Source organism: Apodemus sylvaticus, chromosome 5 (genome assembly GCF_947179515.1).
Source record: "Apodemus sylvaticus chromosome 5, mApoSyl1.1, whole genome shotgun sequence".
Taxonomy (NCBI): domain Eukaryota; kingdom Metazoa; phylum Chordata; class Mammalia; order Rodentia; family Muridae; genus Apodemus; species Apodemus sylvaticus.
The window spans coordinates 157,975,626-158,039,684 of record NC_067476.1 but is presented as its reverse complement, the minus strand read 5'-3'; the positions used below and the strand labels follow the sequence as shown (position 1 = coordinate 158,039,684).

Genomic DNA, 64,059 nt, shown 5'->3' with positions numbered 1-64,059 from the left:
GCTAAATATCTGTCAGACTGGTATCTAATTGGTACATAGAACTCAACGACAAAACTAATCACCCAAATCAAAGAACTGGACAGACTGTGACCCGTGCCCCAAACAACATTCTTATTGATTCTCTGGGAATTTCACACCACACACCCCAATCACACTCACTTCCCAGTCCTTCCACTCTGTCCCTCCACCCTTGTGACCACTAGCCCCCTAAAAAAGTAAAAATAAACATAAGGAATAAAAGGAAAATGTCCAATTGCGTTCTCTATTTGTGGGCTGACCAGGGCCCGCGCAGCCGCGGAGGCTTGCTCCTCTCCTACTGCAGCCTGCTGGAAGCCGGCAGCTGTGGAAGAGCCCACAGGAGTTCCCTCTCGTGTGGATTCCTGGACAGACAGTTCTTAGAGGACGAAACACAAGTGACCAATAAACATGGAAATGCCCAGTTCCACCAGCCAGCCGTCAGAGAAAAGTGAATCACAAGTATCCGATCTCGGCCAGTCAAGACGGCAGTCATCAAGGCAAAGAACCACGACAAAGGTTAATGCGCATGTGGACAGAGGGAACCCTTCCGTGCCGCTGAGAGAAGGCCAACTAGGCCAGTCACTGAGGAGACAGCATGGAGGCTTCTCAAACAACTAAAGCTGGATCTTCCACATGACCCAGCTAACACTCCTGGGTATTCGGGCAAAGTTTCTCTAAGTCAACAGGTCACAGAGGCACTTGCGTGCCACTGTCCACGATAACTCCTTCCTAGAACCCATCTACTCATCCAACAACAGAGGACGAAAGGAATGTGGGGTGCGCACAGGGGATTTTTCCCCAGTCATCATGAGGAAGGAGGTTATACCATTGGCAGGAAAATGGATTCCTAGATAATCACATTGTAAATGAAGACGGCCTCAGAAAGTGGACCATTTTCTTTCATTTGTGGCTCCTAGACTACACACACACACACACACACACACACACACACACACACACACACACAGAGAGAGAGAGAGAGAGAGAGAGAGAGAGAGAGAGAGAGAGAGAGAGGAGAGAGAGGAGAGAGAGAGAGAGAGAGAGAGAGAGAGAGAGAGAGAGAGAATGGGAACTACCTAAGTGGTGGACAGAGGGGAGAAAAGGAGGGGGGAGGGGAGGAAAGGAAGGATCAGAAGGGAAAGGTGGACTATGATCTGATGCACACTTGTGTAAAAACTTTGACGGAGGATTAAAAAACCCTGTCCCTCCCCGCCCCAAAAAGAACCAAAGCAACAAACTTGAAGGTCACAGTCAACTAACTATGTAGGATTTGATGTAGCAGAAGACGTTACAACTCAGGTTGACAGCTTTTCTTCCCCACACTGAAAGGCACCACAAGTTTTTGGAACAACTGAACTCATGTGGACACTGAACGAATGGGATCTGGCCGGGAAATGGCGTGGGCCACCCCTACCAGGCTAAGCTGTAATTTGCAAACACGTGTGGCCGCTCAGTGTGGGTTTGACCCAGTCCAACTTTATGAATGAAGGTCTGAGAAGGCCACACCCTGCCTGCACCTTAAGGCAAACCAGAAGCCTCTGTATTGTAACAACAGGCTATTCTGGGGAACTAGGTACTTTCAAAATATCTTCCTGCCTGAAGCTGACTCACTGAGTCAGGGAGAGCCACGCAGGGGAGACTTTGGAGTTTGCTTGTATTGAATTTTGCCTAGGCTGGCCAATGGAGGATGACCTTCCTTTAGATTGTCCTGCCTCTGCTTCCCAAGTGCTGGGACTAAAGGCGTGCGCCACCACTGCCCGGCTTGCCACACCTATCTTGTAGTGGAGTCCTTACTGCTGCTCGGACTAACCTGGTACTCAGTCCAGGGTGGTCTTGGAATCGCTGCACATGCCCATAATCACAAGGACAACAGCACTTTGGACTCAGTCTCCTCTCCTGGCCTTAGTGCGTTCGCTCGCTTAACTTGTACTGTGTCTAACATGTCTATGCCGGCCAGCTCCTCTGTCCACTGCTTGCTTCAACAGTGAAGGACTGTCCACAGTCCTTTGGCTGTGAAGCTTGTTGGGCTTGGCAGTATTTCAACACTGGGCACTCAGTACCACGACTATAAAGACGGCTGACCACAGAGCGTATACAGAAGATTAAGACCTTGATGTTTTGAAACCATATTGCTTCAAGGCTGAGACTGGGAGGGACAAATGGCTTGGCAGGGAAGGTCATTTGTGGCACAAGCCTGATAGCCTAAATCTAATCCTCAAACCCACAGTGGAAGAACACGAAAACACACACACACACACACACACACACACACACACACACGAGATGGCTCAGTTGTTAAGAACAGTGATGCAGTTTGGCTCCCAGCACAGTGGCTGGTGGCTCATAAATGCCTACATATACCCACTCCAGGAGAAGCAATGCCTTCTGACCTCCACTGGTAAATACATATTCTATGTATGTATACAGTCTACATGGGTAGTTCTGGCCTGGCCTTAGTGCGTTTGCTCGCTTAACTTGTACTGTGTCTAACATGTCTATGCCGGCCAGCTCCTCCGTCCACTGCTTGCTTCAACAGTGAAGGACTGTCCACAGTCCTTCGGCTGTGAAGCTTGCTGGGCTTGGCAGTATTTCAACACTGTATTTCAACAGGTCTGTTTTCACCGTGGTGGCCTCTATCCCCATGTGTCCTGTTACCTGGGAGATCCCAGGACTGGGCTCAGATATGCTGTCGAAGGGATCTGAGAGGCTGGTTTCTGCAAGGCATGTGGCTGCTTCTCCATTGGAGGTGGCTTTGGTTCTCTCCCAGCGTCCTGGGTAGTGTTAACGTTCTGGGTAGTGTTAACGTTCTGGGCAGTGTTAACCCGATGTGTTTAAGGCACAGATTGTACAGGCTGGCTCTCACACACCTTCCCCACGACACCATCCTGCTCTTCCTGTAAAGTCCCAAGCCAGTGCGAGCGAGCGAGAGCACAGATTTCTCTACACTCCTTTTGATGGAGTTAGAGGGGCATCTTGAAGCTCAAGCTTACTTTCTGGGACTCAAAACCAAAATACCGTAACCTTACTCTTTCCTCTATTTTCTCTTTCAGAACCTGAATCAAAGTTTCTACTTTACAGGGCAGTGTTAGCTCTGCTCAGAAACTGTCACCTGACACCAAATGACAGGCCTGCTGGTTCTGACATTCTGCTAATCCTGTTTGTTTCTCTCTGGAATTCTCTTACTTTTTGGCTAGCTCTACCATTTAGAGCTTAAAAACAAATTCTGCTCACATATGAACTGCAGGGGCCTCAGGAAGGCTTCCTTGGCCTGCGTTCACAGGTCTCCCCGAGAGCAAATGCCTCCTCTCAGCCCTGAACTGTTCCTGCCATAGTGCCTGGAAAGCAACTCTACTCAAGTGCCGGCCGGAGACTGGAGCTGCAGCCCTCTGAGCACCCAAGGGATGTCCAGCCCACGCACACGAACAGCGAGTGTCACATCTATCACGTCAGGGCTAGAGCTGAGACCAGACTTCCCCACACCGCTTTTCTAAAGAAAACCAAGAGGCAAAGCAAAAAAAAATTTCTTGAATTGATCCCAAGGGATCCATACTAAGTCCCTTCTGTTCAGAGTAGAGGATCGGAACACACCTACGATTTCGAGACAACGTGCCACGCTGTGGACTGCACCATCCGCAGCATCGGCTTAAGAACCGCCGTTCAAGAACAGGTGGGCTCAGGGCAACCTCCAAAGACACAAACTACCTTTACATCACTGTTATATACAAAAATTTATTTTAGAAATCACATCTTTAAAAACAACATAGAAGGAGTAAGTTATCCTGACCAGGTATAAAATTCTTCATTCAAATGCCAGGTGTTATGTGGTACATAGCGAGATGGTCTGTGAAGAGAAGTCCGTGTGATGTTCTTGACAGGAACAGCAGCTCAAACATTGATGTGGATTTTAAAAGGAAGGAGAGGAAGGTATGGGGGAGGAGGAAACTGTTTTGGAAATAGAAGAGAGCATCTCCACCCTGCACCTGTTAGCCCTGAGACTACCGGCACCGAGCCAGCCCCAAGACCGCACAAAGCCTCTGGCGTTAATTCCCGAGTGGCTGCCGCACCATGGCACCTTGTGCAGGGCGTGCAGGTGGGGAAAATGGTGGCAAGTCTGCTGTCATGTCACTGCCAGAAAGCACCGGAGATGTCAGAGGAACAAGTGCAAGGCTTGCCTAGACAGAACGGTGGTCCTCGCCCCTGCCCACTGGGCTGCTTCTAACCTCTGGGCAGCACCCCCAGGTGGCCAGGGTCAAATACCAGAAAGTCAGAATGCAAAATAAGAGTGCCAGTTAGCACTTCCTGTGGACAGAAACACAGCTCTTTAGGACAACAACCAGAAACCCAGTGGTCCCCAGTGGTGAGGCTGGAACAGACCTTTTATGCCAAAGTTCTCACAACTCAGGAATGAGTCACTGGGGCCTGGTCACTGCTTAATTGGTGACCTCACACCGTTTCCAGGTACTGCTGCTCAGGTCCTGAGGGATTCTTCTTCAGGAGAAACAAAAAGCAGATTTTGTTAGTTAAGAGGGTCATGCAGGGCTGGGTCGCCTACATGTGACGTAACGCAGACAGTACACTGCCAGCTTCCCAAACACTTCGAGAGAGAAAACCTATCAGATGGAGTGCGCAGCACCCTTCTGGGAGATTGAGGTGAGGCCCCTGCTATCCCTGGCTGGGGACACGCCGGGCTGGGGATAGCAGGTTCTTGGTGCTTGGACTGAATATATCACATCATTACCTCCTTTTTTTGAGACAAGGTTTCACTGTATAGCTCTGGCCACTCTGGAACTCACTATTTAGACCAGGCTAGGATCTCACAGAGATCTACCCGCCTCAGGCGCCCAGGAGCTGGGATTAAGGTATGGGCTATGGCACCTATTGGGTTGTTTTTTTCTGAGAAAGGGGCTCATGTAGCCTAGGCTGGCCTCAAACTTGCTATTTAGCTGCGGTCTTACGCTCCTGATCCTGCTCTCCTGGGTTTGCAGGCTCATCACCAACCCTAACAGCGAGAGCTGTCGGTATCCAGGGCGCAGCAGGGATGGAAGACAGGAGGCCAGAAACCCTTCGTTTGATTGACGTGAAGAAGGAGGAACAGTGAGGTTGTAGATCTGAGCTTTATTACCAGGACGATGTCACCTCAGGATGGGGCTGGGATCCCTGCAAGGTGGATCCACACGGAGCCCAGGTCCTCAGACACGCAGCCCTCCTCATATGCCAAAATGCATCTGGAAAGAAAATACAGAGGGGGCGGGACAGCGCAGGAGGTGACAAGTGTGACCCTGAGGCCCAGGAAGTACTTCCACACTCTGTCCTTCTCCCAGAGCGAGAGTTGAAGGCCGCGCCAAGTCCTGCACTCACTGAGCTGGTGGAGAGCACATCGAAATCACTGTACCAGGACAACTGCACAGCTGTTCCCAACTTTCCCCACTACGATTCTACAGCAAGGTAAAGAAAGAGCTTCCACACACAAATCCAAGGCAGGGCCAGGCGGCCACACACCCGCCACAGATGGTGCAAGTTGCTCACTTCCGCAGTCGGTGGCAGGATACAGGGAGGAGGGCAGAGTCCTGAGACAAGAACCCTAGGAGCGGGGCCAGCTCAGTCAGTAGTGGACCTCCGGTACCAGAAGCGAGCTCGGAAATCATCGCTGCACGTCATGAAGCCAGGGTTGGTGGGAGAGTGCACTATGCAGCGCACGATGTTGTTGTGGCCCAGGGACAGCAGGTTCCTGCGCTCAGCTGTCCTAGAGTCCCAGCAGCACAGGCTGATGGTCCTTTCGTCCGGCAGCAAAATATAGTCCTCGGTGTGGTTGAACACAGCCTGTGTGCGGTGCACTTGTCGTCCGCTCAGACCCGCGCCTGCCGTACAAACCAACATGTTAGCCTGTGGAGAGGCAGCCGCAGACCCACAGCGCTCTAGCGCTGTGCCCACAGCCCAAGGCCTGCTTGCTCATTCTGGTGCACTTGCAGACAACCAGCAGTTGCAGCACACCGCCTCTCTCCAGCTGTGGTCACACCCACAGTGCAGTGCGGCTCTGTCTGCCTTCACTTCATGATTCTCTTGCTGCTGAGCATACAGCTTGTAGCCACTGAGCGATGCTGTGTAAAACCTTTTGTTCACACCTGTACCTCCTCAGAATAAACTCCTAACATGCAGACCTACTGGGACAAACCATATGAAAACCAACCTTTCGAAAGGAAGCTTTGTCATTTCCTGACTATGAGTAGATGTTTCATGTTTAAAGCAATGCATAGTTACACCAGCCAGGCACTGCACCACTCATGGGGCTGTATTCTGGCGGACAGCCTCCCAAACACCCATGCAGTGCACACGTGCTTCCAACCGCAGAAACCAGAAGCACGCTACTCTCACTGCAGCATGCGTGCAGTATAGACCTGCAAGAGGAACGCGGCTGCCGAGGAAAGACACAGCCTTCATAGTTAGCAGGGTGTGCTCTCCTGAGGAGCTATGACCTCGGGCAGATGGCCTCCTAACACAAGCCTGCCCTTTCTCACCTCTCTAGGGTGCTGAGGATTAAAAGAAGTGACAAAAGTGCCCAGGAGATGCTACCAGGAGAGGTTATCTAGAAGTCTGAGTGTAGTGATGGGTGCAGGGCAGAGCTACTCAATGCTCTACAGTAGCCTCTGGCTTCTGCAGCGAATTGTGAGTATATTCCTAAGTTCCAGTGACTTTCAGTGATGTTGACAGACACCTTTTTGTGTGCATGTACAGGTACTTACCAACTACATATTTAAATGTTTGACATGACAATTGCCTTTCTGAAACATTTACCAAATAACGCATCAGTAAAACAAGCTGACTTTTTCAAATTTTCACCAATAAAACAACACAGTTCTTGCGTCGCAGACAGCTTGATGAGCCAAGAAAGACGCCACCGATTCTATTCCAGAGTTCTAGAGTTTAAGGCTGCTCAGTTTATAACGAACTGTCCTCTTTAATTTCTCTTGCAAAATACTGTAAATTTTGACTTTTTACCCTTGTAAATTTGGGCTCATCTTTTTTTTACCCACAGCCCATTTACAGACTAAGACCTTTGACCTGTGTACCGTGACCTCAGCATCTACACACCAAGACCACTGACCTGGGTACCGTGACCTCAGCATCTACACACCAAGACCACTGACCTGGGTACCGTGACCTCAGCACATCTAACACCCTCAGTTTCCCCTTCTATTGCCATTCCAAGAACACTCTGCTTTCTAAGTATATCTTAAAACCAGAAGGGAAACCTCACTTATTGACTGTCAGGGAGCTGACTTAGGAAATAAGGAATGTGTCTATACATTCCTTTGAAAAAAAATTCCCCAAACCAAAATGACAATGCCTTACTAAAGTAAGCACCCAAGCTCCTGGTAGCACTCTGGAACATGTCTGTCTGGTGCACTGTCCCCTGGGAAGCAAGGGCTGTCACTTGTAAACTGAAAGTGTTCACACTGACACTGACTGCTTCTTCATGCAAGGAGCATCTATCTGGGTCTAAGAGGTGGTTTCCAAAATGACATTATATAAAGTAACAGAAGTTACTTTGGCAGCTAGCTTGTGCCACAGAGAGGAACTGTGCTGCACCCTAGTGGCCTGGATGTCACCAGCTCTTCCATGTCCCTCTCCAAGGGACTAACTCAGCTCCTTACAATACTGGTCTCTCTGAATCCTGTGTTTAATGTGAGTGGCTAACATCTCACAGGAGGGAGGCGGTGGAACTACCACAGTGGTATTCTGTCCAACACCACTCTTAGCTGCTACAGAACAGATTGAACCTCCGCAGTAGCCAGCACTCACTATACCCAAACCTGAACTGAGGACTGCACTGGGCAAATTCAACCAGAATCACCATAAAAAAGAGCCTGGGTACAACCACTGCAAACTAAAAACTAACAGGAACTAAATTAAAGGGGTACTGAGGGTCTACTTCACATGACACTGGTGCTCTCTTCCGGGGCCTTCTCTGAATCTCTCTCCTTGGTCCTCTCACCCCTCAGCAGTGTGATCTCCGAGAAATCCCAGCAGCACTTCTCACGCACCTGTGTACCTCACGAGTGTCCGTCCCGTGGATATCTCCCAGAGTTTAGCTACAGAGTCTTTTCCACTTGAGAGGATGTACTTGGAATTCTTGGAGAAAATGGCAGAACAGACTTCTGCCCCATCGTGAGCCTTCTCAAAGGTTGTGATGCAGCGATTGGAGACGCCATCCCACAGCTTGATGCAGCCGTCCTTGCTGCCAGTGACGTACATGTTGGCACTGGGGTTATAGTTGACGGAACAGATGGCATCGGTGTGCTGGTCCTGGGGATTGCAGGAGACAAAGCACTGGAAGGTGTTGATGTCATACAGGCGGAGCGTGGGGTGCTGAGTTCCAACGAGGACGAAGTCTCCAGAAGGGTGGAAGGAGATGGAGCGCAGCATCTCCGCTTCCTGGGGACAGAGCACAGTGTCAGTCACCTGCACCTGACCGAGCTGACAAAAGCACTTTCTGGGACACAGAAAACTCGTTCCTTCTAGAACTAGTTACTGATCTCATATTCCTAAAACCAGAGAGGAACTTCACTTGCAAATGAACAAGGGACAGAATCAGACGGAGCCTTACAAATGGACTGGAGCAGCTACACTCACGCAGCCACAAGAGAGGGAAGGAAGCTTCCGTAATCTGCTCTAGGGATTTCTCAGGAAAACCCAGATGAGGGCCAGAAGCTGCTTCTGAAACATGAGTATTTCTGCAGCAGACTCAGCAGGAGACCATATGTTGCTTTTCTCAGATGACTAACACTTCCAACTGGCACTTCTGTAGGCTAGCTGATCACATTGTGAACCCTGAGAGAGTATTATTTACTGGAATAGCCTTTTTCTAGTCGTAGTGTGGCCCACGTTTAGCACACGCCAGTAATCCTTCTGGGTGGAACACGACAGACCCTTATTACACACTGTTAATCCGAAACAAAGACAGTAAATTTAGTTTGTAGAAGGAAGCACTCATGTGAGAAATCGATGTCTAATTGAGTGGCAAAGTGACAAATCAGAGAAAGATTTGATAGAATGAATCAGAGATGAGATCTGCCCAGTTCTCACGAGAAAAGAGAGGAAAGGGAAGCTATTTGAGGGGCAGTGAGAGAGGAAGAGGCAGTTTTAGAGAGACAGGGTGAAGAGGGAACAAGTTAGATATAGGTGAAGCCAGAGAATGAGGAGCCAGAATGATATTGCCAAAGTTAGCATGAGGTCAAGCAGAGCAACTCGGGCGGAATTGAGAGAAGCCAGGTGGACCCAGTCAGCCTGGGACCTGAGCCAGGACAGCTGAGGTGACCCAGCCAGAAGGGGGGAGGGGGGAGGCGCTTATTTAGCAGCAAGCCTCAGAAGCTGAAAACATTCGAGGCCAGAAGCTTTGAGGACTAGGCCCAGGTTACTTTTACTGAGGAAGGCACTGTTGGGGAAGGCAGGGTTTTCTTTTGTCTCTACCCTGCCCCCTCCATTGTTTTGCTTGTCTCCCCCCCTCCCCCCAGTTCTGAGGCTTGGTCCCACAGTTTCATAAAAGCGACCCATCCTCAAACCTCCTTTTGAGACAGGGTCTCCCGCTATGGCTCAAGCTCGCAGGGAATTCACTATGCAGCAGGTTGGCCTTGAACTTGCGACGGTCCTCCTGAGGGCTGGGATTACCCAGCTCATCTGCTGTCTTGCTTGGGCAGAGGACAGTCAGTGACTCTACACCAATGGCATCTCATCTAAGTGCCACGTAGGGCACATCCTCTATAGTGGTCACTGAGACCACTTGGAAAAAAAAGTCATGACATCCCCGAGTCTAAGAAAACAGCCATGAAACACTGTGTCTAAAGGTCCAGTGCTCTCCTGATATGTCTAACCTGGATGTATTTGAAGGCTCTTTTTGCAGATGGTTTGGAATAATCAAATAGTTTTAGAGTATAATCCCTTGAGCCCGAGGCCAGGATCTGTTCTGTTGGGTGAAAAGCAAGACAAGTGACTTCATCCACGTGGTCGTAAAGAGTTCGAATCACTGGGTGGTTCTCCATGTTCTGTTGCGCAGTCTCATTCATCATGACCTGGACCAACAAGAAAAGGAGAGATAGATGCTCAAGGCAGAGGCGCTCGGTCCAAGCCCACAGCCCCACGGGGCAAACCAGAGCTGGTGACAACCCAGCTGCGTTGTCTGGAGCAAAGGTAGGCGGGAATGGTACCTCGATCGGCATGGCACTTTTGGCCAGCATTCTTTCTGTGTCCAGTATCTTTATGGAAGCGTCAGCAGATCCGGTGGCTATTAACTGCCCATCTCTGCTATAGGTGGCCACGCGGCATGGGCCTTTGTGGGAAGTGACATAACAGGTTTCATACTCGGAAGCCTCGGGTGACATTGTTTGGACATCTGCATCAAACTCCAGGTCGATCCCTGTGCCCGGGGCGACCGTGTCCGAGCGACCAATGGCATACTGAACTGCAGTGTCATCATTCTCCATCCCTAAAGGAATCAAGAGGAAGATCGTGAGAAGGTCTGCAAATGCAAAGATCCCTTCTGGAGCAGATCGACCGTGAGCCCTGTCCATTCCATGCTAAAGGTGCACTCGGGCAGAGCCAGCTGGGAAAGGGAAGTTATGCATCCACAGCCATTCGCTCTAACAGGACACCACAATGTGACACAAGCAGCAGTGCCCGTCAGAGTGGAACACAACTCTGGCTTATTTTGTGGTGCTGAGGACAGTGGGGGGGGGTGCGGGGGGGGGGGGGGAGAGGGCTCACAGCTGCCAGGCAAATACCCTTTCCCTGAGCTATTCTATTTTCCAGCCCTCAATTCTAACCTTTAGGGCTGTGACCAGTTAGCAGTGGCTTTGATGTGCGTTGTTGTACTGCTAACATTAGTGAAATATTTTTAAAGAATGCCATGCTTGAGTATAATTTAGTTTATAAATAGTATGTTTGTTGGTGTTATGACAGAAGCCCGTGATCCCAGAATTTAGAAGTCTGAGGCAGGAGGGTCTCGAGTTTAAGACCCACGTCTTACATGTTGAGTTCACGGCAGCCTGGGAGACATAGAATACTACTGTAAGCAAGTAGACAGGCAAGCAAAAAGCTGGGCATGGTGGTGCTCACCTTTAATCCCAGCACTCACGGGAGGCAGAGGTAGGTTGAGCAGGGGCCAGCCTGGTCTACATAATTTAATTTCCAGGCCAGCCAGGGCTACATAGTGAAACTTTGTCTTCAAAACAAAACAAAAGAGGCTAGAAAGATGGTACTCATATGGTATATGCACATACACATAAAATAAAAAATAAACCTAAAAAAACCAAAAGCACACTGCAGAGGCTGGAGAGCCGCTCGGTGCTGAGAGCACTGGGCCCTCCAGGAGTGAGTGCGAGTCTCAGCACCACACGGCAGCTTACAAACTGCTTGCAACTCTTGTTCTGGGGAATGGGACGCCCTCTTCAGGCCTTCTGTGCAGTCAACACAGCACACATGCATACAGGGAAAATCTCAAATATACAAAATAATAAAAACCATCCCTCATAACAAACAAGAAAGGGTTGGATTTAGACATAACCTCACATATCACATAAATAATAACAGTAATTGATACAAGAACCAAAACACACGAAGAACTTTTGCAGTCCCTTCCCAGGCATTAACTCTTGCTGTTCAAAACAAAAGCAGGCCTTGACTCTAACTAGGGACTTGCTTGTTTCTTTAAATATTTAAAATAAAACCCATCAGAACCAGTCTTCAACATTATATTGCTTCAACATCATATATTTTTTTTAAAAAGATCACTTATTCACTTTATGTATATGTGTGTTCTATATGCATATACCCTATGTGTCAGAACAGGGCATGAGATCCCATTATAGATGTTTGTGCGTCATCATGTGGTTGCTGGGAATTGAACTCAGAACCTTTGGAAGAGCAGCCAGTGCTCTTAACCTGTGAGCCGTCTCACCAGCCCGACATTATACACTTTTAAGGATATGTAGAATTAAACGAGGGCACACCTCGTTTATCACTTGCTAAAAGGAGGGGTCAGACTGAAAGCAACCTGAAACTAAACTAACTTTCCAGAAATGTTGGGAGTAACATGTGGATGCAGCTGGGGGATTCAAAACACCGCTGAGCGGGTAAGGCAGGCATCTGCAGGGATTTAGTCTATGCTGCTTGCATTATAATGTTCATTTGGGTCTGTCCAAACGTAAGACACTGAGCTGCTGGCAGCCAATAGCTGGGCAGGACAGAGGCGGGACTTATAGATTCCTGACTGAGAGAGGAGGGAGGAGACCCACCTAGGTAGGAAGAGAAGGTGGAGGAGCCTTGCTGAGAAGAGTGGAGGATGGAGAGGAGCAGCCCTCGGGGTGGGGGGAGGTGCGGCCCAGGGGGAGTGCTCTGGGTCCAGGGGGAGTGCTCTGGGTCCAGGGGGAGTGCTCTGGGTCCAGGGGGAGTGCTCTGGGTCCAGGGGGAGTGCTCTGGGTCCAGGGGGAGTGCGGCCCAAGGGGAGTGCTCTGGGTCCAGGGGGAGTGCGGCCCAAGGGGAGTGCTCTGGGTCCAGGGGGAGTGCGGCCCAAGGGGAGTGCTCTGGGTCCAGGGGGAGTGCGGCCCAGGGGGAGTGCTCTGGGTCCAGGGGGAGTGCGGCCCAGGGGGAGTGCTCTGGGTCCAGGGGGAGTGCGGCCCAGGGGGAGTGCTCTGGGTCCAGGGGGAGTGCGGCCCAGGGGGAGTGCTCTGGGTCCAGGGGGAGTGCTCTGGGTCCAGGGGGAGTGCTCTGGGTCCAGGGGGAGTGCTCTGGGTCCAGGGCAGCCAAGGTAGACTAGAGAAGGCAGGATTTAGTAAGGTTAGGAAGTGGCCCAGCAGTTGCACTGCTTAGGGCATGTCAAAATATAAAGGTTGTGTGTGTGTGAATCTTTGGGGTGGGTAGCAGGAACTTGCAGCCACTGGGTCCCTTTATAAATTATGTATTTCAACAGATATCAATGGCCAACCTCGATCCTGTTATCAACCGAGATTCTGGTGAGTATGGAGCAGGAAGGGGACAACTGTGTGGAACTGAGTCAAGGAACAACGCAAGCTTCTGGAACGTCTGTTAAGAAGGGAACCAAGCAGAGGAGCATGGGGGAGGCAGGAGAATTATCTTTACAGGGGTGAGAGGGCCAGTGTGCCCTGAGTCCTGAGCTGGGCCCTGTGGAGTGCCCAGCAGACGGGCACGAATCCGTGAGAAGCAGCCCCATCCCCTGGCTCCTCCTCCTTTCAGTGCCCACCACTGTGTTCTGCATACATCACATCGACACTGGAAGTGCACACAAGTAATCTCAAGACTGCCCTGGGCAAGCATGTAAGACATTGTTCTGGATCCACAGCCAGGTTACCTAGCTTGATGAGATGCAGGAGCTGCTCCGAGGGTGCGCACACTGACTGGGGCTTGATCTCATTGATGAGGCCATTGGCGATGCTGATGTAACCGTCATACAGCAGCTGGCTGATGATCAGCTTGTAGAGCTGCTGGCGGTCCTTCAAGCCCACTTTGGTTCTGTACATTCTGCAGAAGAGGATGACAGTTGCTGCAAGAAAAGACAGGCACTGAGTAAAAGGCAGAGGCACGCCCTGGGCACTGGGAGCACAGACCTCCTAGGCCAGGCACAAGCACACACTTCAATCCCAGCTTCAGGAGGGGCGTTATCTTTGGATGTTGACTTTGTTTTTTTCTGTTCAGGTTCCTCAGCTGTTATCTAAGTTACTGAAGGTTAATCAAAATGGTGCACAGAAAATGCATAGAAACTATTCAAAGAATGTCACTGACAGATACAGTAGAATCCCTGACCATTTTTTCTTCCCTGATGAACCATCTACAACTTTTATTCTCTGTTGCTATCCCTCTGAATCTTCAGTTAATAGTGGAGTCTGCAATAGGCAGATAGATAACTACGTTTTGTCAGATGCCTGGACCACTTTACACCAGCTGGAATGTAAATATTATTAGGGACTGTTGTGTTTATTAAAACTTGTTTTCAGGCAGCTGAGCTCATTATTATAATTATACAACTTGATGAGATAGTACATGAACACACATGAACACATCATAAAAAAAACAAATGAGGATCACAAAATGAAAAATAAGCCAAGTTTGATGCTTTGGGAAGATTTTAAGTTAAACTGCTTGATAAAAATGTGTCAAATGCTTGCCCCGTGTCTTTATTCCCTGCACTTGGAATGCAGAGGCGGGCAGATCACTGTGATTTTTTGAGACCAGCCTGGTCTATATATCCCTATCACGGGCCAGCCAGGACTACACAGTGAGACCCTATTACAAACAAAAAATAATTACCATCAAAACAAATAAGAAATGTAAAAATCCGAACACATTATGCTCTTATTTTTATTTGGAAAGATTTAAGCTCTCCGAACAAAACTGAAGATGATGGTTTCTTAACCAACCTGGGTAGATAATTTTTTAAGTATGTGTGTGTGGTTAGATGTTTGACTATAGGAGTCTGGGGACATCAAGTAAGTAAGAAGGTAGTCTGGAGAAACAGCCAAGAGTTACAAAGCTTGCTGACAGACACCCCAGGCTCAGTTTAAAAAAAAAAAAAAAAAGACTAGCAAGGCCACACAGCATCTTACTGACCTTACCAATACACCACGTAGATCCTACTGCCAGATAGGATGCCAAGCACCTAATGAGCATCCAATCACTAAACGAAGCTCTTCAACATATTCGTGTGCATTAGAAAGAAATGGGGGCTGGAAAGATGGCTCAGTGGTTAAGAGCACTGTCTGCTCTTCCAAAGGACATGGGTTCAATTCCCAGCACCCATATCGCGGCTAACAACTGTCCGTAACTCCAGTTCCAAGGGGCCTGCCACCTTGACACCAACGCACATAAAGTAAAGTTGAATAAAAAATTTTTTTTTAAATAGAAATGTAAACAAATCTACCCTTGCATAAGACATTGGACACAACAGAGGGTGAAATGAGTCCCAAGAATCTAGGGCACCCGTTCAAGCTAAGGTCAGCTCCCTGACACCCGCAAAGTTGAGGGGGAGCCTACACACTGACTTATCATCGCTTCAGTCCTGTCACGAAACATCTGGGGCTGTATCACGGCATTTAAGGAAATGTTGGAGGGGTGGAGGGAATGTTGAGCCTTTACCTAACTCCCCACTGAACTTCCAATGGGGCACAGATTACTTATATCTTTCCCGGAGGGGACACCGAGGCACTACATAGGAGGAGCCCGACCCGGGGAAGCTAACACCCGGGAATGCAGGGGGCCCGAAGCGAAGCCGCGCGACCATTTATGCTCAGGACGGAAGGCAGGGTCCCATCGGGACCGAGGCCCTTTGAGACCCGGGGTGCAGGCCGGGCCGGCCAACTCTAGGACACGGACTTGGGGCGAACGGCCTCTCGCCATCCTCTCCGCTAGCCCCGGTCCTTCACGTGATCCACTACAGACCCTAGCCAACCGCACTAGTCCGCTTCCTTACGCCCCCTTGACCCCGTACCCGCTGATCAGGGTCTCGGTCTCCCGCTCTCTTCTAGAAAAATGGAGGCGCGAATCGTGCCCGATCGATCGCTCTGAGTGCGCACTGAGTGCGCATGTGCACAGGCTATGCAGCCGAGCGCCGAGCAATATTCCCCCCCCCCCCCCCCCCGCTCCTCCTCCCTCCCGCTCACTAGGAAGCCTGCCCTTCTCGCCATCTTACTCACTGGCACGTTCGAGACGCTCATTCACCTTCTCCGAGATAATCACCTCCGCGACAGCCTTGAATCCAAAGGGCTGCGTGTGTCCCGCAAACGCCTGATCCTGGGGAGCACGGCGGGCTATAGAACGGCCGCAGATCGGACGGGCCGTTGGTGCACCACTTCCGGGCTCCGACAGCTCAGTGCGCCTGCGCCCGGCTACGGCAGGGAACGAGCTTCCCATAGTCGCGTTTACGGTGAGCCAATCACAAAACGGCGTCGCTAAGGCTCTAGCCAATCAGCTCTTGGAGAAGAGGGTTTAACTCCTATTTTAAAAGGAGAACCTTTGAGTTGTAACGGCTGAGCTATCAGGATCGCTTGGAGTCTTCTGTCAGGAGCAGGTTCCTGCCTGTGAGTAGGAAAGGGGACATGGCTGGTGAAGGGGACAAGGCGGCTTTTTCCCGGCTTGGTTTTAGGTTCTTGTGGGAATGGGGACCCAGACCACCAGCTAACCACGTAATTTGCAAACTGATGGTGGATGCGGGAGCTGCAGCTTAGTGGGGACTGCTTCCGGTGGAGAATCGGAGTCTAGGTCGAATCGACGACCCCGTGGATGAACGGGCGTTCCCTCGGAGAGTGCCCAGGACTGGTGCTACGCTTACCGCAGCCTTCTGAGCAGCTTATGTTGGGACTAGTTGAGGGTCTGGTTCAAAGCGTAGACCGCTAAAGCTCAGTTTGTAGAGTATCCCAGAAGCTCTACGTTTGAGCCCGAGCACTGCCTTTATGGTGGTCCCCGCTGTTTATTCCAACAGTAAGGTAGTGGAGGCAGGATCAGAAGTCAAAGGTCATCCTCAGCTGCACAGTAGGTCCGGAAAACCAGCCTAAACTACGTATGTCCCCGACTCAACACCTCCTCCCTCACCACTCCCCAAGTGTGTGGTTGCTCACATCAACCCTCTGAGGCAGGAAGATAGCCTTCGATTTGAGGCCAGCCTCAGCTACTGTGTGAGAGTCTGTCTGGGGCTGTAGTTCAGTTAGTAGGGTGCATGCCCAGCGTGTCTTTGATTCCATTCCCAGCACTTGAAACACTGAGGATGGTGATGACGTTTGTAATCCTAGCACTGAGGAACTGCAGGCAGGAGGGTCTGAAGTTCACAGTAATCCTCCACAGGATTGCATGCTCAAGGCCAGTCTGGGATCCATGAAACTCTTGTCTCAACCGGAAACATAAGGTTGGGTGTGGTCTGCATTCCTTTAATCCCAGTATTTAGGAGGCAGAGCTAGGAACTCAGTGAGTTCAAGGCCAGCCTGGTCTACGTAGTGAGTTCCAGAATAGCCAGGACTACACAGGAGACACTGTATCAAACAAATCCAAACCTAACAAGGAAATCCTGCCTCCACTGCAGATATAGGAAATAGATATCTCTTAGGGATAAGACCCTGGTCGCTATCATGGGAAAGCTACAATGCAGGGCTGTTTATTAAAGTTGGCCTTGGGCCCAGGAGCTCCATTTCCTAACAGGCTTCTGGTGAGGTGGGGGCAACTGTGGTTCTTTGCTAAGTCTCCTGCCTACTGCTGCGCCTTCCCAGCTGAGCCTTAGCCTGCTGTGGCATGTGCAGTTTTCTTACTCACAGTAAATCTTTGAGCTGAATGAAACTGTCAAGGTCCTTTGCTTGATGCAAAGGTGAAGAAGGACTTGGACTCGGGAGAAGTGAGGCCAAGCCAGGAGTGTAGGAAATGAATGACAGCTAGCGAGGTAGCAGAGAAACCTGTTCCCCGGGTATAAGAAGTGTGCAGGGGTTACCACAGTGGGTGAAGCTGAGAGACCAGCCTCACCGTGGGCATGGGCTTGGGAGGAAGAGAGGATCAGGCTGATGGTTCTGGAGCTTTGCTGTCGGAAGGGAGAGGAGAGATGGGACCATGGCCTGAGGCAGCTGGGGGCACATGGGGCTTCTTAAGATGGAGGTCTTCCAGCCGGGCAGTGGTGGCGCACACATTTAATCCCAGCACTTGGGAGGCAGAGGCAGGCGGATTTCTGAGTTCGAGGCCAGCCTGGTTTACAGAGTGAGTTCCAGGACAGCCACGGCTATACAGAAAAACCCTGTCTCAAAAAAAAAAAAAAAGATAGAGGTCTTCAAAACTGAGTGCTGAACATGGCGTACTAAAGCAGAAAGATGTTTAAGAGGGAAGAGAAGGTGAGGGGGTTTGGGGGGGGGTAACATGCAGGGAGTGTGGGGAGGAAGGGCCTCAGGAGTTTGCATGGTACACGTCAGGTAATGCTATTCATCTCTGGTCAGCTTGCTTCTCTTGTACCAAGCTAAGATGAAAGGCTCTTGTCTCTCTCTTCAGGTGACATGGACAGATGTAAAGAAAACTGTGTCTCCAGGTCTGTTAAGGTAAACAGAATGACCTATTCACAATTGTGGTTTTTTAGAAGATTTATTTCATGAAAGTGTCATCATGCACACCCCAAGAGGGTGTCAGATCTCATTAGAGATGGTTGTGAGCCACTATGTGGTTGCTGGGAATTGAACTCGGATCTCTGGAAGAGCAGTCAGTGCTCTTACCTGCTGAGCCATCTCTCCAGCCCGGGCAGCAACCTTTGCTAAGCCACTTGAAGGCTCTGTGATGCTCGTGATCTCTGACATGGGAGGATTCAGCACTGTCAAGGGAGGACTGTGCTTTGCTAGCCCCTGGTTTCAACAAATCAGTCCCTCTTGATGACAGGGGTAGAAGGGGTCTCCACGGGACATCCACCAAAGAGCCGTCCCCCAAAATCGTGGGTTGTTTTTGTTTGTTTGTTTGTTTGTTTTGTTTTTGTAGACAGGGTTTCTCTGTGTAGCCCTGGTTGTCCTGGAACTCACTCTGTAGACCAGGCTGGCCTTGAACTCAGAAATCCGCCTGCCTCTCCTCCTAAGTGCTGGGATTAAAGGCGTGTGCCTCCACTGTCTGACCACAATCCTATTTTTAAAATGATGTGCATTTTGTTTGTGTGCACCGTTTAGGTCAGAAAGCAACATTCTGGAGTGGGTTCTCTCTATCCTGTGGGTCCAGGGCTCTAACCCTGGTCCTTAGTCACCGAGCAAATCTGAACAGTTCATGTGCAAATTGTTTTGGTAATCGTTGGTAATTGAATTCTTTCCACTGTGGCTTTGGGTGGAAACGTTGGGTGCCTCTGTGACGCCTTCTGGAGGTGTCCTAAGCCTCTGCTTCTGCTGGAGATGGCTTTGCCCTGGAACCCTCTCACACCCTCTTGAGCTCCTGGTGAATCCTGAGCTTCTCATTTAAGGAGGAAGTCCCTACTTCTCAGAGTGTGATTAGAGTGGGTCTTAAGAGTTCAGACTGACACAGTCTTCTATAGTAATCCGTCCAGTGTAGCTAGTAATCCGTCCAGTGTAGCAGACATTGCTTTTCAAGGTTTCCTATTGAAAACTCTGTTATGCTGGGCGTTGGCGGATTTGAGTTCAAGGTCAGCCTGGTCTACTAAGTGCCAGGAATGCCAGGGCTACACAGAGAAACCCTGTCTCAAAAAAACAAAAAAACAAAAAACAAAAAAAAAGAAAACTCAGTAATTTCTACGCATTTTAGCTTTGGAAATTACATTCTTAAAAAATATTTCTGTTGGGTGGGGCTTGGTGGGTATTTGGGAGGCAGCAGTAGGCAGACTGAGCTAGAGGCCAGTCTGTTTTTTTTTTTTTTTTTTTTTTTTTTTGGTTGTGGTTTTGGTTTTTTGAGACAGGGTTTTGCACTCTGTAGACCTGGCTGGCCTCAGAAAATCCGCCTCACACCCTCTTGAGCTCAGAAATGGCTCAGAAATCCGCCTGCCTCTGCCTCCCAAGTGCTGGGATTAAAGGCGTGCGCCACCGCTTGGCTCAGTCTGTTCTTTATAGTGAGTCTGGCACGGACCAGGATTACACAGTGAGACTTTGTTGAATAAGTACTCTGAAAGAGAAACCCAGGGAAATGAATTACCTGTGATAATGGTAGTGAGCCATGGGAACCCAGCATAGCCTTAGATTTAGACTGTTTTTTTTTTTTTTTTTTTTTTTTTTTTTTTTTTTTTTGCAAAATTGCTTGAGGATGACCCAGTTGCTGATTCTATCATTCTTTTTCCTAAACGTAAAAATCGCTACAAGGATTTGATATAAAGTTTCAGTAAAAGTTGGGTTTGCCTCAGGTGCCGTGGCTGGCCTAGAACTTAGTGCTCCTCCTGCTTCAGCCTCTAGTACAGGATTGATTACAGGTGTGGTGAGCCCTGGGGCTTTACAGGTGCTCCGGGTTTCCCTCTCTGGATGGGAGGGCAGGTATTCCTTGTGGCTAGGGAAGCAGGGTGTGATCTGATCCCGACGACCCCACCCCAGGGTGCATGCACAGTCTAGTGGCGGCAGCCTCCTCCCTTTTACTTTATTGGTTAAAGAGAGTTATTTATATATGTATATCTTTTGTGGATGAATGTTTGCATGCAGCCAGAAGAGGGGGTCAGATCTGGATCTGGAGTTACACATGGTTGTGAGTCACCATGTGGGTGCTGGGACCTGAAACCAGAGCCGCTGAGGGCAGTCAGGGCTCCTAACTGCTCAGGTACTTCTCTGGCCCCCATTTCCATTTGTTACTCAAGATATTATGAGTTTTGTTAGACTGCAAAGGAAACTTGGTTCCCAGGTGTAGCATCAGCCGTAACACCTGTCTTCTCTCCATCTCAGACCACGGTTCCCTTTGGTCCGAAACGAGTCTTGGTAACTGAGCAGATTCCTTCTCAGAACCTAGGATCTGCTAGCAGTGGCCAGGCCCAGCGGGTCCTGTGTCCTTCCAACTTCCAGCGTGTCCCTTCACAAGCCCAGAAAGTTGGAGCAGGTCAGAAGCCGGTGCTAAAGCAGCTGCCCGCTGCGAGTGTTCCCCGACCAGTGTCCCGGCTCAGTAACCCCCAGAAGACTGAGCAGCCTGTAGCCTCCGGTAAGTGTTGTCACTGCATTGGATGCTCAAGTGCATAGATGGAGGTTATCCTAGCCTTTGTACCATGTCTGTTGAGGAGGAGTGAAAGAATGAGATGCCTGCCCTCTACTATGATGGTGTAGTCTGGCTCTGGGCTCTGCCGGTGCTGGGTGCAGAGATCATTGTTGGCTGAGCTGAGTCCAAGCTCCGGGAGGTCCTTTGTCTGGAGAAGGAAGTGTTAGGGATAATGGAGAGACTGCTGGGTCCCCAGGGCCTGGGGGAGGCCTTCGTCATCATGGAGAGGAGAGTTGGAGGGTCCTTCGACAGCCAGCTGGCAGAGGAGATGAGGAGTGGGCTAGAGGAAAGTGAGCCCGGTGAGTGCTCAGGGGAATGCTTGACAAGTTCAGTCAAATTAGAAAATACAAATCCTGTGACGTCAATGCAAAGGATCTAAAGATTGTCCCCTCCAAAGCAAACACGTTTGTTATATGACAGCCTGCTTCTAAGATGGTGGTGTTTGCTGTTTGAAAGCACTCCAGACAAACAGAAAATTTCTGAACCCATCTTTTTATGAGCAAATGCCCAACTTTTGACTACCTGTTTCATCATCCACACTGTAAAGTAGGGAAAGGCCTTTTTAGTCTGTCTGTTTACTGAGTTTTATTCCTTCAGGAGTGTACTCCCTATTTTTAGTCACCCCGTGTGATTCCCTATTTTTAAACTACATTTTTAGAGACCTCTAAGCCTATACTAAAGAGACCTTGATTCTGTAACCTGTTCTGGTCACTCAGAGTTTGTCAGTTGTCTGTTCGCCCTGTGTCAGTTATACAGTTTTAGTTTGTTCAGGGGCAGATAGCCAAGAAGATCCCTGGAGTGACGGCCTCGTCCAGCTCTGTGCTTACCTGTGCACACTTCATGGTCTCCAGGGCACATGGAAGACTTCCCAAGAGTGGCCAGATAAAGTTAATTCTAGGATTTTCCTAAAAAGACTCACACACAATTTTTCTCAGGAAGACATAAAAGGAATCATAATGCAGAAAGTCCCTGACAGTACAGCAACTATAACAATACGCAATAATACAGAGACCAAATCTCCGAGGTTAGAGAGAGGGCAGCGATTGTAGCGACTAGCTCAGCATCCCGGACCTTGTCAAGCAGCTGTGCAGGCCCATGGCTCTCCTGTTTCTAGTGGGTGTGGCTGTGCCAGAACACGACTGATGTCAGGGACTGCTTGGCAGCTGCTGGGAGCTTACAGAGCCTCAGAGAGCCTTGACCTGCATCCTCCCAACCCTGGCAGGCACTTAGACAGAAGGGCCTAAAACTCAACAGTTAACCTCTCCCAGGACAGCTCCAGAGAGGAGAGGTATGGGCAGAGCTGCCACTCCAGTTAGGACGCAGGTGCAAGACCACTGCGAGATAAGACCCGAGAGTGGGGTAGGCAGGAGATAGCTGTAGCAGTGAAAGGAGGGAGAGAACTTAAACCTCATCAAAAAGAACAGTCTGTATAAATAATCCAGGGGACATAGATACCAGTCACAAAACAGGAACCGGGAAGGAGCAGATGGCTGAAGTTTATGTGGTGTCCTCAGCTCCAGCAAGAGAAAGGTGCCGACCCTCCAGTAGGGGGGAGCTGCTCCTCCCAGCTCTGAGGGCAGAGGTGAAGGATCTGTGCTGCCCTCAGATCCACCTCAGCTGGGCCACTGTCATCCACTGTCTTTTCTGATGTCTGAAACACACTAGGCTGGGTGTGTTTTGGGTGGCCTCTTCTGGTTTTGAGTCATATTTTGGGGTCATTGTAAAAATTACTTTCATTCACCTGAAGTGATTGTCAACCTGGAGGCTCACTTCACTCCCTCCATCTGCTGACCTGGGCTTAGTCCTGGAAGCTTCTGGCCTCTGTACAGTCTGATCTAGGCCTAGAATTGTTCAGCCTCTGAGATTTCCTGCTGAATAAGCTCACCCTTTCTGATCTTTCTGATCTCTATTGGTTGGTTTAACTCAGCTGTTCTGGCTCAAACTCTTCTTCAAGCTGACTGATTCAATCTAGCTTCTTTCAGTTTCTTACTGAATTGCTCTGCTTGGCCTCAAACTAATGTTCTAACCTTTGGGCTCTTCATTCTCTGGCTTGTTCTGTCCTCCCTGTGTCTAGCTTGTTTGCTCTGTAACTCTCCTAGTAATCAATCATTCTCTCTCTCTCTCCCCCCCCCCTTCTCCCTCTCTGTAGCTTCCCTTTCCTCTCATGAGAATTGGGCATATCCTATTCTGTCAAATCTTTCTCTGATTGGTCACTGTCACTCAATTAAGCATACTTTCAAACGGGTGCTTCCTACTACAAATTAATTTTACCTTTATTTTTGGGATTAAAGGCATGCGCCTTTAAGGGTGAGCACAATTAGAAACGTGTTTTTCCAGTAACACAATCTTCAGGTTTAGAGGATGATTAAATATCCTGCAAAAGTCGTGGTCCTGACCCCCAGCAGGAGGTTGGTGTTGATACTGATCGGTGATACTGATGTTGAGTGGAGATAATGAATCTCGAGAGAAGCCAGTTTGGACCTGTGCTCACAGAGCCTGAGCGGAGCTAAGTCTTGCACCTGGGCAGCTCTGGGAATGGCACCTGTGGTCCCCGTGGTGTGGCGCTGGGGGACATGTTCTTGAGTTAGCAGCTTCTATTTTCTTATGAGGTCTTGGAAGGAGGGTGGCTGCTTGTGTTTTGTCCCCAAATATTAATAAATTCCTGAGAAACAGATGGATGCCCGCGGAGCAGGGGGAGGTGGTGACAGTGGCAGCTTGTGGACGGAGCTGCTGCTGCTTTCCATGTGGAAGTTGTTCCTGAGGAAAGGCTCCAGGGAGAGGGTGGACATTCTTAGACGTGGAGGGAGGGCCTGGACAGGAGTTGGGTTATGGTTTACAGTTTAGTAGTCTCTGCCGAGGAAAATGAAAAGCCCAGGTTTAGCATGTACCTGTAGTGTTTTGGTGATGGATTGGTTTTTGTCTTTTGTTTTTTAGTGTTTGTGGGGTTTTGTCTTTTGTTTGGTTGAGACAAGGTCTCTGTGTGGCCCTGGCTGTCCTGGAACTCATTTGTAGACCAGGCTGGCCTCGAACTCACAGTTGTGCCTGCCTCTGCCTCCTGAGTTCTGGGACAAGGTGAGCGCCACCAGGACCAGCCATGGGAAGCATTCTTTGATTCATTTCTTTGTAGATTCTCTCTTTTAAAAGAACTTTATTTAGTGGCTCTAAAAACAGTATTTTAACTTATTTTATACAGAAAATAATTCTGAAAAGGAGCAGGCATCCGTACAGAAGACAGAAGACACAAAAAAGTAAGCTTTCTTTCTCTTCTATGAGGAAACCCATCTGATTGTGGGCCAGTAATCTTCATGCCATCCCCATTAAGATCAAACTTACCGGGGTCTCACAAGTAGTTCTTTTTATTTCCTTAATTAATGTTTCATAGAAAATTTTTTGTTAACACTTTATTTTAAAAAGTAGTAAAAAAAAAATCACACTGCAAAAGATGCTATAATTCCATGAACTTGTACACCATTTGGGTAGCCATGGAATGGTCTGTTGGCTCTTCCCCACTCCCACCAATGACGGTGGCTCTGTGTTTCCCAACAGAGTGACTGTCCACTCCACAATCTGTTAGCTTCTGGGGGTGGGGGTGGGGCATGCAGGGAGGAGGTCCCCACATGGTTCTGAAAGGTCTAGTCCAGTACTGTTGCTGGCCTGTGGTGGTAAGGGTTGTCAGTCAGTCTGTCCTGGAGCAGAGTGCTGCTGTGGACTGGGAAAGCTGGGCTCTAAAGCTCGTGGCTCATTCTGGCGGGTGTGGGCTAATGCTGGTTGAGGGGACTGAGTGTCATCTGGGCATGACCAGGTTGAGTGCTCGTTGGCCTGGCTACGAGCCAAGGCTAGTGAGTTCTTGTTCACTTCCTTTTGTAGAAGGCAGTGGACTCTGGAAGATTTTGACATTGGCCGCCCACTGGGAAAGGGGAAGTTTGGAAATGTCTATTTGGCCAGAGAGAAGCAGAGCAAGTTCATCCTGGCTCTCAAGGTGCTGTTTAAAGTGCAGCTGGAGAAGGCTGGGGTGGAGCACCAGCTTAGGAGAGAAGTGGAGATCCAGTCGCACCTGCGGTGAGTGGTCCTCCTGCGGAGGAGTGGGGAACCTACCCGACAGTGGCCTCCCTGTAGGCACGGGCGGGCATCGCCCTTAGGAAACGGTGCTTAAGGGCTTAAAGCAAGCAGTGTTCTTGGGCTTTTTCATCAGGAGATATGAGAAAGACACCGGATGGGGCGGTGGTGGCGGCTCTCTTCCCCTTTTTGCTTTCAGTGTTTCCAAGTTTGACACAGATGCCACTCCCGGGGCTCTGGTGTCCTCTGCTTGTCTGGCTTGCCATCACCTGGCAGGGTGGGGGTTGGGGCAGTGAGTGGTGCTGCCTGGCCCCCACCCGCTGCCACCCTGTCTGCCCTGGTCGTGTCTCCTGCTTGCACAGCCTGCTCCTGCACAGAGGCGCTTTCCTCCTCAACATTGCAGAGAGAGATGTGTCAGCTGACACGTCCTTTCCCACTAAGAATAAAGATGTCTGAAAGGAGCAGTCAGAACTAAACCTGACCTGCTTCTATTTTGAAATCCATGCGTGGAGGTGTTTAAGGTTTCTCCTCTTGGCTGGCTCAGGTCTGCGTTCAGACCTCGTGTGTGCTCTGTGACACCATTGTCTTTATTTCCTGAGGGGTCAGCAGCCCATGCTGAGCTGGCTTTGAAGCCATGCGTCACAGTCTTTGTTCTTTGTTCCAGGCACCCCAACATCCTCAGGCTGTATGGGTATTTCCATGATGCCACCCGAGTTTATCTGATTTTAGAATATGCGCCCCTCGGAACAGTCTACAGAGAGCTTCAAAAGCTCTCCAAGTTTGACGAGCAGAGAACAGCCACTGTAAGTGCCTGCTCTCCCCTCCCCTCCCCTCCCCTCCTCTCCCTCCTCCTCTTAACACCCCTTCTTTATGCCGGAGTCGGCTGTTTTCATGGAAAGGGCGCCATAGGATCAAATATTTAAAGCAGAAGAAAGCCGAGGCAGCCTAGTTGCCGTTATACCGAGTCATCAGGGTGTGTGTGTGTGTGTGTGTGTGTGTGTGTGTGTGTTTCCTTGAACATAATTTCTTGCTTGAACATTGTTTTTCTTATACTTTCTTTATAACTAAGGAATACAGTGCATGACTGGCGTGTGGAAGTCCACACTTTTCTTCAGAGTGTTTCTGTGTTCTTTGTGACTAGAAAGGTTGTTTCTGATCTTAGTTTAAAGTGCAGTTTTGTCACACATCACTGTTGTGAGTTCATATTGTGACTGCTTGCAATGGTCCTGTGCCTTGTCCCCCTTCCCATGCTGAGGACTCAGAGCTGGTAAGCATGCTCTCCCTGAGGAGAGAATGGGCTGGGACTTATTTGGTGCTGTGTGCTGGGAGATTGCTCATTCCTCCTGTTAGTGTCTTTTAGGTTTATTTTATCCATGTTATCCATGTGGATATTTTGCTTGCATTTTTCTCTGTGCACAGAGGCCAGAGCAGGGAGTCCGATTCCCTGGAACTAGAGTTTCAGATGATTGTGAACATCCAGGTGGGAGCTGGGAACTGAACCTGGGTCTTCTGGAAGAATAACCAGACTCTCTCCTGTCTTTTAACTTAAAATGCAGAGGACTTGTTTTACATTTGGCCAGTGCTACTTTATTTTGTTGTTCCAGCGTTGTCTCCTGGGCGCTCTGCCCGGATTCTAAACCTAAACCACCACAGTGGGACTTTTGGCCGTGTGTGCTTTCTTTCTTTCTGGTGCTGAGTACTTGGCCTCATCTTTACTTCCAGATCTTTATTTCCAGGCTTGGTCCTAGAAGCAGCCATTTCTTTCTTCGTTGAGGATCTTGGCTCCTTTGTTGGAGACAGTTACTGGGAACTGAGGCCCCCTGGGAACTCTTGCTGCTGGGCAGGTGCTGGTTCTAGGTCTTCAGTTGGGGAGAATGGATGGGGCACGGCGTGTTTGTTTAGTGTTCACTATTCATCTGCCTTGAGCGCATCCATTGTACGTGTGTATTGTGGACACCCCCTCTTCTTCTGCACCCCAGCAGTGAAAGCAGCACCCACTGCTTCCTTGGTGCGTTCCAGCGTGCAGCGTGCATGTGTGCCTCATGGTGTGCCTGTGTCTCATCACCCCATGGCAGTTGGGTATCCCACACCGGCACTCCTGGCATGTGCTACCACAGTTTTGCGCATCAGTGGTCTGACAGGGTGGGTCAGTCATCTCTCTGGCCTCCCGTGGCACGTGACATTGGCACGTTGCCATATATGTCTGTCATTAGATGCCTGTCTCTCCCCACTGCTGTGTTGTTGCTCCTTCGCTCCTGTCCTGTGTGTCTCCTCCCAGTGTGAGCTCTCCTCTCCCTTCTCAAGGCAGTTTGTGGCCTCTTGTCCTTAAAGCACAGCAGTTCTCTTTTCTTTTTCAAACCCCGTCTGCTTCCTATATGCTGGAATCCAAGGCTGCCACCATGCCCCCTGACTTACAGCTACCCCCATTAATCATTGTCTATAATTGGTCATTAATAAGAAATCATATCACTGGACTATCTTGACTAGCCAAGCTGTCAAGTAATGACATGGAGACTTTACTAATATGACAGCGTGGCCTTAGTTTAGGCTAGCCTAACTTTTGTGAGCCCTTATATTAATCTGCGGTCTGCTCGGCCTTGCCTTTCTTTTATACAGCCAGTCCTGGTGCCTGTTTCTGCCTCTGCTTCTGGCTCCAGATTCCCCACACAATGCTTTTCTTGAGTTCCTATCTCTGCCCGGAAGTCCCGCCTATCCTTTTCTCTTTTGCCATAGGCTGTTCAGTTCTTTATTAAACCAATCAGAAGGATGATGGAGAGGAATGTTTATAAAACCTTGAGACGGTGATGCTTCTTAAAAATAACAATACCAGCTAGGTGGTGGTGGCGCATGCCTGTAATCCCAGCACTCTGGGAGGCAGAGGCAGGCAGATTTCTGAGGTTGAGGCCAGCCTGGTCTACAGAGTGGTTCCAGGACAGCCAGGGCTACACAGAGAAACCCTGTCTCGGAAAAAAAACCAAATCCAAAAAAAAAAAAACCAAAAAAACAAAACCAAAGTCAGGTCTTCTTTTCTTGTGCGGAAAACAAAGCTTTTTTGCCCATTAATAAGGACTTGGCATACTAGAGCTGAGGTGGCCCGCGCATGCTCAGTAAGTGGCCACCGCTGTGTCTGACCCACCCCAGGGCTGGGAGATTCAACAGGAAGCTAATGAAAGACAGGTTTGCTGGGAGGCGCCGGCCTTTCCCTGTCTTTGCCTGCTTAGTTTTCATGTGGATTACAACTTAACGTCGTCGTCCTGAGTACCCACTGTGGCATGCAAAGCAGGCTGTGGGGCTGGCATAGACTCTTCACATGTGGAGGCCGTGGGAGCTCAAGGTCTCTACCTCATGGAGCCATTTAAATGTCTAAAAACTGATTAGCTGTCGTCTATCACTAGCTGTGCGGTTCTGGAAGTCCCGCCTACCGCCAGTGCCTTCCCTGCCCGGCAGCTCTCTGAGTGAGGCTGTCAGTCTGCAGCGGTTGTTCACAAACTCATCCCTGTTTTCTGTGGTGTTTGCTTCAAGTCCATGCTGGGTCAGCTTTCAGTTGCCCGATGGCCTTACGTAAACCTAAACCTAAGCCCTGGGCCTCCTGCTTTTCTCCCAACAGTACATCACTGAGTTGGCAAACGCTCTGTCTTACTGTCATTCAAAGAGAGTGATCCACAGGGACATTAAGCCAGAGAACTTGCTGCTTGGCTCGAATGGAGAGTTGAAGATCGCAGACTTCGGGTGGTCCGTGCATGCTCCATCTTCCAGGTATGGGGTTCCAGCAGGAGCCCTGGGTGGGGCGGTGTGTGTCTGTGTGTGTGTGTGTGTAGCACTGGCTGTCCTGAACTTGCTCTGTAGACCGGGCTAGCCATGAACTCAGAGATTTGCCTGCCTCTGCCTCCCGAGTGCTGGGAAACAGCATGTGCTATCCGCCCCTGGCTTGGGGACTGCTTTTTCCTCTTTCTTTCTTTCTTTCTTTCTTTCTTTCTTTCTTTCTTTCTTTCTTTCTTTCTTTCTTTCTTTCTTTCTTTCTTTCTTTCTTTCTTTCCTTCCTTCCTTCCTTCTTTCCTTCCTTCTTTCTTTCCTTCTTTCTTTCTTTCTTTCTATTAGATATTTTATTTATTTACATTTCAAGTGTTATCTCCTTTTCTGGTTTCCCTGGGGACTGCTTTTTAAATATTAACAATGTTTTTTAAAAGGCTGTTGAGGCCAGATGAGAAAGCTAAGCAGGCAAAAGTACTTGGACACCCGGCACCCATTTGGTGAAGGGAGGGAAGGACTGGCCTGCCAAGCCTTGCTCTGTGCAGCGCATGCGCACATACACACACCACTCTCTCTCCCTCTCTCTCTCTTTCTCTCTCATATACATACACACACAGAGCACAAACACACAAATGTAGTTTAAAAAAATTCACAGCCTGTTTTCTTAAAAAATAGTGCAGTTTAAGGTCAGCTGTTTATCTTCAGTAGCACTGTGGCAGGCTATTGTAGCTGACATCTGTGGTAACTCCTGTTGCCCAGTGACACAAATACCAGAGCCGTAGGTGTCATGGGGCTGTATGTAAGCAGGACTGTCACCTGTCTAGTGGTGGCATCAGGAAGAGACCCAGCTTGCAGGTTTCAGGGGGAATCAAAGGTGTGGATCCTGTCAGCTACTACTCCAATAGTTTCGAATTCAGTCCTTATCATAGCTGCCTGGTTACTGGTGACCATCCTTTGGGAATCCCACAGTAGCTTCCATTGTCTGTTCTTGGTTGATTCCAGCTTTCACTTTCAAAGCCCAAATGGGTAGAATATGCTGAGTTGGTGATGGTGGCACAGAGGTCCACAGCACCACCTTAGAGCCCTGGGGACAGCTCCACCCTAGAGCCCTGGACTCTGTGATAGGGTTGTGGACATTTAAAATCTGTTGTGTCAAGACAATGTGATGTCTTAGTGTGCATCCCCAAAGATAGGGGGCTGTGCTCTGCACAGTCACACCATTGTGACCTCTAAGAAGGTTCGCATAATTCTTAATGGCTAATATTGTGTCCACACTCTTTCTCCAGCTGTCTACCAAGTCTTATGGCTGCTTTAAAATGTGTACTCTTAAGTAAAAGCAGCTATAAGCACATGCACACACCTCTGTGGAAGGTGAGCGGGGAAACGTAACCAAGCCCTGTGTGCTGGTGCATCCTTCAATCCCAGCACCTGAGAGGCTGAGAGGGAAGGATCTCAAGGTCGGGTCAGTCTGGCAAGACTGTCTTAAAAACTCAGTCGGGTGTGGCGGTGCACACCTGTAATCCCAGCAGCAGCTAGAGGGCTGGGGCCAGAGTGCCTGCTTGGAGTAGAGTCTGGGCTGCATAGCAAGACACTTAAAAAAAACAAGGCTGGGAAGATGGCTCAGCTGCCGGGAGCACTGGAGGCTTTTGCAGAGCACCTGGATTCAGTTCTCAGCATCCCCATGGTGACTCACAACCATCTGTAACTCCAGCTCCAGATCTGACATCTCTTTTCTGCCCTCCTTGGACACTAAGCATCCATGTGCACAGGCAGACATGCATGCACAGTACCCATACATTGTAAAATAGAAATAAAATCTTTAGACCCCTGAGCCAAGCGGCAGAAGAGCTGAAGAGCCGGTGAGGCCCCATGGAGCCCTCAGCTGGCTGCCTTTTTCATTTTGTAGACTCTTCCCTAGACTTTCCTTTCCTACCCCCATAAATGAAAGAATCCACGCTGTAACCTGGGTTGGCTGGGAACCTTTGTCAACCTTCCTGCCTCATCCTACCAGATGTTGGAACTACAGGTGTGAGTCAATGTACCAAGCCTAAAATGGTGGTGACGTCACTGAGAGCTCATGTGGAACCCCAAGATGTATTTACAGAGCATTTGTAGAGCAACTTTGTCTTTGTTTTCTGAGATGTCATCTTGCTTCAAGGCCCAGACTGGCCTCCAGAATTCTGTCCTGTCTCAGCCTCTATGGTGTTAGTGGGATGAGAGGAGTCACCATTTTCCCTGGATTTCTTAAGAGGTTCTGGAGTTGGATGGCTCTGGGGGCAGTTTGGTGGCTAATCTTACATGCTTCCCTCCCCAACCATTTAGGGGGCACCTGTCTGAGGGGCACTGGCCCGCCATAGGGAGTGGTCACATCATATCACCATGTAGTGTGTCTGTGTATCAACCCTAGCCTCTGTCTGTTTCAGGAGAACCACGCTGTGTGGCACCCTGGACTACCTGCCCCCGGAGATGATTGAAGGCCGGATGCACGATGAGAAGGTGGACCTCTGGAGCCTCGGTGTTCTCTGCTATGAGTTCCTAGTGGGGATGCCTCCTTTCGAGGCACACACGTACCAGGAGACCTACAGAAGGATATCACGGGTGAGCTGCTGCTGCCAGGCTTCCTGCCGAGGGCTGGTGTTTATTCCTGTTCACCTCTGACCCACCCTTGTGTTGGCTTATCATTTATTCTGCAGGTTGAATTCACATTCCCTGACTTTGTGACGGAGGGAGCCAGGGACCTCATTTCAAGACTGTTAAAACACAACTCAAGTCAAAGGCTAACACTAGCAGAAGTCCTTGAACACCCTTGGATCAAAGCTAATTCCTCCAAACCTCCAGATGGCCTCAGTAGCAAAGAGCCAACTAGCAAATCATCTTAGGGAGTCCTGAGCTATGGGCACCTTGCAACTGTGAGAAACACCCCACTGAAGCCGCCCGCCCACCTGGATGGACCACCAGTGCTGCCCTCAGGGTGCCTTGCTGAGCAACTAGTCCTTGGCCTTGCATCCAGGAAGCCCCACCTGTGCCCACCCCCAAGAACCGTGCTGCTTTTCCTGATTTGGTAATCTGGAGGGAAGGTTCTACTGCAGCTGCACCCTCCCCTCCAGCCCGTGCCCCAAAGTGTCCTTGTGGGGGCCTCACTGGGGAAAGTTACCAGTGATCATCTGATCACCTGCGTCGTAGCCTTCAAGTGCCAGAGTGTGTGTGTAACTTATTTGGGTCTCCAGGCCTGGGGAAACTGTTAGAATGGATATGTAATTGTTTAAGTGTCGAAATAAAGAGTTGTATAGACTGTTTTTAAGTGACACCCATTCAGGGCCCTCTGGTTCTCAGCCTTCTGAAGCCCGTGGACTTCAGATCCTCAACCACTGTTAGGGAGCCTGTGCTCCACCTCTGTCTTGACCTGACTCAGGTGTTTCTGCATGTTAAAGGCTGGTTTTTATGTTGGAATTCTGTCGTGTATGCAAACTTGTTAAATATATAACTATATAATATCTACCTGGAGTGCATGGTAATCATTTGAGCATCTCTTCACTGTTGGCTGGCCGTGAGCTTCTGTGGTGCTTTTCTGGCTTGCTGGATACGCTCCTAACAGTTTATAGCAACCAGTGCTTATCTGTCCATCAACCAGAGGGGGGAACTTGGAATCAGAGAAACAGGCTTTCATGGCCAACTTGGGACACTAGGTGTCAGAAGACTGGAAATGGGAGTGGCCAGGTGAAAGGCTGCACCACCATCAGGAACTTGAGAACATGCCCGAGTAGAAGTGCAGCCCCCATGCCCTTGGGACAAGAGGCCTTTGGTCCCAGGCCCCTTGTGCTAAGCTAACTGGCTTTGTTGAAGTAGCAATCTTGCTGTTACTGTCCGCCCAAGCTGCAGTTAAGTGAGATGTAATACAGGGAAGCAATATAGCTGAGCAGGAGACACCGCCTCCTACAGCTCCGGCTATTCTGTGATTATCCCTGGGTGCAGATTCGTGCCACATTCCCACGGTGCTCTTCCTGCCTGGTAGCTGTGGTGGCTTACCAGATGACAGACCACATACTTTGACAAAGGTTTTTATTTGTTCCACAGACTCTAAGCCGTTCACTTGGTCTGCTTAAAAAACTGAGACACACAATGGCTAACATCTTAAAATAGTTTGCTCCTGATCCACTTAAAGGTAACCAAGTGTTACCTCCGAGCAGATTTGCACGTCTTGCTGGTTTATGTGGTGCTTTAGTTGTTCAACCTCAACTCTTCCTGTGTTCTGGCTGCAGGCCTGAGCACGGGGTTAGGTTTGGAAGATCCATGGCTGTGAGTAGGACCAGTTTTATTGCTGTTTTCAATGTGTCTTTTTGCATAGATGCAGCCGGGGTGAGCGTCCAGAGCCTGAAGCTAATGCGGCTTCTGTTTCATCATGACGGCGAGGCTCCTTCCAGCCCCCCTGCCACGGCCTGGGGCATCTCGCTCAGCTGTCCTTGGAATTTCTGTAATACATCCTGCTTTTAAATCGGTGAAAACTCTTTGGCAGTGGGCTGTATTAAGGAAAATACGACAATCCCACTTCAGAGATCTCACGAATGGAGACTCTGTCTCAGAAAAACAAAAACAAAACCCTTTAAATGTTAACTGAGACCAAAGGCTCGGGTAACCATGGGCTAAGAGACTGTCAGCCAGAGCTCCGTCTAAGGCATTCTGCTAGTTAACAGTTCTCTCCTGGCTGTCAACATAATTTAAAAGGAATCGTGAGCTAGAAAAAAACCGAACACAGTCCTCCCCACCACGCAGCTGAGCAGACTTCAAAGTTCAAACACTAGCTCCCAGAGGGTGGGTGTGGGTGTGTGCAGGTGTGGCTATAGACCCACACGGCGTGGTTGCGGGGAGGGTCATTATAGACAGGAGAGAGCCAGAGGCACCTGGGAGAGTTCAGAGAGAAGTGGACTGAACATGGCCTGGTATCTGTGAGACAGGGGAGGCTAACACAGGAGAGAAGGGAAGCCCGCGAGCTGGGGGCAGTTTAGGGCAGGAGGGGACAGGAAGGACTAGGAACGCACATGTGTATCAGGCTCTTATGATAGCAGCCATTATGTGCCACGTATATAATAATGGGAGAGCCATGAGTCCCTTCTGCCAGCAGTAAGGGACATGACTCCGTTGGAGAGAACCAGTTTCACAAGTTCCTGAAGCGGAACCGGCAGAAACCCTACATCCAGTGAATCGGATTCTGGATATTTGGGATGCCTTGGGGGAATGGAGTTTCCTTTGGATCCGACAGAATAACTGCCCCCACCTCAGCCTGCCCAGAGGGGAGGCTTGAGTCCTGGAGCCAATTCCTGCTCTGACTGATGCTGGCTTCCTGGAGGAGGAAGCCTCAGTTTGAGTCTCTGCTTGAATTTCTATTCTAACCTCCCTTCTACAGCTGCGGTTCCCAACTTTCCTGGCGGGGTGACCCTTTAATACAGTTCCCCACGTTGTGGTGACACCCCCCCCCCATTAGGTTATTTTCACTGCTACTTCATAATTTCGCTACTGTTTTGAATTGAAATAGAAGTTTGGCAAAGGAGTCCCGAGAAGTGAGTTGAGAACTCAAAGGAGTTGAGACGTGCTGCCATCCCTGAGCTGGCGGTCCTGGGTTCTGTACGAAAGCAGGCTGAGCAAGCCAGTGAGCTGCACTGCTCCAGGGTCTCTGCGTCAGCTCTGCCTCCGGCCTCCGGCCTCCTGCCCTCCCTGCTCTTGAGGAACTGCCCAATGGCACTGTGCATTCGGTCATGGTGTTTCATCCCAGCAATAGAACCCTAATTAAGACATCTCTCTTCTCCTCATCTAGTATCATTTCTTGGTGTCTTTACAGTTCGAACAAGCAATATTTTCCTTCCCTGCCCCCCAGAAAGTGGTACAAATATTTTTGCATCTGATTAATTCAATTAAAAAAATTCAGCGATACACTGTAAACATATCAGGTCTGGAATGCCTCAAGTTTCAGAGAGTTAAGTGGATTGTCTAAGGGAGCTACGATGCGTTTAGCTTCCATGTCAGTATCTGAGGTCCCCAGAATATGGGCATCAGGAGCCCAGTGATGACATTACAACTGGGCAGCATTTCTGTATTTTACAAACAGCACTGCCCAGTATCTATGAAAGGTCAGCGGCAGGGTCCCCGCCCAGGCAGCCTCCAGGGCCTGGAGCTCAGGAAGTGCGTGAGACGTTCTTGGCCCGCTTTCCCCAAAGTGAGTGCCGTGAACGTCAAGGACTTGATGTTGATGTGGAGCGTGACTGTGGACTGTTCATTTTCGCCTCACTGATTGTGGTGCTGGCACTGTTGCTGAACGTTGCATATTAAACTGCAGGCTGCAGCCAGTGGCATCACAGGGCAGGCAGGGCTCGAGAAGCCAGCGAATCAACCACTGCTTTATAAGATTCCCGAGCGAAGGTTAGCCCCCAGGAGCCATGCAGACAGCACTCCTGCCCCACTGATCTAGAGGAACCATGTGTAGGCAGTTTCATTTTGTGCTGGGAGTTGCATTTCAGCCACCTCCTGGGCAGGGCTCAGCCCTCTCTTCACCGGTGAACAGAGACAGTCTTATACATTGTTAAGCTGACCCTACACTAAGTCTAAGTAGCTCAAGCAGGCTTGAACTTGAGATCCTCCTGTCTCAGCCTCCACAGCAGCAGGCTTTACTGACCGGTGCCACCAGGCCTGGCTGTCAACTCATTTTGATGCCTCGGTGACATTTTAGGTCACATACATGAGGAACAGCATTTAAGAAGGAAAAAAAAGTAAATTACAACACCAGATGTTTGTCGGTCCAAGTCAAACCAACCCATTGGGGACATAGCGATCAGCCTCTGCCCCTCCCTTCCCCCAACAGAAAAGAAAACCACCTTGCAAACGACCCCAAATTCAGCAGATCTGAAGAAACTGGCTTCAAGGCTTGGAGGCCGGAGGTTTGAAGAGTCCGACACTGCGGAAGTATCTGACGACGAAGGGCACGGAGACCAAGGTGATGCTGACCCTCACGGGTGCAAACAACTTGTGGACAGCGTAGGCAACCACGAAGGTGCCGGTGCCGGCCGCCATTTTGGACTGCACCAGCGACTCTTGAAAGCCAAGCTTAAGCAGGACCGCAGACATATCTACACCGCTGGGGTGGGGGTGGGGGCGGGGAGAGACAAAGAAAACATAACAGCGGGATTAAAGGAAAAAACTGATTTGTCTAGGTTAACAGTATTTTCACTTTTTCTTTAAAAAACAAAAACAAAAACTCCCCTTATGATTATTGTATGAGTGTGGGCAATGTGCACGCGCGCCATGGCGTGCGTGTAGTGGTCAGAGGCCAACAGAGGTCAGAGGTCAGGAGTCAGTTCCTTCCACTGTGGGTTCTAGGGCTGAAACCCAGGCAGTCAGGCTCTTGCGGCAAGCACTTAACCTGCTGAGCCATCTTGCTGACCCAGATGAACTGTATTTTAAAAACACATAATAAATGCCGGGCGGTGGTGGCACACATCTTTAATCCCAGCACTTGGGAGGCAGAGGCAGGCGGATTTCTGAGTTCGAGGCCAGCCTGGTCTACAGAGTGAGTTCCAGGACAGCCAGGGCTACACAGAGAAATCCTGTCTCAGAAAACCAAAACCAAACAACCAACAAAAACAAAGACATAATAATACAAGGAATTGGATGAATAGCTGGTTTCAGCAAATGAGACAAAAAAAAAAAAACAAAACAAATACACCAAACCAATAACGATAACAGAATTCACCCACATGTTAGCTTAGCTTACAGGTGGAAAACAAGCAAAAAACAAAAAACAAAAGCATGCTTTTGAAACAGGCTCACACGGAGCCCAAGCTGGCTCAAATTCTAAATTCTATGTCACCAAGGATGGATGATCCGGAACTGTGACCCTCCTGCCTCCACCTTCTGAATGCTGGGATTACAGGTGTGGCTGATGCAGTTTGAGGAACGGAACTCAGGGCTTTGTGAATGTCAGGCAAGTGATTGTACGACTGGGCAGCACCCCCAGCATGCCCGCCTTCCCTCCCTCCCTCCCTCCCTCCCTCCCTCTCTCTCTCCCTCCCTTCTGGTATGTGTAGACACGCCTCGTGTTGAAGCCCAGGTTTCCCTGGAACTTTCCGTCTCAACATCCCAAGCTCTCACAGGTGTGAGCTACCACCTCCAGCCACAGACAGTAATGAACATTGACGAAAACCTTACCTGGAAACAACTGTGTAAAATATCCCCAGGGAGACCAGTGAGATGGCGACGTGCAGCGACACGGCCACGGCCCCATACTCTTGGAAAACCTTCTTCAGCTGCTGAGATTTGCTTAGCTTTTTCTCTGGGCCCGTGACACCGCTTCCTGGCTCGGCGTTTCTGTTGGGCTCCTGCAGGCAGACCAAGGGAGGGGAGGTCGGCAGCTGCTACTGGCTTCTTCCCTTACCTGATCTGTGCACCCCTGCCTACCTAGTCGGATGTCAATTCCCACCACGCCCACTAGGCCAGGCTAGGTCAACAGAACAGGCCCAGGAGATGTCCAGGTCATCTCCTAGCACAGAAGGACTTGGCAGAGGGAATCTGGCCACAGATGATGGGATGGGAATGGGAACTTGGGTTTTACCGGGTGGGCCCAATGAAAACATAGAAGGGTCCTTAGAAGGGAAAGGAGGGGGCAGGAATTGGAATCCAAGGGGAGGAGGTGTTAGCAGGTGCCTGAAGAAGCGGTACTGCAGGCTTACTGATATGTGGGTGTGGCCAGGGGTGGGGCGGAGGCTCTTAGAAGCTGCAAAAAGGCAGGGTGTGGATTCTGTTCTGGAACCTCAGAAAGCAAACGACCCCTGCTGTCGCCTTGACCTTAGCCCAGCGAGGCACGTTTTGGACTTCTGACCTCTAGCAAGGGAGCTAATAAATGTATTGAACACAGGCTTGTTATCAAGGCCAGAAGTGTGATGCCTGATTAGAATAACTTTAGGAGACACCTCTCTGGGTAGGTCTGTGAGAGTATTTCCAAGGGGGTTAATGGAGGAGGGAAGACCCGCCATGAATGTAGAAGGCACTCCCTAGGCAGGGCTCTGGTGCTGAATACGAAGAAGAAAGCATGCAGAACACCGGCCTTGACACCTCTCTGCTCTCTGACTGCAGATGCTGTTGGACGGCTGTCCCTGCTCCCTGCCCCATGACATCACCAAGAAGGAGTAGTCTCAAAGCCTGGGCCACGATGAGCCCTTCCTTCCTGGTGTTGCGTCTACACAGTATTAGGTCACAGAAAAAAGTGGCTAACGTGGCAGCTCAGACCATCTGAGTCTGTGGACTTTGCACACGACCCCAGGTCCGCACGACCCCAAGAGGGGAGTAGGGCTGGAACAGGAGGGAGCACCAAGAGCCATGCGCCTTCACTGAGACAGGAAACACGGTAGGGCAGGCCGATTCCTGGACAAAATACTGACCAGAGTGTGCAAAGAAACTAGTCACACTGTAGCGATCTTTATGTGTATGTGCGCGCACATGTGCACACAGGCACGCACAACACAGTATGTACGTGGAGTTAAAGGACGACTTTGTAGAGTGGGTTCTCCTCCCTCACCTTTGTGTCTGTGTATTATTTGCTCTTTGGCTGCTGTGCTAAAACACGGTGGCCAAAAGCAAGCTGTGAAAGATTTCATTTTGGCCCACGGTTCCAGACAGATGAGTCCATCCTGGGGGGGGGGGGGTTGGGAGGCTTGGTGGTGGGAGGGGGAAGCAATAACAAACGGGAAGTGTGGAGGACCACAAACCCAAAGGCCACGCCCAGCAACTCCCCAAACAGCGCCACCAACCGGGACCACGTGTTCAAATGCCTGGGCTTAAGGGGAGGTACATCCTCTTCCAAACCTACACAGCGGGAACCAGGAACTGAGCTCAGGGTTGCAGGTGTGCAACACAAGAAGTGTGCCCGCCAAGCCGTCTCGCTGGTCACATGGGGTGATCTTAACATGCACCCAATCATCTCCTGAGTCTGTAAGTTTGGGACAGACAACAGAGTTCCCAGCCACACTTGGATTAGACAAAATCCACCTCCACAAGAGAATGCGTTTGACCAAAAGATTTTTTGTTCTTTTGAGTCTTTGGCTCTTGATGCCACCTCTGGTTATTGATCCTGCAGCTGGGCAGATGACTTCCTGATTTTTGCAGCTGAGCAACTCTGCAAAGGCAAGGAAATGGGCACCCCAGGGTCCTCGGTGTGGGACAGGGCTCCCATGCTGAGAAGGAAATGACCTAGTGTTTTGAGCAGCAGACCCCAAACTGCACCTCCACAGCCATCTGTGTCCTGCTGCAGGGGGTCACACGGTTTATCTTTACCCCCTGTGGCAGCCACTTGCTGCAGCTCTGGGTCCTCACTTCCTACTTGTGGGATAAGGCTCAGCGCCCTTGGGTGTCCCTCGTCAGCCCCAGGTGCACAGATGCTGCTACTGTGGCAGCTGAACAGTGGGCCCCTAGAGGCTCTTCTGCCTGTACCTCTGCCTGTGGGCCCAACTTTGATTTCTGCAGATCTGGGAAAAGGTCTGAGGATTGGGCCTTGTCATCATTTCTACAAAGTAATCACTAAACTTCGAGAAGAAAGCACTGGCTCTGGGGCTGGAGAGATGGCTCAGTGGTTAAGAGCACTCACTGCTCTTCCAGAGGTCCTGAGTTCAAATCCCAGCACCCACATGGTGGCTCACAACCATCTGTAATGGGATCTGATGCCCTCTTCTGGTGTGTCTGAAGACAGCTACAGTGTACTCATAAATAAAATAAATAAATCTTTAAAAAGAAAAAACAGGGCTGGAGAGATGGCTCAGCGGGTAAGAGCACTGACTGCTCTTCCAAAGGTCATGAGTTCAAATCCCAGCATCCACATGGTGGCTCACAACCATCCATAAAGAGATATGACACCCTTTTCTGGCATCTGGAGACAGCTACAGTGTACTAACATATAATAAATAAATATTAAAAAAAAAAAAAAACAAAGTCCTGGCTTGTCTGGCCTCTGTGCTGGCCCTGCTAAGGCTGGATGTGCTACAGGGATGGAGTGTGTATGTGTCTGACCCTCATGCTGGATGTAAATGCAGACGTTACCTCCTTTAAGAGTCCCTCCATTGTCGCCTTCAAATCCCATCAAACAGTATCTCCACTAGGCTTTGCAAGGCTCTCCTCTCTAATTTTTTTTCTGGTTTTTTGGATTTGGTTTTTTCGAGACAGAGTTTCTCTGTATAGCCCTGGCTGTCCTGGAACTCACTCTGTAGACCAGGCTGGCCTCAAACTCAGAAATATGCCTGCCTCCCAAAGTGCTGGGATTACAGGCGTGCACCACCACCGCCCGGCTCCCCTCTCTAATTTTAATATTCATTTTATGGGTGTGGGCATTTATCTGAATGTATGTATGTATGCACCAGAGGCCTCCCTGGAACTGAGTTACAGACAGTTGTGAGCTGTCCTGTGGGTGATGGGAAGTGAACCCAGGTCCTCTGCAAGAGCAGCCAGTGCTCTAAATCACAGGCCCATCTCTCCAGCCTTTTCCCCTCTCTAAAACAAACAAATGTCTGGCCCTCATGTTTGCTCCTCCAGCCTGGGAGAAGCTGCTGTTTATTTTCTAGCTGGAAGTGTGGCTGCCTTTCTCCTCTCCTTTCTGGGCCAGAAGGCCTTTTGCCAAACCTGAGAGAATGAGACAGGGGCCTCAGCAGACACAGCTATGGCTGCTCTGGGGCAGGAGACGGGGCTATAACTGAGATCGCCTGAGTCAAGTGTCAATGGGCTTTTGACTGACACTGGCCTGGCAGAGATGCGGGCACTGGGAGGGCAGGCAGAATGTCTTATCTGCCCGGCTGGCCCATCTGCAGCCCAGGGGAGGGGAGCACTTATCAGAAAGAACCAGAGTCCCTGTAAGCTTTTCAGCGGGGGAGTGCGTGCCTCAAAGAGAGGAGAGTGGGCTGGCCAGGGAAAGAAAGCAGTGGCAGCTTTCCTTCCTGTCCTCCAGAAGCAGAACCAGAACGTTCTGGAAAAGTCTCTCCTGTAAGGAATGTCCACTCTTGCAGGACATGAAGGACCATGCGTTTTTCTTCCAATGCCTAGAGGGATTTAAAGAAGCTAATGCAAAGGGATTCGTGAGAGAGGCTTGCAAGCAGTGGAGCATTGGTAGATACTCTTTCTGTTTGCGACCTGCAGGGGCTCAGGACTTCCCTGAGTCTGTGACACTGACACACTGACCTCAGAGTGCTCCAGCCGGTGGTAGAGCGTCTAGCATGTGCAAAGCTCTCGTTTTCTACCACGGTATAAACCCAGCTTGCCGGTGTAAACATTAAGTCCCAGCCCTTTGGAGGTGGAGGCAGGAGGATCAGAAGTTCATGAGATCTTCTTGATACAGGAGATCAGAGGAAGCCGTGCTGGAAGCGGGCAGGGAGGCCGAGCCGCACTGACCTTGCCCCCACTCTTGATAAGCACCGTATGTGCCGACTTTGTACCGCAGTGTTCTGAATGCCATGAAAATCTTAGTTCGTGCAATCCTCACAATATCCCCACGAACAGAAGGGGATCTGCAGAGCCCGAGGGGTGGGTGTGGGTGTGGGGGTGGGGGTGGGGGGGGTGAGCACACAGCCAAAGGCAGCACAGCCCAATCCTAGACCCAGCACCGCACCGTCTGTATCTTCTCTGGGGCAGAGTGTTCCAGAGCAGGGGACCATGCAACAGACAGACAGACAGACAGACAGACAGACCTCTAAGGAGACTCTGACTTTAGGGAGCAGAGGAGAAGGGACTGTGAAATACTGGGGAGGAGACACACCAAGACAAGGAAGGAGTGAGTCAGGAGGGATGTTGCCCATTAGATCAGGGAGGCCAGCAAACCACTGGCATCCGAGCTCCCCTCCTCCTCCACTGGCATCCGAGCTCCTCCCCCGTCCTGCGCCCCAGGGTCACAGTGGCCTCCAATCACTAAGTCTGTGTGACACTGAGCCGTGAGATATGAAAGGGTAGGCTCCTGGTGTGGCGTATCTCCCCATCTCTGGCACAGTGCAGTCCTTGCTGTAGCCAAGAGGTTGGCGGCTGGGCGGTGATGGCCTTTAATCCCAGCACTTGGGAGCAGAGGGAGGTGGATTTCTGAGTTCAAGGCCAGCCTGGTCTACAGAGTGAGTTCCAGGACAGCCAGGGCTACACAGAGAAACCCTGTCTTGAACCCCCCTCCCCCCCCAAAAAAAAGGTTGGCACATCGCTCAGACACTTGATTCACTGTCTAGAACATTTGGAGACCCCAGCTGGCCTCCCGGTGAAGGCAGGCAGGCAGGTTGGAGGTGGAGTGGGAAACCTGGGCTGAGTCCCAGGGCACGCCCCTCCCCCACAGCTGGCTTCTTAGGAGTGTCTTTTGAAGTATGAGCTAGGCTCCTGGGCTCTGGAGGCCCTGGGCGGTGTGTACGGACACAGGTGACAGCAATCACTGATGTCGGCACAGCATACCAGATGCCAGCTAGCATGCTATCTCCTATCACACTCACCCCCTGGGAAATGACCTAGTAACATCTCATTTTACAGACATGGAAAAGGGAGAGCATTTGATCAAAGTGATTGACTTAGCAAGCAGAGACATGGATCCTAGGAGACTCAGACCAGACTAATCTTGCTGTAAACACACATCTGTCAAGTCAGAGCGTGTGGTTAGGGTTAGGGTTAGGGTTAGGGTTAGGGTTAGGGTAGGGTTAGAGTTAGGGTTAGGCTGCCAACAGGGCTGATGTGGCAGAACAAGGTGAGAGGTTGTACCAGATCCTGAAGGCAGCAAAGATCTGAGCGCCAGAGAGGAGACAGTATGGGAGTTGGTGAGGGCACACCACTGGTAATCAGGGAAGACTTTCTGGAGGAGAGGGAAGCTATGCTGTGCCCTGAAGAATCACCAGGAAGCATGGTATGCTCTGAGTACCCTGCCTTGTGCTCAGGAGCGCCAGTGTCCTGTCTGCCAGGCAGGAGGGAAGGGAAGGAAGTCTGTCCATGTTTGTGTGAGGCACCCAAGGAAAGGGACCGATCCCCTTGGCTACTTATTGAAAATGTACAGGAGCAGACAGTACTCAGATCTGCGGTGTTCTTCATGGCTCCTCCAGACCCTGACGCTTCTGATCCAATACTTCTGAACTATTACTTTTTTACAAGAGACGTTGTAAATACTTGAGATGCGCTGCTGTCTGAACGGAAGCTAGTTTTCACTTTTAGTACTCAGGAAAAGTAACCATAACAAAACGGGGTGGACTGCCTGCTCTGAGCCTGCTCTTCCAGCTAGATAAAAAGGGTGGGGCTACGAGCACAGGATTAGAAGCATTAGATATACCGGTACCCGGTGATGCCGCCTCCTGGGCCTAGTGCCCAGGCATGAGCTGAACTTCAAAAGGAACAAGTCCAGGGACCGGATTGGAAGTTCATATAGAGTTCAGGCCCCTTGCGATCGGCTCAGTAACGCCACTGTTCTGGCTTTCGGAACTGGGGCTTGGCGGGCGACTCCATGACCTTGGGTAGCGCACCATACCACTCCCAGCCTCAGTTTCTCCGGCTGCTAATTGAAAGAGATTTTTCTCGGATTCTAGGGATCAGAGAACTTAGGGACCCCGGAGGTGACCCATTTCGTGCAGGTGCAATGTAAAAACTGTCCATTGGGGCTGGCCCTGGCACGGCGCTCCGGTCACTTGGGGATCAAGGTCCAAGTGAGTGTGGGGAGCCTTACCTGGCGGCTGAGACAGTCCCCGCGGGCTGTGCGCAGCAGTCGGATGTCCGGACCCGGGCGGGACAAGGACAAGGCCCAGAGCTGTGGAGCACAGGAGGTGGCGGTTCCCAGGAAACCAGGGGCCAGGGGCCGCAGCCGGGCGCCCACTCTTCCCGCCAGGCCAAGCAGTGCAAACAACCCGGCCATGGCGCGCCGCGAGTGCAGCTCCCGTGTGCCCACTCCCGGACCAGCCCCAACACAGCGCGGTGGGCGGGGCCTGGGCTTGAACTCCACCCCCGTCCGGCCCCGCCCCAACCTCTCCAGGGTCCGCCCCCAGAGCGGAGCTGAGCGTGGGATGGGCGGGGCTCTCTAGCGGAGCTCGGGCTTTGGGCTCCACCCAACAGCTCCACCCTCCGCAGAAGCAGCCTATCCCTGAGTGGGCGGGGCATCTGGAGATGCGCGCCCTCTTTCGTTCCCGCCCCTTCAGCCCAGCTTCCTTGGCTAAGTCCCGCCTCCTGAGTGGGCGGGGCTGGGGGGGACCTGCCAAATCCGTCAGCCGGGTTCTCAGAACCTCAGGCCAGTTCTTTGTAGAATGCATTTTCTCAGGGCTTTCCAGGATTTTGAGTTTCCGGATTGTGGAGTGCTGCTGGCGGCTGTTTTGTGCGAGGGCTCATGAATTCTTTGTTTTTCCTCTCAGCCCAGTGGGTGAAATCTGGAAGACTGATGCTTACATGACCGAATTAAAGAAGAAAGGGACTATAGAAATTAACTCTCACTTGAAGAAGCCCCCTGAATGATCCTCCTATATCGTGGCTGTGAACATGAAAGCAGCCACCATGGAGAAAAGTTTTGTATTTTCACAGTAAGTTAAAAGTACACAAACCGGGTTGCTTAGCAACTCCACTCCCAAGAGAAGCAAAGACATTTCTATTTCAGGTTAAAATCTGACAAGAGCGCACTCTCACTTGGTGACTCTGCCTGGGGACTTGAGCCCACAGGAAGGCCTTGCTGGCGTTAGACGTGGCCCCTCTACTTTGGACCTCCAAGCTGATGAGCCAAAAGTAACCCTTCTGTTTTTGTAACTTAAACAATAGTAAACTTAACATGGTGGTGCAGGTCTATAGCTCAAGCACTCAGAAGGCTGAGACGGAAGGATTAGGAGTTCAAGGCCAGCCTCGACCAGAGGAGAACCTGTCTTATACACACGCACAGCAGACAGCAATATGCACAACAGGGTAATATGTCTGTCGGCTGGAGAACCGAACTTCAGTCTACGGATCACTTGCTCTCCAAGCTGAGGCTCTGAGTTCCACCCTGGGACCCAGGCAAGAGGGCAGGAGGGAAGAACCTCAGTCTCCACACAGTGGTCCTCTGGCCTGCACACGCGCTTCCTCCACCCCGTGCAATAATAATAATAATAATAATAATAATAAATAATAATAATACTTTTACAAGTAACAAGTGGACACCTTCATTCCAGGGACAAGTCTTAGGACTGCTCTGCCAAACGGAAAATTCTAGCCACAAACACAACATGTAAGGGAAATTTCATTTTCACAGAATGCCTAAACAGGCAACATTCTGGACCTCCAAAAGGTCAGTCACAGTTCTTTAGGGCTGAGAGCGGGGGTGGGGGTGGGTGGGTGGGTGGGTGGGGGTGGGGTGGGGATGGGGGGATGGGGGGGGTGGGATGTGGGCGGGGCTTCAGGGAGCAGGACGCTGACTGGTCAGTGAGCCCCCCTCCCCCCCCAGTACACTCAGCAAAGTTCGCTTTTATGCAGAGCCATCATTCTTCAATGAAACAATGTCAGCGGTGCTCTGTTCAGGCACCGTGGTTCAGGCCCTATAACTACAGCGTTTGGGAAGTAAAGGCAGGAGCTGCAGACCAGTGCGGAAGCGAAGCTCAGTCTCCTCCACCCAAAAGAATAAACTGTCTAAAGCTCACATTCTCAGGATGTGCTAGCTGCACTTCAGCTCTGCAAAGCTCCTGCGGTCAGAAACCATACTGGATATGCATGTGTTCTGTTTATGGTAGCTGGGCACCAGCATCTGACGGAAGCAAACTGGTCCCGTGTGGGCTGCTGCTCCTCAGGGTGTTGAAGGTATAGTTAAGGGTATAGTCCCCAGTCACGTCGGTCGTGCCACCCCAACTGTGTGATCTGGAGTCAGTGGCTCAGCCTCTCTGAGCTTCACCTTTCCACTTGTAAAATGAAGAGACCCTAATAGTCCCCCCTCCCCCGCCAGTAAGACTGTTGGGAGAAGTCTTGACACAGACCTTAGAAAGGGCCGGGCCGTTACCTAGTGCCTGGTACACAAAGGGAGCAGACATCTTATCTGGAATGTCTCAGTGGTGTCAGAGAGGGCTGCTAGCACTTCCTCTGGAGGGTCCCAGGTCCCACAATGCTCTTGTGTCTGGGTCTCCTTTACTCCCTCATGCTTCCTATTATGGCTTCCCAGGCTCTGAGTTTGTGATTTCTGCATTATGGTTCTCGGGGAAGAGAGAAACCCATTTAAATTTTTCCCTTGAAAATTGACAGAGGATGGGGAGGAGTGCGTTGGAATGCTGCCGGCCTTTGACCATGTATTCTTATTAAGTGATCAATAATGTGTGTGTGCAGATGCTCATGTGTCCACCCAAGTACAGGTGTGCCCGGAATATAGCAGGTGAAAGCCCTCTTCCCTCCTTCTGCCCTCTATAATCCCCCATGGCTAGTAGTAATTCATATTTATAAGCTTCATGCTGTGGGGAGGACCGATTCCTTCCAACATGGACGACATATTTGAGTCCTGTGCCACGTGGAGGATGGCATCCTTCCAACATGGACACACTTGTTTTATAGAATGGCTTCTTAGTTACAGAACTTCCCGGTACATAATTGTGCACATCGGAGTACAATAAGCAGCTATGAGTTAGTCTTAAATTTTCCGAGATGTTTCTGCATCCGAAACAGATACAAACAGAATGCAAATAAGATCTGAGGTCAGAAGGCAATTTCAGTCCCTTTGGGTACCCATATCTGATCATGGCTCAGCTGGAGTTATTTTTGGTGGGGCTGACACAGGCTGCTGTGCTTTCTTGTCCCTGGCTGTCTGACCTCAAATTTATAAACGTCCTTGCTTTGGTTTCCCAAACTCTGAGATTACGGGCCAGTGCCACTTTGACTTCATTTTGATCCAACCAACTTCTCCCCTTTGTTTCTGAACAGCAGTCTCTGAAGACCTCTCTGCTCTGCCATCTGGTGGCTTGGTCTCAATTGTCACTCCTGGCTGGGATGAGATTTGTCCCAGTCGGTTTGATCCGACCACACAGGGAAGGAAGGTGTCAAGTGACAGATGTTAGGGAGCTACTGCCAATAAACCCCTTAATAATATTTCCCCATTTATTAATGGCCAAAAAAGGTATACAGGGAGATCCTAGGCTGAGCCCGCCTGGGAGTCCATACTTGAATTTAATTTTGTCTGCCTTGTGGATGACGCCCTCAAATCTCAAACAAGACAGACATTCTGCCTCTACCGGACATCAGCAGACAATAGTACAAAGTTTTATAAGGATACAAACCACAGCCACCAAGATTGCACATTCTTTAGAAGAGAACCAGGACTGTGCAGGACAAAAGACTCATCCTAGCTGCTCCATGGTCTTTCTCTTCCCCGCATCCCCACTTCTCCCTCCACCTGGTCATTGAGTCCAGGGCTTAGTAATATTCCTATATCCACAGACCCTTGTGTACACGAGGAATTGAGGCTTCTGGAGTACAGTCACTAGATCAAGATCCCTCAGCAGGAGGGCCATCTGCAAGGGATTAGAAGTCCAGCTCTCATTCCTTCCTTGTCTTTGAGGAAGAGCCTGGTAAGACTCCTCAGTGCTGTAAAGGGCTCTGAGTCAAGGAACCAGGTCTTGGTGCTTTACGGACTGGCTGCCAGGGACTCCTGCAGAGTTGGGCTGAATCCCTCCGGGAAGGGTTCCCAGCCTTTCTGCCTGGGTTGTTGTCTTTCAGCAGATTGATCAGTGACATGCCACCGACCACTACTGATAATATAGTGTACCCAGACCTCTGCCACCATCAGGCAGAAGTGGCCCCAATAGCTTTTGTTCATTGTGTGTCCATGTTACAGCTACGCTGACTCCTTCTATCTGCGTCCCAGAACCGGCTTGGAGAGATACAAAAGGAACCCTAAAGTAAGCCAGGCGTGCAACTGTAATCCTAACGTTTGGGAAGTGGAGGGAGAAGGCTCAGAGGCCCAGGGTATCTTCAGCTCCATAGTGAGTTTGGGGCTGGCTTGGGCTATGAAAGACCCTGATTAAAATGATGATGATGATAATTTTTTTTAAAAAAAGGAAAAGGAAAGTCTTACGCTTTGGCACCCAGTGAGAAGAGTCCCTGTGACAAAATCACGATGGCAAAAATCTCTTTCAAGTAGGGAAAGATGCAGGGAGCTCTAACAAGACCCCCCACCCCCAGGTCCCGGTGGGAATCCAGACTGGGGTGGTGGAGGAGGGCAAAGCCTGCTGTGAAGTAAGAAAGGAAAGCAACGAGAAACTCGGTTTGCATCAAAATGAAAGCTCCCTCTTCGAAAATGATTAGAAATGCCAAATCGTGGGCACTGCACCAACTGCAGGCTCTCTTACGGCCAGGGTCGTCGTCCTTTCTCCAGACCCCATGAGTTAGCCTGGTTAGGCGTGACTTGGAGGCTGAGCATCGGACAGACTAGCAGCCAAGAGCTAAGGGGCTTACACTGCTCGATCAGGGGCGCAGAACTCTCTGTCTAAATACAATGTGTATCAGACACTAGACTGGGCACCAACCGTGGGGCTGAGCCTCCCTCTGGTCCAGAGTGTCACCCTGACATGACCCTTACAGAAAGGCATGGTGGCCCCCAGCTTAGACTGAAGATGAAGAATCCCACTCAGAGTTAAGGGAATATCTCTCTGCTAATGGAATGACTGCTCTGGAATGGCTGTGGGTTTTGCTACCACAAGCTCCGATGACTCTGGCTTCACCCAGGTGTTCTGGAGGATGTGTGTGTGTGTGTGTGTGTGTGTGTGTGGTACAGACTGGCTGAGACCACAGTCTCAGGCTAAGCTCCCAGCTCTGTGCAAATGGGCTAGACCTACCTCCTATGGCTAAGTCTTTCAACCTACCAAGGCAGGGGTAGCCATAGCTACAGTACTGAGCCTTGTGAGGCTTCCATGGTACCACATAAGCCTCCAGAGTTGACCAATGCACAGAGGGTGGCTGGCGTCTACTTAGCCCTGATTTTTAACTTGCTGCAGCTGAGAGTCATTTGAGTGGAGAGCATTGATTGAGGAATTATCTAGGTCTGCTTGGTTTGTGGTGGTTATGTCTATGGTGGCTTGTCTAGATTATTTATTGACGAGGGCCTAGTCTCTTCCCCGGGTTCCCACCTAGGTGGGTGTCTCTGGGCTGCATGGAAAGCTAGCCAGGTGTGGGAGTGAGCTAGCCAGCAGCATTCCTGCAGGGTTTTGGTTTAAATCCCTGCCTTGGCTTCCTGCCCTGACTTCCTTCAATAATGGATGGTGGCATGTAAGCATAAGTAAAATAACCCTTCCCTCTCTCCTTAGTCGATTTTGGTCGTAGTATTTGCCACAGTAACAGAATGAAACTAGACCCGCTAGGGATGCTGGGTGAATCTGAACTGAGGGGACATTTTGGAAATACACTTGCAGGGGCTAGGTGGAGATGGGGTACCTTAATTATCTTCTATGTTGACCTAAACTGAATACCTAGTAGCTCCCCAAATCTCAAATTGCCCCTTGGTACTGTGCTGAAGATATCGAGATTCTCCTGTGAGATGGCCCAGGGAGTGGCACCATTAGAAGGTGTGGCCCTATTGGAGTAGGTGTGACCTTGTTGGAGTAGGTGTGGTCACTGTGGGCGTGGGCTTTAAGATCCTCATCCTAGCTGCCTGGAAGCCAGTATTCTGCTACCAGCCTTCAGATGAAGATGTAGAACTCTCAGTTCCTCCTGTACCATGCCTGCCTGGATGCTGCCATGTTCCCACCTTGATGATAATGACCTGACTCTCTGAACCTGTAAGCCGGTTCCAACTAAGTGTTATGTGAGTTGTCTTGGTCATGGTGTCTGTTCACAGCAGTAAAACCTTAACTCAGAGAGAAGTTGGGGACTGGGGTATTGCTGTGATAGGCCTGACCATGCTTTTGTTTGGAGGAATGTAGATTTGGGGACTTTGGAAAGCAGTGGAATGTTTTTTTTTTGTCTTTTTTTTTTTTTTTTTTTTTTTTTTTTTTTGAGACAGGGTTTCTCTGTGTAGTCCTGGCTGTCCTGGAACTCACTCTGTAGACCAGGCTGGCCTCGAACTCAGAAATCCGCCTGCCTCTGCCTCCCAGAGTGCTAGGATTACAGGCGTGAGCCACCACTGCCCGGCAGCAGTGGAATGTTTTAAGTTGGGCCTAATGGGATATCCTAGTAGGAGTATGGAAGACTTTGTTATAGAGAGTGATTTGAATTGTGTGGACCTGGCCCAAGAGGTTTCAGTGGAGAATTTCAATATGTGGCCTAGAGACTGTTTTCTTGTGGTATTTTGCCAAAGAATGTGGCTACTTTTTGCCCTGATCTGAAGAGTTTGCTTGAGGCTAAGGTGAAGAGACTCAAATTGTACTGACAAAGGAAGTCTCAGAAACGCCCATCATAGACTTTCTTCTCTGGTTAAGTCTTATGAAGAGCATTTTGAACAAGCATAGCAAGCTTGGATAGGTAAAATATAAAATATATGGTTCAAGTATTAAAGAGGCACCAGGAACTAAAATGGAACCGAATCCTGTGTTCTAGGAGATAGAAGATTAAGGGAGTGGGACTTTGGGGCAAGATCCTACCTAGCTAAATTTAGATAGATCTAGGCATGGTAATACACACCTTTAATTCCAGGAGACAGGGGTGCAGATCTCTGAGTTCAAGGTCATTCTACAGAGCAAGGTCCAGGACAGCCCAGCTTAGGCACTGAGGGAGTTGGAAAACATAAAGCTAGTAGCTATGTAACAGAAAAAGGGGTCCGTGATCTGGCTCCTGCCAAGCATCAGAACATGGCAGCTTTAGCCATGTGGCTCTCTCTGGCTTTTGAAGGACTACTGGGACAACTGATGCTGGTTAGCTGGAGCTAAGAAATGAGTGGTGATTAAGAAGAGACCAGCATCACTGAAGTGAAATCTGGGAAGTGTTTTCTGAGAGCACAAAGAAGCTGTGTTCCAAAGACAGCTAAGGTTGTACCTCATGCTACAGCTGGACATGGTAATATGTAAGAGTCACCCAGGTGGTATTGGTTTTAAAGGCATGAAGGGGTCATGAAGAGCAGCTGAGGCTTGGCACTATGAGAGGCCACGGAAGGCCATTGGTGAAGGTGCAGCTCCAGTTACAGTTGATGGCCCAGCACTGAGGGGGTCATGCAAAGGAGTTGAGACTTGGCACCATGAAGAGAGCCTATGAGAGGCTATTGGTGAAGCCTAGTCGCAGTGGAAGATCCCAGTGTATTAAAGATGCCAGGGCCATGGGATGGTCACCAAGGTCAGCAGCACCAGTGGAGTGGAGTCAACCTGAGCTTAGAGTGCTACAGAGGGCAGAGCTAGAGATGTGACGCCAGCCCTTAGGAGGAGCCCAGAAGATCATGTGTGGATCCCAGACATTGAAACAAGAAGCTGTAACATTGAAGTTGGCTTGGAAACCCCAAGATGTTTGAGATGCCAGAACTGTGAGCTATCTGCTGAGGAAAGTTGCTAATGAAGTGAAACCAGCTCAGGAGAAAGATGTTTGTTGCAGCCAACAGAGATGAAAAAGGAGTTGGAGATCTGAAGACTGCTTTGCTATAAGACATGGAGATGCAGAGTTTGGAGTTTGCCCAGCTGGCTTCCTGACTTGCTTTGGGAATTACAGTTAAGTGATTGGATGAATCTCAGAAGAGACTTTGAACTTTGGACTCTTAACTTTGTAGAGACCGTTATAGACTGTGGAGTGTTGCTACTTTGTTTCTAACCCAGTTACCTGGTAAAAGAAATCTCAACTCAATCAGTAACAATACAAGCTAGAAGCATGAATTGGGCAGATCTCCCACTACACTGCTCTATTCCCATCTATATTATCCCATAGAACTTGGGGTTTCTCCAGGCCAAGAGCTTCTCTCTCTGCAGCCTCTCTGTTGATCCCTTGTAGCTCCTCCCCCTTTCCCCAGCGATCCTTTTCTCCTCCCCCAAACTCTCAGCTCCTCCCCCTTCCTCCTGCCCAACCATTGGCTCAAGTCTTTATTTGAAAAGTTAGGGTGGGGAGAAGGTTCACAAGGTCACTCCTCATCTACAGCCCCTCTAAGGAGTGGAATTAGCATCAAAATACAAGCCCAGGGCTATCTATCCACAACAGTGGAGACTTTGAAGTTGGACTGAATGTATTTTTTATTATGCTATGTTTAGGTATGGCCCCACAAACTCACATGTTTGAGTAAGCTTATGGGGGCCAGGGAATGGAATGTGGTGGTTTGTATATGCTCTGCTCAGGGAGTGGCACTATTAGAAGATGTAGGTGTGTCACTGCGGTGTGTGCTATAAGACTCTCATCCTAGCTGTCTGGAAGTCAGTCTTCTGCTAGCAGCCTTCAGATGAAGATGTAGAACTCTCAGCTCCTCCTGTACCATGCCTGCCTGGATGCTGCCATGCTCCTGCCTTAATGATAATGGACTGAACCTCTGCACCTGTAAGCCAGCCCCAATTAAATGTTGTTTTTATAAGAGTTGCCTTGGTCATGGTAAAGCTCTAAGACATCCTGCAATATTCTATATACCATGATTTCTCTATCTTTCTTCCCCTTGGGGTGTTCATGTAGGGTGTAGGGTTGGAATTTTGGTCATGGTGGACTAATGGGGACTCAGGATATGATATAATTATATGATGTAAGATGCAAGCACACAAATAAGGATCATCCACACAACATGGAACTGGCTTGAGCCTCGCATTAGTGGCACCCTGGTGGCACCCTTCCTGTGCGGCCCATGGTGACCTGTAGCTGAGCCAGGGTGCCGGAGGCTGGCGATTACTTGTCCTGCTTCCTTCCTTTGGGTTTTCATCCTGTCGGTATCTGTGTGCCCTTCTTCTTGTGGCTCCTGGATCTTGTGTGCCGTCCTGAAGAAGTTGTGATAAGACATGGCAAGACTCCTGCAGCGTCTGTAGGTCCGGTCTCGTGTAGAAACAGCAAGAGAAATGACATGAAGATAAAACAAAAAGTTGGGCCAGTGAGATGGTTCAGAGGGGAAAGGTGCTTGCTACCAAGACTGACAGACTGAGTTTGATCCCTGGGACCTGCATAGTGGAAGGAGAGAACTGACTCTTGCATGTCTTCTGACCTACATGTGTGTATCTTTTTTTGTGCGTGTATATGTGCACACACACAGTTGCACACACACAGTTGCGCGCACACACACACACACACACACTGAATCAACAGGAGTGCAGACAGAATGCATGCTCTCCCAGGAAGCTCTCAGGGGAGGAGCTGCAGAAGCTGATAGAAACAATCACCTTCAAACCTCATGCTTCTGCTCATATTTATTGGAATTTAAAACAGAAATATGATTGGTAGCGTGACCCCTTTACGCCTCTCTGATGGTCAGATTATGAGGCGATGGCTTTTTGCAGATCAGATGCACACCTGCACGACACAGAGGGAAGACATTGGCACCCAGGAAAATTGACCGTGCGCCTCGAGAGTAGTGAGGTGGAGGCTGAGTGATAGATGATTCGCCTTTCTTCCAAGGGAGCAGCCTGAAGACCTCATTATAGAAAATGATTTCCTTCTTCAGCGGGAGGGAGAGGAGCCGGCTTGGCTCATGTTCTCAGTGGTTGGCAGAGAGAAGTATTGACCCTCGTTCTGCTGGAAGCTACTTGAAAGCAGGTACCCAGCACAGTTTCTGTGGCCTCCGAGACCGCAGTGGCCCTGCATTCTGGTGTTCATGCCCCTGTCCTCCTGGTACTCACGTCCCTGTGAAACCGGTCAGTGGCCCTGACTCCTGGTGCTCGAGCCACTGTAAATCACCAACTCCTTGTAACCATGTCCCTGTGAAATCTACTTCAAAGCATTGCTGAGAAGTAAGGAACCCTGGTCAGCTCCATCTTACCACACAAGGCAAGGGATTTTTAAAGAGGAAAGGTCTGCTTAGCCACAGTCTGGCAGAGCTGTTTGTTCTTCCCAGCAAGGCTGTCTGTCAAGTCACTACCCTCTGGTCGGGAGGCCAGCACTTGCCCCAGTTCTGAAAGCACTTTCCTCAGGAATGGATGAAAGTGGGTTCATGGGCATTCTGACATCACCACTCCCTTTAGTAGCTTTGCCTGTGTTTTTGCTGTTGAGACTGGCATGCTTGAGAGTTATTTCCAAAGATGCAGGACACTCTAGTTCCCATTGCTCATGATGTCCTGAGCCCCCAGATCCTGCCAGCACCCTGTTCTCTGAGATACTCTACCCCCATTCTCTTATCTCTTCAGTCAGTACACTGCATGTCCCCATAGCCATCATGTGCTCTGATTCTTCTCCCTGCCCAGACGATGTCCTAGGATGGGATGGTCACGTGACAGGATCTCTGGGGGGGGGGGGTAAAGGAATCAGAATTAAATTCTGGAGCTTGTGACTATTAGCTCTGTGGTCCATGATCGGAAGAGAACTTGAGGGGCTAGAGACATGTCTCAGCGGCGAGGAGAGCTTGCTGCTCTTGCAGAAGAACTGAGTTCAGTTCCCCAAACTCATATCAGCTGGCTCATAACCACTTGTCACTTGAGCCTTGGGGACCCAACATCCTCTTGGCTTCTCTGGATATTCTTATTCCCATGCGACCCCCCAATAATTAAATCAGTTATTATTAATTATTATTATTATTATTATTATTATTTTGGTTTTTTGAGACAGGGTTTCTCTGTGTAGCCCTGACTGTCCTGAAACTCACTCTGTAGACCAAGCTGGCCTCAAACTCAGAAATCCACCTGCCTTTGCCTCTACCTCTGCCTCCCAAGTCCTGGGATTAAAGTGCTGGGATTAAAGGCATGCACCACCACTAAATCAATAATTTAAAAAAAAAAAACTCTTGAAGCCCAGCTCTCTTTTTGCAATGTAGGAATAAGGACACACAGGCATCTCAGTGACTCCTGGAAAGCAACCTTACTATGCATGGGTACTGTCTTAGGGTTTCACTGCTGTGAACAGACATCATAACCAAGGCAACTCTTATAAAGGACAATATTTAATTGGGGCTGGCTTACAGGTTCACAGGTTCAGTCCATTATCATCAAGGCAGGAACATGGCAGCATCCAGGCAGGCATGGTACAGGAGGAACTGAGAGTTCTACATCTTCATCTGAAGGCTGCTAGTGGAAGATTGATTTTCAGGCAGCTGGGATGAGGGTCTTAAAGCCCACACACACAGTGACATACCTATTCCAACAGGGCCATGCCCACTTCAACAGGGCCACGCCCACTCCAACAGGGCCACTTCTAATAGTGCCACAAATCCCAGCACTCTGGGAGGCAGAGGCAGGTGGATTTCTGATTTCGAGGCCAGCCTGGTCTACAGAGTGAGTTCCAGGACAGGCAGGGCTATAAAGAGAAACCCTGTCTCGAAAAAACCAAATACCAAATCCAAAAAACCAAAAAAAAAAAAAAAAAAAAAAAAGAAGAGTCTAATAGTGCCACTCTCTGGACTGAGCATACAAACCATCACAGGTACCCTAGGTGTTTTTCTTCCTGTTTCAAGTTCAAGAACTGCCTGTAGTTTTCTTAACTGCTGTGGCAAAACATGAGGCTAAAACAACTTCAAGAGGTAAGATTTATTTTTGGCTCACGGCTTAAGGGACACAGTGGGTCGATCACGGTGGGGAGCACGGCAGAAAGAGAGATCCCAGCTGGTGGCAGGAGCTTGCTCACATTGGGCTCATCGGTCAGGAAGCAGAGACGGCTGTGGAAGCAGGCCAAGGCCCAGATCCTAGAGCTCTACTTCCTGCAGCCACGCTCCACCTCCTAAAGGTTCCACGGCCTCCCCTACAGTACCACCAGCCGGTCACCACGTGCTCAATACATAGGCCTGTGGGGGACACTTCACACCCTGGACCCAGGGCTTCCCCGTCCTGTAAGCTGGTGTGATGACTGTCCCCCTTTCAGAGTGGCATTGTTCATATGTCTGACCCCATAAAAGAGTTTTCCCTGATTGAATTAGGACAGACCCTCCCTTTCTACTTTTTTTTTGTGTGTGTGGCATGCCTGTGTCTGCATGCATGTTTGCATGTGCATCAGCACACCTGTGGATGCGTGTTCATGTGTGTACGCATGCACAGGGAAGCCCAACATTGATGCCAAGAGTCATCTCTCTTTACCCTTTCACATAATTCAGTGAGACAGGGCTCTCAATCGAGCACAGAGCTCACTGATGAGGTTACTCTGACTAGCCAGACTGCTCTGGAGATCCCCTGCCTCTGCTCCAGGAGGCTGGAGTAGCAGGGGAGACACCATGCACATCTGGAATTTACCTGAGTTCTGGGGGCCTCATACTCAGGCCCTTCCTTCCATTGTGCCATCTTCCCAGTCCTGAATATGGACTGAATTCCAGACTGTCCTCATTTTTCTCCCTTGCTTTTGAGGAAGAAGTGTGGCTGTAAACAGGAGCTGCGGATTTTGACTTGACCAGTTCCTAATGTGGCGCCTGCTCCCTCTGTAACAAGCGCTGTGGGAGGCCACTGTTGGATGGTGTCTCCAGTGTGTTCAGCCTGGGCAGACCCCAGGGTGAGAACATAGACAAGGAGAGTTATTAGGAGAGCTCTGGCCTTCCTCCCAGTTTCTTCCCTGTGGGCTTTCTCTTTCTGTTTCTACAGATCAGGTGGAAGATCAACCCAGTGCACTGAGGCAATGGGCTTTTTCTGGCTTCGGGCTCCGGATCTGGTTGCCTGGCTTCAACTCACACTTACCCAGTGAGTAAGCCAGTGCATCCACACCTGTGACCTTCACTTTCCTTGTCTGGAGACCAGGCACAAAGACAGTGGTCCCTGTTTTAGGGGACTTGTGTGAGGAGAGATGGAATGGGGAGGGGGAGAGGAGAGGGGGATAGAGGAGGGGGAGGGGAAGGGGGAGGGAAGGGAGGGGGAAGGAAGGAGGGAGGGAGGAAGAGGGAGGGGAGGGAAGGGGGAGAGGAGGGAGGAGGAGGAAGGGGAGGGAGAGGAGGGGGAAGGGGAGGGAGAGGACAGAGGGGAAGGAGGGAAGGGAGGGAAGGGGAGAGGGAGGGAGGGGAGGAGAGTGGAGGGAGAGGAGGGAGGAGGGAGGGGGAGGGGAAGGAAGGAGGGGAGGAGGGGGAGGGGGAGGGGAAGGGAGAGGAAGGGGAAGGGGAGGGAGAGGACAGAGGGGAAGGAGGGAGGGGGAGGACGGAGGGGGAGGAGGAGGAGAGAGAGAGCCAGAGAGATCATACACACTGTGCACACAGCATTAGCTAGGATGCCATCTCCCCAAGGCCAGTCTGTCAGTACATACAGGGTCCATTGCAGCTTTTCTCACTGATCTATTCTGAGAAGAAGCTGATAGGTGTGTCTGGTCTAGACTGGAGGGTGGGCAGCTCAGGACATAGCACCTCAGGTGCCTGGAACACTGAGCTGTTTGGGGACAGGTGCTGATTATAAGCCCGCAGGGCAGTCATTGACTGGAAGGCAGAATTACGGGGCATTCTGAGAATTGTGCCGCTTTTCAGAGAGAGGCATCATTTCTCTGAACTTAGGTGGCTGGATCCAGGAGAACTGGGCCGGTCAGGTCTGAAGGGGGCTCGCTAATGGCAATGTGGAAACTCATTACTAACAAAACGGAGGGAACTCTGAGTCAGGTCTGAGAAGCAGAGGTATGACTGGCTAAAGTCAGTATCTGAAAAGTCTGTTCTACCACAACTGTGGGAGATATAAAAACTAAACTAATTCTTCTTCCTCTTCTTCCTCTTCTTCCTCTTCCTCCTCCTCCTCCTTCTCCTCCTCCTCCTCCTCCTCCTCCTCCTCCTCTTCTTCTTCTTCTTCTTCTTCTTCTTCTTCTTCTTCTTCTTCTTCATTTATATTACTATTATAACTTTAACTTGCTCATTGCAAAAAATAAAATTCAAATCAAACTTAGTAGAACTCAGGACACCCCCCTGTTCCACCATTCCTTGACAGAGTGACGGTAAGGACCTGCAGAAAGTGCCCCTCACTTCTGTGACCTATTTTGAGCTGGCTCTTTGGGGACATTGCAGACATGGGGACAGCTCTAAAAAGGTGACCTTCTGCCAAAGCAACGCCCGCCTCTGAACGAATCCCATCAGGACAGCAGCAGCAGGGACAGGCTACTGGGAGGAGGCCTGTCCCCAGAGACAGGGCCCAGCTGTGTCTCTGCACCATGAGGTCACTTCCGTCTGCGACTTGCCGATGACCTCCTCCGACCCGAGCCCCCAGGCGCACAGGCCTTTCTGTGCTCAGAGCATTGTATGAGCTTCTGCCATCTGGCTCCACTGTGGCCTTCCAATCTGTGCGAGTCTCCTGCGCAGATGCAGAAAGCAGGTTTCTTCGGCTGGTTTACATGTCGTCTGTTTACTTTGCAGACTCAGTTGTGAAAGCTTTCTAGAGTGGGCGAGTGAGCTTATTTACTTACGCAGTGACTGTCTCTTGAGATCCTCACAGTTTATTCCAAAAAGATACCGGGCCGAGCGAGGGCCAAACTCTGATCCCGAAGCTCCCATCTGATGTCAGAGGACACAGACGGCTCCCCGTTCTGGGCTTTGCTCCCTGAAGCAACCTTCCATCTCTCCTGGGTTGCTTCCACTCTCTGTGTGAAGCTCTCTCTCCCTGGCAGGCAGCTCAGGGAACTGGCACTTCCAACATCCTGGCATCTTCAATGCTATCCAGGCTTCCTATCCATAGCTGTGGGCCTCCAGGGCTTCCCAGGGCTTCCACGTGGGTGGTCTGCACTCAGTAGTTTCCCTTAATGGAGGAGGAAGAGTCTACGAGCCTTTACTTCCGTGTGCCTTGTGACTGTAAAGCCAGAACTTCATGGCCCATGTTGCCAAGTTTGCCTGCCTGCTTGGTGTGAAGCCTGACCCCTCTCCCCTCAGTTATATTGGCATAGACTTTGAATTTATTAATTATATGTAAGTACACACACTCCAGAAGAGGGCGTCAGACCTCATTACAGGTGGTTGTGAGCCACCATGGGGTTGCTGGGATTTGAGCTCAGGACCTTCTGAAGAGCAGTCAGTGCTCTAACCACTGGACCATCCCTGAGTCATCTCTCCAGCCCCTTATGTAAGATTTGATAGGCTGCTGCTGTGTCGGCCTTTCTCAGGCCTCTTCCTTTCAACAGTTTCCGGATCAGCTGGGTGGGGTCTTGCCTGGAGGGCAGCCCTCTTTCTTCCACATCTCACTGGGTGAGAACAAGCCTTGGCTCCATCATTAAGTCTCCTGGTGTGCTCCTTCTCCCTAGACAGTACATTTGGTATTTTCTTTTTTGTCCTAATTGCTCTTCTCCGTTTAAAGACGCGAAATAGAATGGTTATTAATAACCGTGTGACAGAGCTAATATCAGTCTGTCCTGAAGTCTCCTCTGTCACTGAATTAGTCCCAGACTTTTCAATTTAGCAGATCCTTTTTTTTTTTTTCAGTTTAAGCTGTCTCTCTGTGCATTCCCTCCCTCAACCACATGCCCCCTCCTCCTCACCTTCCATCTTCCTGTTCTGTCCTCCGCAGGGCTGCAGTACACCCGTATAACCTTTTCCAGTCCCCGCTTCCACATGTCTCCCACCCCTGACCCTTCTCCTATACCAGTGGTTCTCAACACTTTTAAGCAAAGCTCTACCTCAAAAAATATTTAATTTATTATTCACAACAGTAGCAAGATTACAGTTATGAAGAAGAAACAAAAATAATCTTATGGTTGGGGGCCACCACAGCATGAGGAACTGTATTAAAGGGTCACAACATTCGGAAGGTTGATAGCTATACCTTACCTCTCTGGGTCTATCTATGGTTTATAGCTTGGTTATCATGTATTTAAGAGCTAGTATCTACATATAAGCAAATATATAACATTTTAATCTTTTTTTGGTCTTTATCACCTCACTCAGAACGATTTTTTTCTAATTACACCCATTTGCCTGCAAATTTCACTATGTCATTTGTTTGTTTGTTTATTTGTTTATTTTTTGACAGCTGAGTAATACTCCATTGTGTAAATGTGCCACATTCTCTTTATCCATTCTATCGGGGACATTTAAACGGTTTCCAGTGTCTGGCCACTATGGATAGAACAGCTGTGAACACGGACGGTTGAGCACGTGCCCTGTGGTAGGATCCTCTGCGCATGTACCTAAGAGTGATACAGCTGGGTCTTGAGGTATACCGACTCCCGTCTTTCTGAGAAACTGATTTCCATGGTGGCTATACACGTTTGCCCCTCTGCCTGCAGTGGTGGAGTGTTGCCCTTGACCCACATTAAGGGCAAAACCAACCATAGAATGTATCATCAGAATAGCCTTGGGTCCAGATGCTGATGCTGGTGCCCTCTGAGAGCTCGTGATCTGGGCCTCCAGAGCCAGCCCTGGTCTCAGCACTATAGCCTCCCAGGCTCCTACCAGCATAACCCGTTAAGTCGGCCTTGTCCACAGCATTCACTGTTACAGCATTCGCCTGCTGTCCAAAGTCTCCGCATTCCTTTAAAAAGCAGCAAGAGGACAGTCACAGCGATACCTAACTCCTGTTTAGTTACTTTTCTATTACTGTGACAAGACACCATAACCACGGCGATTTATAGGAGAGTTTATCTGAGGTCTACCGTTTCAGAGGGATAGTTAAGAGTCCTGGTCCATCATGACAGAAGATAGGTAGGTAAGCCCAGAGCTAGAGAAGTAGCTGAGGGCTTCCATCTCAATCCACAAACACGATGGGAGATGGAGGGGGAGGGAGGAAGGGAGGGGGAGAGGGGGCAGGGAGAAACAGAGAAAGAGACAGAGAGAGCACTAACTGGGGAGTGGTGTAAACTTTTAAAACCTCAAAGCCCACCCCCAGTGACACACCTCCTTAAACAAGGCCACGCCTCCCAATCCTTCTCAAGCATTTCCACCTATTGGGGACCAAGCAAGAAGCATGCGAGCCTATGGGGCCATTATCATCCACACCACTACACAGACTGACAGCGGTGGCTGCACAATTGAACTCTGGGAGACCGCCACAACAGGGGCGAACTCGTACAAACTCAAGCCAGACTGAAATCCCCGCACAGAGGAGTGGCTGTGATTACAAGGGCCCAGCCCTAGAAAGAAGCTGTTTGTAAGGGACAGCTGCTGGGCGAGGGAAAGGCGGCTGTCTTCCCTGGAGTGACACTGGGTGTGCCCACCTCAGTCAGGACTAGCATTATGCTCCAGAGCAGTCAGCCAGGACAAAGTGCACTTGCACTCCGGGTTTTCAGTAGCTTGCATTTTCTTTCTTTGTTTCTTTCTTTCTTTCTCTCTCTTTCTTTCTTTGTTTCTTTCTTTTTTAAAAAAATCTCTCTTTTTTTCTTTTTAAGAGAGAGAGAAGAAGAACATGACGTTGGTGGTGAGTAGGAAGTGAGGAAGGATTGGATAAGAGTTGGGGAATGGGAAAGAATTTGATTACACATACTGTATGAAATTCTCAAAGAATAACAAACAAACAAACAAACAAACAAATAAGACTCCCTATGGCTCTGTCAGACTCCCCAGGCTACACAATTTCCCAACTGTTGGTGATAATCCAAGTTTCCTTCTCAACCTTCCAAGGGAAGGCCTTTAGTTCTCTCTTCCTCCTCCTCCTCTTTTCATTTAGACAGGCTCTCAAATTGTCCAGGGTGCACTTGAACTCACTAAGTACCTGAGGATGACCTTGAACTTCTGATCGTCCCTTTTGCACCTTCTGAGGGCTGGGATGAGAGGCTTGCCCCACCCTCCCGGGTGGGGTGCACGGTGGAACCCCAGACTTCATGTATACTAGGCTAGCGCTTTACCTCAGCCCCGGCCCTCAGTCTGCCTGACACGTCATTAACCAGGGAAGACTGAGTCACACAGCCAGAGGCTCCCGCAGCTTTGACTCTTGCGCCCGCCCACCCTGAATACTTCTCCGACCTTCTAAAACCACCAGCGCCTCCATTCCCTCCCTCCCTCCCTCCCTCCAGGAAGAGGTATTTAAACCTCAGCCGTCCGACCTTTTCTTCTGAGTCCCATACCTTGTTTGGCTGCTGTGCACGATAGTAAACCTTGCCGCTCTCCCCTCTGCCTATTGTCTATTTATTGCTCGTACTTAAACCATCCGACCTTCAGAGGGAAACAGAACCTTCCCAAGGGCGCTAGAGAACACTGAACACGATATTTAATGAGTTCCCCCCATCGGTGAATGGGACAGAAATAGCCCTGCGTTCATGGGATGACAAGGTTTACAACTATTGTCAGAGTGTGTCCAGTGCGTAATTCCGTGGTGCCCCGTTCTTCCCACTGTGCTGTTGCTGGTCATGGCCAGATTTGCAGCATCGTGTAGAGGAAATTCAGGCTTAATGTTACTAGCTGCTGTTGGTTCTGGGCACCACAATCCCAAAAGTCTGGCCTCATTTAAATTTTCGAATAAGAGAACTGAGGCCTCAGAGAAGTAAGGGAGAATGGGGGTGCTACCCCACGTGGCTGGCTAGCTCTTGGGAGCACTTCCTGCTCCTGTACACATGTTCCTGGCATGCTTGTTGGGGGAGAGCTGCTGGCTCTGTGGGCAGACTCTGCCTGGCTCAGAGGCTATCTGGTGCAGAGCGGTTCCCCGCACAGGGTACCCTTGTAGCAGACACCAATGCCCAGAAGGTGGCGCTGTAGACTCTCCCACGGCCATGATCTCAGAGGCAGAAATACAGTACAGCCCATGACTTTTGGGGGTAGTTTTGTGAGAGCTGTAATTTGCAAAGGTAAGTACTTAAGATGACTTCCCCGAGTTATGGAGTCTTTCCACCTTTCAACAAAACGCCTCTGTGCGAGTGCAAATTGCTTCTTGTTGGATGCCGCCATTGCTCCATCACTCTGGGGGACACAGGGCAAAATGCAAAGAAACAAACCATTGCTGGTTTATTTCCTCATTGAACATTGTCAGCACATTCAAAAACGAACCCGTGCTTGTACAAAATGTACCAATCAATGAACATATCTCCAAAGAGTATTATGTAAACCCAGCATGCACAGATCTGCAGTTCAGGGCACTGGGCCTGAGAGACCCGGAGTGAGCAGAGGCGCTGGAACCAATATGGTAGCATGAAAATCCCATTCCAGAGCAGCGCCTGTTCACAGCCCGGGTTAGCAACTAAGGCCCCTTAGCCGTGCAGATTGTCCCACTGGCTACTGGCTAGTGAAGGGAGTGGGGTAAACAGAAAGGAGAGATTTCTTGGGAAGACAAAGCATTTTCAGGGTGCAGCTGTAGTTGTGTTGACTCTCTGCAGCTTGCTGGGGTAGAGGTCACTCTGGGGACTGACATACCACGGGGTTATACTGGAGTCAGAGGTTATTCTGGGATTAGGACACACTGGGGTAGAGACCATTCTGGCATTTGGGATATACTGGGGTAGGAGGTCACTGCGATTTGGGATATGCTAGGTGGGAAGTCAGTCTGAGATCTGGGATATGCTGGGTGGGAAGTCACTTTGGGGTCATGAGTCTTCCGTGCCCTGTGCACTGGAAGCTTATGTAATTGAGCACACAATAGAGTGAAGCCCCGTGCCGGGCACCATGCGTGTCTGAGGAGACATCGCTCCCTTGCTTCAGATCAGGACTTCCTGGCTTGTATACCTCAAGTGACCAACCCATCCAGAGAGAGGCTGCAGGAAGGAATCCGTCAAAACCGACATCTCCTCCCACCCAGGGCTGGAGTCTGTTTCTCCATTCCCTAGCCTGGCTTTAGTATGTTGATCAGACTCCGATCAAAACGGTTGAGCAGAAGCCGTGACCCGTGTGTGTTGTAAACTCAGGCCTCCAAAGGTCTTCCCTGTTCCTGCTGTTGTTTCTAGAATGGTGACCCCCTCATGCTCAGGCCTGGAGGCCTGACATCCCAGCTAAGTGCCCTGGGGTCGCTGATGTCTGCTGAGCAGGAGCCATCTCTGCAGATCATTAGGGGTGACTTGTCACACAGAAGAGGCTGCTAACTGACTCGGGGGATGTAAAATCTCTTGTGTAGTTCTTTCTCTCACCCCCTCTCTCTGTTTGTCTGTCTCTGTCTCTCTCTCTTCCCCTCTCTGTCTGTCTGTCTGTCTGTCTGTCTGTATGTCTGTCTCTGTCCCTGTATCCCTCTCTGTGTCTGTCTCTGTCTCCCCTCTGTCTGTCTGTCTTTGTCTGTCTGTCTCTGTCCATGTATCCCTCTCTCTGTCTTTGTGTCTCTGTCTGTGTTTCTGTCTGTCTCTGTCTCTCTCTCTCTCCCCTGTTTCTCTCTGTGTGTTTGTCTCTCTCTCTCTCTCTCTCTCTCTCTCTCTCTCTCTCCCCCTCTCTGTCTGTCTGTCTGTCTGTCTGTCTGTCTGTCTGCCTGCCTGTCTGTCTCCATCCCTGTATCCCCCTCTCTGTCTGTCTCTGTCTCTCTCTGTCTCTCTCTCTCCTCTGTCTGTCTGTTTTTGTCTGTCTCTGTCCCTGTATCCCTCTCTCTATGTCTCTCTTTCTGTCTGTCTTTCTGTCTGTCTCTCTCACCACGATGGAAAAGGACAAAGTATCCTGTCAGGAAAGTGTAGAAGCAATACGAGCCTTTGAATTTCGGCTTCATTATGGCGCTTTTGAACATACTTTTGTTCTTTCAGTCCCTTTGCCCACTTTCTCCCCTGTGCCCCTCCCCTCCCCTGCCCTTCCGCCTCTCTTGCTGGGTTCTCTCT

The 64,059-nt window shown here is 50.0% G+C and overlaps 3 protein-coding genes across 9 annotated transcripts; 1 reads left to right on the top strand and 2 right to left on the bottom strand.

Moving 5' to 3' along the window:
- Positions 1 to 3,727: 3,727 nt before the first annotated feature.
- On the bottom strand, positions 3,728 to 15,876 carry Cstf1 (cleavage stimulation factor subunit 1). Of its 4 annotated transcripts, none has more exons than XM_052184417.1 (6): positions 15,717 to 15,876; positions 13,379 to 13,570; positions 10,221 to 10,498; positions 9,888 to 10,085; positions 8,061 to 8,451; positions 3,728 to 5,876 (listed from the first exon to the last, which is right to left on the bottom strand). In XM_052184417.1, exons 2-6 carry the CDS (start codon positions 13,545 to 13,547, stop codon positions 5,617 to 5,619), a joined length of 1,296 nt encoding a protein of 431 aa, XP_052040377.1. In that variant the 5' UTR covers positions 13,548 to 13,570; positions 15,717 to 15,876; the 3' UTR covers positions 3,728 to 5,616. The 4 variants fall into 4 exon arrangements, with proteins under 4 accessions (XP_052040377.1, XP_052040380.1, XP_052040379.1 ...); XM_052184420.1 differs by having other exon boundaries at positions 15,760 to 15,852; XM_052184419.1 differs by having other exon boundaries at positions 15,742 to 15,833.
- Positions 15,877 to 15,878: 2 nt separating this feature from the next.
- Aurka (aurora kinase A) lies at positions 15,879 to 32,001 on the top strand. Of its 3 annotated transcripts, XM_052184422.1 has the most exons (10): positions 16,023 to 16,100; positions 16,767 to 16,921; positions 18,040 to 18,086; positions 20,394 to 20,643; positions 23,891 to 23,945; positions 24,565 to 24,756; positions 25,418 to 25,556; positions 28,361 to 28,509; positions 30,927 to 31,101; positions 31,197 to 32,001. In XM_052184422.1, the coding sequence occupies exons 3-10, from the start codon at positions 18,045 to 18,047 to the stop codon at positions 31,380 to 31,382; spliced, it is 1,188 nt and encodes a 395-aa protein (XP_052040382.1). In that variant the 5' UTR covers positions 16,023 to 16,100; positions 16,767 to 16,921; positions 18,040 to 18,044; the 3' UTR covers positions 31,383 to 32,001. The 3 variants fall into 3 exon arrangements, with proteins under 3 accessions (XP_052040383.1, XP_052040381.1, XP_052040382.1); XM_052184423.1 differs by lacking the exons at positions 16,023 to 16,100; positions 16,767 to 16,921 and adding an exon at positions 15,879 to 15,946; XM_052184421.1 differs by lacking the exon at positions 16,767 to 16,921 and having other exon boundaries at positions 16,008 to 16,100.
- A 544-nt stretch (positions 32,002 to 32,545) lies between these two features.
- Positions 32,546 to 43,447, bottom strand: Fam210b (family with sequence similarity 210 member B). Of its 2 annotated transcripts, XM_052184426.1 has the most exons (4): positions 43,196 to 43,447; positions 36,697 to 36,866; positions 35,367 to 35,626; positions 32,546 to 33,074 (listed from the first exon to the last, which is right to left on the bottom strand). In XM_052184426.1, exons 1-3 carry the CDS (start codon positions 43,379 to 43,381, stop codon positions 35,410 to 35,412), a joined length of 573 nt encoding a protein of 190 aa, XP_052040386.1. In that variant the 5' UTR covers positions 43,382 to 43,447; the 3' UTR covers positions 32,546 to 33,074; positions 35,367 to 35,409. The 2 variants fall into 2 exon arrangements, with proteins under 2 accessions (XP_052040386.1, XP_052040385.1); XM_052184425.1 differs by having other exon boundaries at positions 32,546 to 35,626.
- Between the last annotated feature and the right edge of the window lie 20,612 nt (positions 43,448 to 64,059).

What these genes read in the sequence shown, in the direction of transcription:
- Cstf1 (XM_052184417.1), bottom strand. Translation starts at nt 13,547, where the DNA reads ATGTACAGAACCAAAGTGGGCTTGAAGGACCGCCAGCAGCTCTACAAG. An exon ending in AAAGTGCCATGCCGATCGAG is followed by an intron (nt 10,086 to 10,220) that starts GTACCATTCCCG and finishes TTGTTGGTCCAG; the next exon opens with GTCATGATGAATGAGACTGC. An exon ending in GAGCCTTCAAATACATCCAG is followed by an intron (nt 8,452 to 9,887) that starts GTTAGACATATC and finishes CTCTGTCCCCAG; the next exon opens with GAAGCGGAGATGCTGCGCTC.
- Aurka (XM_052184423.1), top strand. Translation starts at nt 18,045, where the DNA reads ATGGACAGATGTAAAGAAAACTGTGTCTCCAGGTCTGTTAAG. An exon ending in GTGTCTCCAGGTCTGTTAAG is followed by an intron (nt 18,087 to 20,393) that starts GTAAACAGAATG and finishes TCTCCATCTCAG; the next exon opens with ACCACGGTTCCCTTTGGTCC. An exon ending in CCTACAGAAGGATATCACGG is followed by an intron (nt 31,102 to 31,196) that starts GTGAGCTGCTGC and finishes TTTATTCTGCAG; the next exon opens with GTTGAATTCACATTCCCTGA.
- Fam210b (XM_052184425.1), bottom strand. Translation starts at nt 43,381, where the DNA reads ATGGCCGGGTTGTTTGCACTGCTTGGCCTGGCGGGAAGAGTGGGCGCC. An exon ending in GGGACTGTCTCAGCCGCCAG is followed by an intron (nt 36,867 to 43,195) that starts GTAAGGCTCCCC and finishes GTCTGCCTGCAG; the next exon opens with GAGCCCAACAGAAACGCCGA. An exon ending in TTTTACACAGTTGTTTCCAG is followed by an intron (nt 35,627 to 36,696) that starts GTAAGGTTTTCG and finishes CCCCCACCCCAG; the next exon opens with CGGTGTAGATATGTCTGCGG.